Source organism: Cucurbita pepo, chromosome LG10 (genome assembly GCF_002806865.2).
Source record: "Cucurbita pepo subsp. pepo cultivar mu-cu-16 chromosome LG10, ASM280686v2, whole genome shotgun sequence".
Lineage (NCBI taxonomy): Eukaryota > Viridiplantae > Streptophyta > Magnoliopsida > Cucurbitales > Cucurbitaceae > Cucurbita > Cucurbita pepo.
Window position 1 is genome coordinate 8,343,173 of NC_036647.1, and position 63,280 is coordinate 8,406,452.

The 63,280-nt window shown below is 37.5% G+C and overlaps 5 protein-coding genes and 1 non-coding gene across 10 annotated transcripts in view; 2 read left to right on the forward strand and 4 right to left on the reverse strand.

Moving 5' to 3' along the window:
• LOC111803773 (serine/threonine-protein kinase RHS3-like) overlaps window positions 1–11,960 on the forward strand; it is a 14,519-nt gene extending 2,559 nt beyond the window's left edge. Inside the window, 3 exon segments of the mRNA XM_023688309.1 lie at window positions 8,584–8,697; window positions 8,754–9,341; window positions 11,063–11,960. Coding sequence (XP_023544077.1) covers window positions 8,584–8,697; window positions 8,754–9,341; window positions 11,063–11,960 — 1,600 coding nt within the window.
• Window positions 11,961–17,366: 5,406 nt separating this feature from the next.
• Window positions 17,367–20,262, reverse strand: LOC111803395 (gamma-tubulin complex component 3-like). The gene is made up of 2 exons (XM_023687770.1): window positions 18,017–20,262; window positions 17,367–17,925 (listed from the first exon to the last, which is right to left on the reverse strand). Exons 1-2 carry the CDS (start codon window positions 20,260–20,262, stop codon window positions 17,634–17,636), a joined length of 2,538 nt encoding a protein of 845 aa, XP_023543538.1. The 3' UTR covers window positions 17,367–17,633.
• A 773-nt stretch (window positions 20,263–21,035) lies between these two features.
• Window positions 21,036–25,176, reverse strand: LOC111803422 (E3 ubiquitin-protein ligase SINAT2-like). Of its 4 annotated transcripts, none has more exons than XM_023687817.1 (4): window positions 24,901–25,169; window positions 22,602–22,904; window positions 21,889–22,275; window positions 21,036–21,629 (listed from the first exon to the last, which is right to left on the reverse strand). In XM_023687817.1, exons 2-4 carry the CDS (start codon window positions 22,821–22,823, stop codon window positions 21,309–21,311), a joined length of 930 nt encoding a protein of 309 aa, XP_023543585.1. In that variant the 5' UTR covers window positions 22,824–22,904; window positions 24,901–25,169; the 3' UTR covers window positions 21,036–21,308. The 4 variants fall into 4 exon arrangements, with proteins under 4 accessions (XP_023543585.1, XP_023543586.1, XP_023543587.1 ...); XM_023687818.1 differs by lacking the exon at window positions 24,901–25,169 and adding an exon at window positions 24,721–24,864; XM_023687819.1 differs by lacking the exon at window positions 24,901–25,169 and adding an exon at window positions 24,023–24,712.
• Window positions 25,177–26,943: 1,767 nt separating this feature from the next.
• LOC111803428 (rhodanese-like domain-containing protein 9, chloroplastic) lies at window positions 26,944–31,851 on the reverse strand. Of its 2 annotated transcripts, none has more exons than XM_023687827.1 (6): window positions 30,092–30,220; window positions 29,754–30,007; window positions 29,520–29,670; window positions 28,149–28,234; window positions 27,803–27,907; window positions 26,944–27,190 (listed from the first exon to the last, which is right to left on the reverse strand). In XM_023687827.1, the coding sequence occupies exons 1-6, from the start codon at window positions 30,097–30,099 to the stop codon at window positions 27,120–27,122; spliced, it is 675 nt and encodes a 224-aa protein (XP_023543595.1). In that variant the 5' UTR covers window positions 30,100–30,220; the 3' UTR covers window positions 26,944–27,119. The 2 variants fall into 2 exon arrangements, with proteins under 2 accessions (XP_023543595.1, XP_023543594.1); XM_023687826.1 differs by lacking the exon at window positions 30,092–30,220 and adding an exon at window positions 31,703–31,851 and having other exon boundaries at window positions 26,951–27,190.
• A 1,697-nt stretch (window positions 31,852–33,548) lies between these two features.
• LOC111803390 lies at window positions 33,549–51,485 on the reverse strand. The gene is made up of 9 exons (XM_023687764.1): window positions 50,953–51,485; window positions 50,147–50,515; window positions 49,802–50,061; window positions 46,604–46,745; window positions 46,057–46,428; window positions 45,699–45,830; window positions 38,661–38,789; window positions 36,370–38,569; window positions 33,549–33,790 (listed from the first exon to the last, which is right to left on the reverse strand). The coding sequence occupies exons 1-9, from the start codon at window positions 51,073–51,075 to the stop codon at window positions 33,705–33,707; spliced, it is 3,813 nt and encodes a 1,270-aa protein (XP_023543532.1). The 5' UTR covers window positions 51,076–51,485; the 3' UTR covers window positions 33,549–33,704.
• Window positions 51,486–59,337: 7,852 nt separating this feature from the next.
• On the forward strand, window positions 59,338–59,409 carry TRNAE-UUC. The gene has a single exon. It is a non-coding gene; the product is annotated as a tRNA-Glu (tRNA).
• Window positions 59,410–63,280: the final 3,871 nt, after the last annotated feature.

Consider the following 63,280-nt stretch of genomic DNA (forward strand, 5'->3'; position numbering starts at 1 on the left):
TCCAACCGATGTGAGATCTCACAATCTACCCGTTGGGGACTAGGATCCTCGTTGGCACACTTCTTAGTGATTAGCTCTGATACCAATTGTAATAATCTAAACCCACCGCTAGGAGATACATTTCACTTTGCTCATTATGTATTGTCGTCAACTTCACAGTTTTAAAACGCGTCTACCAGAGTGAGGTTTCCACACCCTTATAAGGAATGTTTCGTTCCCCTCTCCAACCGATGTGAGAACTTATAATCCACCTCTCATGGGGATCCAACGTCCTCATTGACACACCACACCGCCCGATGTGTGGCTCTGGTACCATTTGTAACAGCCCAAGCCCACTGCTAGCATATATTTACTACTTTGGCTCGCTACTTATCGTCGTCAACCTCATAATTTTAAAACACGCCTAGTAGGGAGAGGTTTTACACCCTTATACAAAATACTTCGTTCTGCTCTTCAACCAACCTGAGATCTCACAATTTTAATCTTAATAAGTTGAAGTATAACAACTCGTCTTTTAAAAAGATAATGAAATAGTGGTCGTGATTGGGTAAAAAAACTTTACACGGAAGGCAAACCATTGTTTAAAAAAATATTACTATTTAGTTTTGATGATCAACTCAAAATATTGTCATAGTTAATGGCTTTAGATTCTATTCAAAAAATTAAAAACTATCCATGTAGTTTAGGAAAGATCAACCTTCAAAACATTCGTAAAACTATTCATATGAAAGACAAATGAAAAAGGTGGGAAGTAAGAAAATATGATCATACACTACTCGAACCTACTCAATTGTTGTAGCGGAATGCCACAACCAAAATGTTCTGATACCTAATTGTTTTAGCGAAAGTGGAAACAAAATCGATCGCGCACACACACACAAACATATATTAAACAAAGAGACACAAAATTTTATGTAGCTCAGATAGAAAAAAATTTCCTTACATCTACGGGTGGTAGCCAATCAGTATAACAAAAGTGTTTACAAATGTATCTCTCACACTCTCACACTATAAAGTCTCTCCATAAAAGTTCCTCCCAATTACCTGTTTAGGCAAATACAAAATAACAATGACTTCACTTGACTCCACACCTCAAAATAATGCTAGAGAAGTCTTTATTTAGTTAAAGAAATACTAATTCTCATAAATGATAATATTAATCAAAATGGTTATCAACTAAGGAGGACATAATAATCAAAGAAGGTTATCAAAATGGTTCTAACTAAATGAAATTTAATAACCAAAATAAATGAAATTATGATCATTCATCTTCATGACAATTTATAATATTCCGTTCACTTAACGTGTGCTAGAGTATAGTAAAAAAGAGTAAAAAAATCAGATTCAAGCAAGCGACCAACACATTCCAACAATTGCAACTAAGGTATTCAATTATGGAAGAGGCATTTCAAAGCCATTTACTAGGCTTTCACATTCTCGATCCTTTATATAACTTTTATGATTAAAAATTGATTTTTTTCCCACATTTTTTTCAATAGGATAGGGATACCATATGGTGGGTACATTTACTTTAGTCCCACAACCGTACCTGCAGGCTGCGTCGTTTTGCACATTTGATAATGTGGCTTATATCTACAACAACATGCCACAAAGATATGTACGGCCACCGCCCACCATGCCACTAAATCAAGGGCCAATATCGCCCCGCCGGCGCCGACCCACTATTTCTACCATCTTATCTCCTCTTTTTGCCTCCATTCCTTTTCTATATTAATAATGGGCTAAAATATGATAATGATATTCATTTGAATGGTATTCACTTACCCATCATGTAATTAAGTTTGAATTGGAATCATAAATCTATTGATCTACTACTAAATGTAGTAGTAAAATTATTGAAACATTCATAAACGTACATAATCAATGAAAAGTAATAATAGCGTAGTTGAAAACAGGGAAAATATCGCCTCCCATCAAAGTTTCGAAATAAAATAGTCTTGTTCTACTCAAACATTGAGTTTACAACTTAATCGTGGAATCAAATCTGGGTTCTCTAGCCTCCTGTGCTGACATCGTCATCCGTATATTGGACCCTTTTCTTTATTCGAAGTGACTCCACCGTTAGGGTTGAAAAATGCAATCGCATGCCATATGATTCATGATGAGATTTATTTTTTGTGACTAATCATTGGATTTTACTTTTTTTTTTTTTCTTTTTCTTTTTGTTAGTTAGGTTAGATTCATGGGGTTAATGCACCATGAACCCACTAGGGGGCTTGTATACGTGCCCCTAAGCCTGACTATGAGCTAGCGTCTACTCAAGCTACTGGAAACCAAAGGAAAGAAAAGTGTGTGTGTCATATCATGGTGTATCCATCCATATAAAAAAGTATTGGAGAAGTATCTCATGCTCGTGACAACCACTACATGCACGACATGACTATTATGAGCGGAAGAATTGTTAAAGCATTTCAAAAAGATGTCATGGACTTATACGTTCATTTAAACTAACATTACTAACAATATAGCAACAAATATTAACATGATTTCAAAAGCAAAGCATACAACCCTTAACTACCTGCAAGACTACTCAAGTAAAATAAGGAATGCTACTATCCAAACTTCGCTATCATAGTCGTCGCAACAATGTTATCATTCATGTGTAGGGGTCATGCTAATCTTCTAGGTATCTTTCATGTAATTTGTAATTGGACTGATATGGTTCACTTCGAATGAATGATTCAATATCTAGCACTTTTTAAATATGTTTTGCTTGATGTTTGATTTTAAGTATGATTTTAGGGCTTTGATTGTTGCTTTCATAAATTATAAAGGAAAGAAACATGATATTTCCACATTCTGAAGTTTCTTTTAAGGTAAGTAGTTAATTGAAGAAGTTTATAAGCCATAATCTATCAGATTATGAAAGAGAATGAAATGCTATACAATGACACATGAATTACTATGTATGGTATTAAATCCTAGTCTATATGTTGTTTATGCATGAACAAAAGCATGACACATGAAACTTAGTTGGCTTTACATTGTTCTAGCTTGTACATTGTTCTAGCTTGTACATCTAGACCAATTAAGTTTAAGAAATATGAATTTTATGTTTCATAAGTATGTAGTTCAGGGCTAGTAAGTGTTAAAAGTACAAAAGCCCATTGTAACACCTCTAAATTTTCTACTTAACCTAAGGTCGCTATTGTATACATATCATGAGCATTTAATTTGGAAATATTTAACCTAAGGTCACTGATGAAATCCACAAATTGTGAGATCCCACATTGATTGGAGAAGGGAACGAAGCATTCTTTATAAGGGCGTGGAAACCTCCCCTAGTTGACGTGTTTTAAAAACCTTGAGAAGAAGCTCGAAAGGGAAAGCCCAAAGAGGACAATATCTGCTGGCGTTGGGCTTGAGCTGTTACAAATGGTATCAAAGCCAGATACTGAGCGGTGTGCCAGCGAGGACACTGAGCCCCGGAGTGGGTGGACCGAGCGGTGTGCCAACGAGGGCGCTGAGCGCCAATGGGGGTGGATTGTGAGATCCCACATCGATTAGAGAGATGAACGAGTGCCAACAAGAACGCTGGCCCCGAAGATGGGTGAATTGTGAGATCTCACATCGATTGGAGAGAGGGGAAGCCCGAAAGTGAAAGCCTAAAATCGTATTCTTGGGGTTAAGAAATGCAAACACATGCAACATGAATGAGACCTATCATTTAAAACCGTATTCTCTTGAGGGGTCTTCCAATCTAGGCAAGTTCGATGTGCAATGTTTCTCTACACACGACCCACACGTACGAGCATGGGCCCACCTAGCGAGCTCGCATACCCCCTCTGCCTGCTGATTGAGCTAGCTTCTCTAGGTTGTTGTCAGACACCTGAACGAAATAACAACCGTTGTAGCATCATGATAAACATGATGAACATTTCAAGTCTCATAGTATACGCGTGCGTACTCATCATAAAGGGGAAGTATTCCAATGCACATGAACATGCAATTATGCATGAGGTCCCGATATTGTCTATGGTAATAAATCATGCAAGACAACCTCCATTATTTCCTTACAAATTACACTCGATAATATGCATTCATAAACTTTCAAAAATCATTTCATTTGTAGTATAACTTTTAAATCATAATTTAGGGGTTGTGCATCGTAAAAAATTCGTCATTTCAATACATATCGTAGCATGTCATAATGTGTCATGGCCAAGCATATTCATATCGTAGTACATCATGGCATCTCATAATATAACATAATTTCGCATTTCATTTATAACACAATGTTATTTGGCATATCTTGGCATATCGTAAAACAACACATATCACACATACGACATGTATAGGGGCACTGGACATGTGTCATCATACATAAAAAAATTCTTTTGTGACGACCCTAAATTTTCTACTTAACCTAATTTTGCTACTGTATACATATCATGCACATTTAATGCCGAAATACTTTATTGATAACTTTATAATAAAACCTAACCTTGTTCTTACGTGTTGTGGCTTTTAAAATAAAACAATGCATATTGAAATAACACTAGATAACCTAAAGCAAAAATGTGTTATACTAACTAATATGCTACTAAATGAAAATGCAACTAACCTATACTAACCTATAGTCTAATAATTAAAATTACAAAATTTTCATAAGCATGTGTCACGATTTCCTAGTTGCAATGTCACTGTTAGTCGAATAGGAGAGCCTTGCCTTTACTTGAAAAGCAAGAGTAGCACATAAGTATTTTAAGAAATATTCATTAAGAGACCCCCTATCGAGGTTAAATGACACATATACAATTTCATGAATGAGACCTATCATAACAGTCTATTTTTCTACCACTGCTATCCTAAATGCGCAATTAGATGTGTACTTAATTTCCCTACACACGGTTCACATGTGCGAGTATGGACCCATTAGTCAATTCACACACCTCCTCGATACCTTTCTGGTCAGGCGAGCATTCTCAGGTAGTTGTTGATGTTGGACAACCATTAGAAATAGCAACCGTCACAACAACGTTATGGTAAAAAAAAATGATCGTTTCTTTGCCTCGTAGCCAACACGTTTGTACTATCGTGAAGGATAAGGGGTATCACCCGATGCATGAGAACACAATAATGCATGAAGTCCTGACATTTTTCCATTTTCATTATCATATAATACAACCCGCTATCATGTTACTTCATATCATATCATTTTGTTATATCATTATCACATCATTGATCATATCATTTATCATACCTTCCATGTGTGTGTCGGGGTTGTATTTCATGCTAGTTCGTCGTTTTGCATGTCAATCATATCATATCATTCATGTCACACAATATCATATCATAACGTTTTTATGCTTTTAGACGTAATAATCCACATCATGCACATATCATATCATATCATAACAGTCATATAACATATCCCGAGCATGTCTTCAACTTATTATATCCTAACATATCATATCATAATCATATCAATTCATCAAATACAACATAACATGCACATAATATTTCAAAACAATTTGCATATACGGGCATATGGCACGTACGGAGCCACAAGCACGTGTCATCATACAATACACAATTATAATCAAATGATGGTAGGACCACTTACTTGGTTGGCCTTAGTCGACGTTTTTCTTAATTCGAGTACGTAGGCTCTCCTTCCTCGAAATTGCTCTAAATTATCGTTGGTTGTCATTTTCTATTAGAATATCCATCTCATTTCATTAGTAATCTAATAATTCTTAACTCAATTGGACTTAAATGGAGAAATTGAACCTCATATTAACCTTATTTGCCTTAAACGAGGTCAAATTCAGCTTCGAGGTGGTCAGAACAATTAAAATTGGTTATTTTCTCTTTATCGAGCCGAAGGAGTGAGTTTTGAGCTGCGGATCTGAGCTAAACATTTAAGCGAGATCCAGGTCCGTCAGATCTTAATGTCTAGTAATTTCTCTCTCTCTTCTGGAATGGCACTCTGATGACCATTTCTCATGGCCTTTCCTTCTATATGTCTCGGTTGACCCTTTTTCTTTTGGAGTCTTAGTCATTGTGGGACTTTCATTCAACACCTTCCCTCGAACAAAGTACGCTTCCCATTAATGAGGCTTACAATACTTTTGTTCAACATTTGAGGATTCTATTGACATGGCTAAGTTTAAGGTATGGGTTTGATATCATATTAGATGAACACGACTTGGTATGATATAGTCCACTTTGAGCATAAGCTCTCATGTCTTTGCTTTGGTTTCGCGAGGAGGCCTCACACTACTGCAGATAGTATTCTTTGATTATAAACATCTTTCCCTAAATTAGCCCAAACTTTCATCCAACAGTTACATCTTCCAACCAACTAATAGTAGAACCACTTACTTGTTGACCTAGGCCACAGTTACTAATTTATTCTTTGTACTCACCTAAATTTTCTCCTTAAGTTCTCATTCAACCTCTCATTCATCATCTCAAAATATCAATTAAAACAAAATGACAATAAAGATCATTCATTTTGTAGTCCAATTATTGAGCTTAAAGAAATATTTCGACATATATACTCTATCTTTCTTTCTTTCTTTTTTTTTTCTTTCCCAAATCAATTGTTTTGTATTTAAATTTTTTAAATTAAAAATAATGTAAAGTTGGTTTCGTATAATTATTGATTATTCTAGAAAACTAAGTTCATAATTCATTTAAGTATTTAATAATTTTTAATCTTTCAATTGATATGGTTGAAATATAAATATGTTTAATAAATATAATGTCTGCTGCTGATACTAAAATTTCATAATATATTTGAGAATTACTCGTCATGTATTGTTATAATCTTATGTAGACAATTTAATACCTACCGTATCTTCTTTTTTTTCATCGTGTTTATCCTTACACATCTTTCCTTTTCTTTTATCTCTATGTTTACTTCTTTTTTAACGAGGTTTCCAAATTATTTTTGGTCAATTTTAATCTATTCTTAACATTTTTGTTTTAAATGGATGTCTATGGTGACTTGATTCTTAAAACTCAGAATATTTTTGGCATTTAATTTCGAAATCAAAGCTAAATAATTGCAACAAAATTAATATCACGATAAAAGAAAAGAAAAATGAAGAAGTAAAAGATGACTTATTATGAGACCTCTTCTGATATGAACCAAAAGACATCAATCATACCATATACTTCAATGAAGATATGAAGAAAATATTGTTGAAAAATTATCAAAAGATATTTCATTCATGCCACATTGGAGAAGAATGAAGTTTCATGTTATAAATTTTGGGTGGATTACAATTTAGAGTAATTTAGAGTTAAGTATGAATGTTACAACTCTTCGAATGCCTTTAATAGTTTCATTTTGAGGCTAGCAGTACGTTGTATTTGTAAGTAGACTTGGAAAATGTAGTAAAAGAAGCATTTGTGCTTTTCTTTATCGAATTACTAAGTTTCTTTGCAATTCTATGTAGTTTAGGTTGCATGTAGAATCATTCAAGCTCGACATGATCGATCTTGCTTGTGGAGTGATTCGAATCTCAAACAATGTTCTTGCCTTGAGATATTCGGTCAACAAGGTAATCCAAATCTTACTCCCCTTGTAGTGATTTCCACATATCATCTTCGAATGACATTATTCCTTCGAGTAGAACTAGATTTGTGTAAAATTGAAGGGCTTTTTCTTTTTTACCTTTATTACAATGAGTGTGAGATCCCACATCGATTGGAGAGAAGAACGAAACATTATTTATAAGGGTGTGGAACCTCGATGTAGCATGCACAGTTTAAAAACCTGGAGGAGAATCGAAAAAGCTCAAATAGAACTAAATTTGCATTTTAAACCATATGTATCAATATTTTTATTGATATTTTTATACAATTGATACCTGGAGATTAACCATTTGATCCCAAATCAAGAGTACCCATCATAACCTAATGGCTATTTTTTGCGTAGTAATATTGTTAAATCAACTATTTAGACATTCTCTATTTTGATCGATATTTGGGTATAGCGTTTTTCTGGTCAAATCATTTCTTAAACTTTCTCGATCGAGACCTAATTTGAAAGCGAGCGGTGAGGCTCTTGTCAAAGTCTAAATTCCACAAACAAAAGAAAGGCTAAACCATTCACCAACATTTTTACTATTCTTTTAAACCACACAATTTCTCGTTAAACAAAGTTCTTCGTGTTTTCTCTTCTCTTCCCATTCTCATCAACATCAACATCAACATTTTCACCTCGTTCGTCCTCCCCCACCCGAAAAGCCATGAAGTTTACATAAAAAGACTCGATTGTCGTTCGTTCGTATTCCAATCAAGAAACCCTGGTTCGTTTCTATTTGCATTACAATTACGTTCAATGATTTAAATACACCCAACCCATTCAACTTAAACTTCTAGGACATCTCGAGGAACATTCGAGAATCAAACATTCAAACCCATTTCATGTTCGAGTTAGGTTAATAGAATCTTGGTTATATATATATATATATATATATCATGATTTTATTTGAATTTGAGTTTGGTTCAAACTTCCATTATATTAGGTAAAAAAGCTTGAAGATTATGATCTTCTTATATTTATATTTCAAATCAAAAACATGTTGCACATTAACAATCCCTTTTTATTCCTCGCCGGAATCTGATCGGAGATCGTGATTTCTTGCAGCCATTGTTTATCCGGTCAAATTCCGATCATAAATCCGACGGATCTGAGGTAATTGCATTGTAAATTCAATCAATATTCTGATTTTTTATTTTTTTTTATTTAATTTTATAGTTTTTTTTTTATTATNGGAAATCGATTCACACGGCGGAGGAATGAACGTAAACGCATCAAATTTCGTAAAACACCCACCGGATTACCTGAGAAGAATCGATCAAATAGCAAAAACCGCCGCGAATTCCGGCAACCAGACGGCGACAGCAAACTCCGAGGGTTATTCAAAAACCCACTTCCGGTGCGACAGTTTGGAGGCGCCGGGAATGGTGATTAAGCCGCACACCGGCGGTGATGTGCGGTGGGACGCCATTAATATGGTGTCGAAAGGGGCGGCGTTGAATTTGAGCCATTTTCAGCTGTTGAAGAGGCTTGGTTATGGGGATATTGGGAGTGTTTATTTGGTGGAATTGAGAGGAACTCATACGTTCTTTGCTATGAAAGTGATGGATAAGGTGTCTTTGGCTAGCCGGAATAAGGTGTTGAGGGCTCAAACGGAGAGGGAGATTTTGGGGCTTTTGGATCATCCTTTTTTGCCCACACTTTATTCTTATTTTGAAACTGATAAGTTTTATTGTTTGGTTATGGAGTTTTGTAGCGGTGGGAATCTTCATTCTCTTCGTCAAAAGCAACCTTACAAGTATTTTACTGAAGAAGCTGCCAGGTTATTCTTCTCTTTGCCTCTCTCGCTTTTCGTTTCCGTTTACTTCTCTCTACTTCTTCGTTCGCCTTTCGTTAAATCTAATTCTCTGTATGGGTTCGAACCCGTCTTTTTTATTAACCTCGTGTTTCGAGTTAGTTGGGTTCGTGATTTCAGTAACTCGAACAACCTTAATAGGGTTCACAACCTAACCTTTCCTAACCCTCTTCCTTTTTTTTTTTTTTTTTTTTTTTTTTTTTTTTTTNCATGACCTTGTTGTTTTTTGTGACCCGAGCAACATGAATAGAGTTCGCAACCTAATCTTACATAACCCTCTTGTTTTTTTCTTTGTGACCTGAGCAACTTGAATAGCATTTGCAATCTGACCTTACCTAACCTACTTGTTTTCTTTTGTAAATCGAATAGAGTTTGCAACCTAACCTTACTTAACCCTTTTATTTTTTGTGGCTCGAGCAATCCGAATAGAGTTTGCAACCTAACCTTACCTAACCCTTTTGTTTTTTGTGACCCAAGCAAACCGAATAGACTTCGCAATCTAACCTTACCTAACCCTCTTGTTTTTTGTGACGGGAGAAACCCGAATAGAGTTCGCAACCTAACATTATCTAACCCTTTTGTTTTATTGTGACTTGAGTAACCTGAATAGAGTTCACAACCTAACCTTACCTAACCATCTTATTTTTTTTGTGACTTGAGCAACCTGAATAGAGTTCACAACCTAACCTTATATAACCCTCTCATTTTTTTTGTGACAAGCAACCTGAATAGAGTTCACATCCTAACGTTCCCTAACCCTCTTATTTTTTGTGACTTGAGCAACCCGAATAGAGTTTAAAACCTAACCCTCTCGTTTTTTCTTACCTGAGCAACCCGAATAAAGTTCACAACCTAACCTTACTTAACCCTCTTATTATTCATGATGTTACATTAATAATTAAAATCTCATAAAATTCAAATATCAAATATTCACAAGTCATAACATATTAATAACACAAGTTACAAACTTCAAATGTTATTACATTTGGATAGTGTAGGGTTTAAAAATGTCAGCCCACAAACATATTTGAATTTTTGGATTTCTAAGATTTCAACCCAACCGAAAAAAAGAAAAAAAAAAAAAAAAAAAAAAAAAAAAAAAACGGCCATTTCCATGAAAAANAAACTAACGTTTATGGTTTGGAGTTAGATAGTCTGGATTAGTTGGATTCTCGAGTTATTTACCTTCACATGGAATAATAATAATAAATAATAAACTAAATATATATATAATAATACAACAAGACTAGGGTTTTGATTATTTTATTTATCATTTATTCTCCTCCCCACTCTTGAAAATTAAACGGTAATTTTTCAAAATATATATTGAAATTGAGTTGCAAATTTGAGAATAAGTAAATAAACGATCTGAACTAACCCAACCTAAAAAATTTATGACTGTGTTGAGTTGGATTCATTATTTAATAAGAATTGTTTGGGTTGAATGTCTTGACCTGATCCACGAATATCCTAGTGAACACTTAGCGTGATCCACGAACACCCTAATAAACACTTAACCTCACTAATGAACACTTAACCTGATCCTCGAACACCCTATAACGAATGCGATTTCAAGCTATATTAGAATATTAGTATTAAGATTGTTTTTCTATATTTCTTTGCATTAACATGTCCCATAATCAGTTGAATTTGCTGTGTGTATGTGTTTTTGAATATGATATCCACAGGTTCTATGCATCAGAGGTTCTATTAGCATTGGAATACCTTCACATGTTAGGCATAGTCTACAGAGATTTGAAACCCGAAAACCTATTAATCCGAGACGAAGGCCACATCATGCTCTCCGATTTCGACCTCTCCCTCCGCTGCTCCGTCAGCCCGACCCTCGTCAAATCCTCCTCCGTCAACGTCAACGGCAGCTCCAACACCGGCAGCAACGGCAGCAATGGCGGAGGCAGCGGTGGCATTCTCGACGACGAATCCGCTGTCCATGGCTGCATGCAACCTTCCAATTTCCTCCCACGCATTCTCCCTTCCAAGAAGAATCGAAAGTCGAAATCCGACATCGGCCTCTTCGTCGGTGGCTCCCTCCCCGAACTCATGGCCGAACCAACCAACGTTCGGTCCATGTCCTTCGTCGGTACACACGAGTATCTCGCACCGGAGATCATACAAGGGGAAGGTCACGGCAGCGCCGTCGACTGGTGGACCTTTGGGATCTTCCTCTACGAGCTTCTTCATGGGACCACACCCTTCAAAGGGTCTGGAAATAGGGCCACGCTTTTCAACGTGGTGGAGCAGCCGCTTAGGTTCCCGGAGGCGCCGCAGGCCAGCCTAGCCGCTAGGGATCTTATCAGAGGGCTTCTGGTCAAGGAGCCGCAAAAGAGGATCGCTTATAGAAGAGGCGCCACTGAGATCAAGCAGCATCCCTTCTTTGATGGAGTGAATTGGGCGTTGGTGAGAAGCGCAATGCCGCCGCACGTGCCGGAGCCGGTGGATTTCAGCCAGTTTGCCAGAAAGAAGGGCGGCGGAGGAGTGCAGGAAGAGAAGAAGCCGGTGGCTGCTGGGAATTCTTCGCCGTCTACTGGTGGCGATCCCAATTATGTGGATTTTGAGTACTTCTAATTAATTTTTCCCTATTTTTTTCAGAATTGAAGAGAGGTTTGGTTGTGTATGATTCCCTCTAATCCATTCTTTGTGTAATTATTTTCATCAATTATATATATTAAAACACACCCTTCGTCAAATTTCACGAGCGTTTAACGTTATGTCTTGATATGATCTCGTGGGGAAATATAGGTTAAAGTGAACGATAAGGAGCACCTCGAATCAGCTTTAGGATTATTGAGTGACTTCCGCTCATGCCAACCAAGTAAATGACTCTAGTTTGGTTGGAAGAATTGTCTTATGTATGATGACATGTGCCCCATGACCTCTGCATGTGTCATATGCTTGAATGTTATGTTATGTTACGCTATGTTATGTGATGTTATGTATGCTATGTTGTGTGATACTAGGCTACGATAAGTTATGCTCGATAATGATATGTTACGCTATGTACTGAGATGTTATGTTATGTCATGTTACACTACAACAGGCTATGTTATACTATGATAAGTTGCGTTATGATATGATCATGTTGTTATGTACAAAAGTGATATGATAATTGGACGCTATGATGCGTAAACTTCCATAGAAAATGTCATGGAAGCTAAGCTAGGTAATGCCATGACTATAAGATATGGGGATCTCATGCATTTTTGTGTGACACGTGCATTGGGATACTTCCCAACTATGTTGTGTACGGATGCGTACAATATGATAATAGGATTTATGACATATGTTTCCCATGATGTATTGACGGCTCTTTCCCTCTGTGGTGTTCGGTAAAGAGCCCATTAACGAGTGTTGGTCCGACAAGCCAGGCATAAGGGGTGTGCGAGCCTGCCTAGTGGACTCATACTCGCACACGTGGGTCATGTGTAAGAAGTACTACACGTCGGTTAGTATAGGACATTGCTTTATTTACTAGTTTTCATTCATTCCTCTAATTTTCGTTTTTTAAATATTGTCAGCTTGATTTAAGAATATTATTTTTAACTCATGGCATCGTTTATGAACTATTTAAAATGAATATTTTTGCATAAAAAGAGCACGTTAGTGCATATAGTAGCGGCTCTATTTCAATAAAAAGTAAGATCGGATCATCGTTACCTTGTGAAAAAACCAAAGGTGAGCTAGACCAACTAAGAAAGAGATGTCGTGATCGCAATTTCATGCCAATTGTACTAAAATAGAATATACGAAAGAGTTTTGGTGCTATGTGAACTTAAAGGTGACGTAAAGTACATGAAAACTCCTACGATCAGTTTTTTTTACATTTTTTTTTTATATAATTTACTTTTTTTTTTTTTTTAGTAGGGTGTCACAATCGTACTCTTTTGGTACTGGAATAATGATTATGCAACAATTGTTCTAACCGACATATGAAAATTGAATTATGTGAACAACCTTGCCCTAAGGTCAAGCATTGGGTCAAGTTTGGAAAAAATATTTTAGAAAACATGAGCGAGGAAATGCGTTAAAAAATATTTGAAAAAAAAAATCAATATTCCAAGCTACAAGTGAATAAGCAACCATCGTAGCTTTGATAGCATATAATTCAAATAGGAAGAATTGACAACTAGCCACATCCTCTATATCCTCTATAGTACATTTTGGGACATTTAGCCCTAATCGGTGTACTGTATTGACACGACAGGAATAATAAAGACCTAACTATACAAGAAAGCAAGTCAAAGGGGTTTGAAACGTGGATCCAGTTATAGACAACACATCCTGAACAAGCATGATCGAGTCATCTGTCACGCAGCCACAGACCATATGGCTTATACAAACATGACCATGACATAGGGCACTCGAGTCGAGCCCTTGCAACCAGGACCTCTCCTTGAGTGTATTTTTTTCTTACATTTATAAGGGTGTTCTCTAAGCTACCCCTAACCCACATTCCCAAAGATGGCAAGGATTGAAATCAACACCGAAGAAGAATAAAGTTTGAAGTTTAATATTATAAATTTTGGGTGGATTACAATTTAGAGTTACTGTATTTCATTAATGTATTTTAAGATTTTGTACGTTACAATTACATAATGGTTAATTATAGTCATTAAGTATGAATGTTACAACTATTAGAATGCCTTTAATAATTTCATTTTCAGGCTATATACAGCCATGTATGTTGTATTTGTAAGTAGACTTGGAAAATATAATAAAATAAGCTTTTGTGCTTTTCTTTCGCCAATGGCTAAGTTTCTTTGTAATTCTATGTAATTTAAGTTGCATGTAGAATCATTTAAGTTCGACATGATCAATTTTGCTTGTGGAGTGATTCGAATCTCAATCAAATGTTCTTGCATTGAGATATTTGATCAACAAGAATCATTCAAGCTAGACATGATCGATCTTGCTTGTAGAGTGATTCGAATCTCAAACAATGTTCTTGTCTTGAGATATTCGATCAACAAAGTAATCTGAATCTTACTCCCCTTGTAGTGATTCCTTATCATATCACAATCCCAAATCCCATGGAGAGAAAATACAAAAGAAAAGACCCAAAAAATAGTAATGTAGTAATAGTAATCCTAATACTTCCTCTTGTTTATCAACTACTTTACTACCAACAAAAGCATACCCTCCCATAGATCGTACGATCTAATATCCTCGGCCAGTCGCAGCATGTCGACTTCGCTACTTCCTCCATGGTTGCATCATGGCTACAAACAGCCCCTGGGTTAACTAACAATCCCGAGTTCATTCACTCGCTTATAAATATATAAAATCAAGCAGCATCTTCAATCAAAGACAAGCAAATGACATGTGCATATAGAAGCTTTGAACCGAAGAAAGCAGCCATAGAAAGAACTCTCATATATGAACTGCTGGTAAACAAAGCCAGTTCCAAATTTCAAGTCAACATCAGAGTCAATAACATCGATAAAATGAATACAAGAACCAAATTGTTTTGAATATATTACCTCTGTACAATCAACTCAGGTGCCAGTTAACAAAACTATAATTATAGAATGACAAAGTGTTAGTACCAATATAAAATAGCCAAAAAAAAACATCGAACTTATTCCATATATCAATTGGATATAATAAACCATCGTGAATATACGACCCTCCAATTTAATCCACATGGTAATGTCGGTCACTGCTACAGAAAAAAGCTGATTCTAGATCACCTACCCTTTTCAGCAATGTCAAATCCTATATGGGTTCACGTGAGATTCCACGTTGGTTGGAGAGGAGAACGAAACATTTCTTATAAGGGTGTTGAAACCTCTCCCTAGTATACGACACTAAGAGGAAGCCCAGAAGGGAAAGCCTAAAGAGGATAATATCTCGCAGTGGGTTTAGACTGTTACAAATGGTATCAGAGCCAGACACCAGGCGGTGTGCCAACGAGGACACTGGGCTCCCAAGGGGAGTGGATTGTGAGATCCCACATTGGTTGGGAGGGGAACAAAACATTCCTTATAAGGGTATAGAAATCTCTCCCCAGCAGACGTATTTTAAAATCTTGAGGGGAAGCTCAAAGAAGATAATATCTACTAGGGTGGACTTGAGCTGTTACAAGATCCGTACAAGATCCGTACAAAATTACAAAGTGGGTCAAAATAATTTCCTTACATATTTCACGAAAAAAGGCTCAAAGGTTCTAGAGGCGCATCTCCATAAATTTCTGCTGTTCCTTCATTCATAACTTCCAGCATCCAATCCACAACAGAGAAAAGCAGGCAGCTAGAAATACCAAATTCCCTCAGCAGAAAACCCAGCCCTAAGCAATGAAGAGGAAGAAGCCCAACTACCAAATTTCTTTGAAACTATATTTGTTATAAAAAAGTACAATCAAACTATGACATGGTAATGAACTTGTAGTGTCTCACACTTGTAGGGGAAGAGAACAAACTACCTATATAAGGGTGTGGAAACCTTCCCTTAGCAGATAGGTTTTAAAGGCTCGAGGGGAAGCCCGAAAGGAAAAGCCCAAAGAGGACAATATCTGCTAGCGGTGGATCTGGGCCGTTACAGAATTCATCACAAGTCAGTACATGAGATTCCTATGAGATTCCTATGAGATTCCTATGACATGGCAAGTGTTATTGATTTATCGCTACTCAGTAGGCCTTTGAATAGATTTCATTAAATATTCAATAAATGATTTTAAAATCATCCAGCAACAAACCCTTATAGAACTGCCTGCAAACAAGAACTTTTTCCTGTCTGCAGCCTAAATAAAACACATCCTAGAGTATGATATAAAAGGAACCTAGGCAATACATAAAGCCTGCATGAACCATAAACTATTTTTGACAACGAACTTCGACTTTCATAAGAGATAAGAGTGCACGCATAAATAAAAGCATGCCCTATGTCACGGTCATGCTCATCCAGGGCATGTTGTCTGTGGTTGCATGCCCATGCCATGCTGAACCCTTTATTTAATTTCATGTTGTATTATCTTCCTATTGTATTTTCCGTTTGTACGACTACTCGGCGAAATCATGTCTAGGCCTATCAAACCTAAATCGCACCAAAATGTACTATAGGAGGGTGTGACTAATTGTCAACTCCTCTCCATGATTTTGTATGACCATTCGGCAAAATCACGTCTAGGTCTGCCAGACATGAATTGCCTCAAACTGTACTATAGGGGATGCGACTAGTTGTCAAGTTCTCCCTACCCGAAAAGTTATATGCTATTTAAGTTGTTGTGTTGTCTTGTGTTTGTATGCCATATAACATTGCTTTCGATCTCTCTCAGTCTTGCTTTCAAACTCTCTCTCAAAATCTCTCTGTCCCCATTTTCTAAAACCTTCTTCTCAAATTGGGGCCAGAGGCTTAAGCATACGTTGCTCGGCCATAGGCGACACGAATACAAATTGGCTTGACTCACTTGGTGTTGGAAAGTGAGTGTTGCACAATCGCAAACACCGCTGTCAATAAAAAAGTGCAATTGTGACACCATGCTATAACCCTATCAACAAAAAAAAATCCACTACCCTTAAGCTCCCTATCATCTAAAAGTGCTAAAGTAAAAGAGCCTAGAGCATAGCATTAAACTGTATAAAAAAGTACATACCTCTGAACTTCCTAAGAACTTTTTTTCTTTCTCTATAACTAGGTATCGTAGGCTCTTTCGACGTTAGGCTCATGATCCACCTTTGGGAGCCTTGTCCAACTCAAGACCATCTCGAAAAGACAATACAATGATTATCATAGCTAAATTTTATTCTTAGTATTAGACTGATACTCATGTTCAGCCAAAATCTTCTCACGTTGGCTCCACCAAACCTCCATAGAGGTTCATATCATCTGTCAATATTAGAAACCGCATAAAAAAAATCCATGGCTATAGTACTAATGTGGACTTGTTAGCTCCTCAACCAATTTTTCACAAAAACACTAACATAATCCAAATCAAGACAGCAAAAACAACATTAAAGTGAACGGTAGACTCACGGCTAAACGTAACAAGCAAACAACATTTCTATTCATAAATGATAAAGATGGTCAAACCCTTGTAAAGTATTTTACACAAGCTTAGATCGGCACGTAAATGTAACAACAATCTCTGCAGAAAACTATAAACAAATGAACAACTGCATACCTAAAATTACATGCCAGACAGTTTCAATGGTTGATCCCTGTGGCTGCCATGAAAAAATTGTTAGGAGCTCCCCGAATTTTGACTAACCTGAAAGGCCATATGATATACATCTGACATCCACTCTACACACGAGGCTGTAACTGGCTGTAAAATTCAGTGAAGTCAAGGCGGAATAGGAGAAACTTCAAATCAACATGCTGTTGCAAAGGCAGCTGAGAAATGAATCCCTCAAGTAATGAAGAATACTCTTTAGCTAATGCAGCTAGATCTTGTTCAACATTCCGAAGAAATTCACGAGCACGTTGCGTTAGAGCCTTCTTGCCATCAGCTAACCATGATGCTGTTTCTAAAGATTTTTCTGTTGAACGGATATTTGTACTCTTGCCTCTGGAGGGTAAAGATGATTCTATTGTTCTACATAACAACAAGAGACATACTAAATCCAAGAAGAAAGGAATAGCACACAGAGAAGCATTAAGATAAATAAATCAAAATATAATATTACCTGCATTGTAATTCATGTATTCCCTCGTACAACCTGTCCGCATTACTTCGAAATCGCAATATTAGATCAAACAAAACAAAAAGTGACTTGCAAAGTGGCTGAGATTGTTCTCCAAGAAGAGATTTCTCAAATATGGAATGAAGATACTTTTCATGAGCCGCAAGTAAATCATCCAAATCCATTGCCGCTTCCATTTCGTTTGAGAAATCCGACCACGATACCTCCAAGACTTCAAACATTATGTAGTATTGCAAGTTCGAGACAAAATGATTCATCTCAACCCAAAGGACCTGACATCGCCTCAATGTTGAGAGTAATTGCAGCTTAACCCCATGGTGCAGCTTAGTCAATGAACAGGACGTGATGCAGTTTGGTTTCATCGTCTTCCAAGTACCTATAAGTGCATGCTCAACACGTCTAAGCTTCCAAAGGAAATTAAAGATCCTTAAATACTTCGACATGACAGACTCTGTAAATACAGTATCTAGTGGAACTCTTGCCTCATATTCCAAAGAGAAGACATCCCAACCCCTATCTCCAGTTCCATGAGGCATCATCTTAACCTTTAATCTATCCAAGATGTCGGGATCGTCATACTGAGCATTAGAGGAGCGAATTGCAGTTTCGAGGAGACCAGATAACTTAAACAAGCTAATAGAAGTAGCAGGTTCAGAAAGCTCAGGCCCAACAATATCCATCAAATATTGGACAAAATCTCCTTGTCCTAATAGTAAATAGCGCTTGATTGCTAGACAGTGGTCTTTGAACTTATACCGCTTGTGCATTACATCCAACAAGTGTTTGTCTATTCTTTTTGCTGCTCCATCAACCAAAGATTCAAGGGCGTCGGTTTCACCATATCCAAGACTTCCCCTTTTGGTTGTAGTCCCAGCCGCTACCGCTGCTTCTGTTGCAGCATCAGCCCATCCCATGTCCTCACAACAAACACGAAGGAAATTAATCGATTTCCCAGTCCTCAAAATACGTTGGGCTAGAGACTGTGAAATAAACGATGGAAGCATGCCAGAATGAAGCCTATAACCTTCCCTCCAGAGAGATTCAGCTTTCACTTGTTGACCAACAACAAAAAACTCAGAAAAAATGTCTTCCAGCTCCCCTTCTAATACCCAGCTCCTTACCATCTCAAAAAGTGGAGAGCATACACGGCGCAACAAACGCCTCATGAATTCGAGCACCAAGGGGTCACCATGCTGAGCATGTAAATGAATGGCCCCAGCCATTGCCCCACCCTTCAGGACCCGACACTTGTCCACCAATACAGCCATCAACCTCATTTTCACCATTGGCTCTGCGAACCAGACGGCCAATCTCCTTAGAGACAGATAGTTTCCTGAACTTGCTGCCTCCGAAACCAAAGGTATCGGATTCATCGACTGAGCTTCGACAACTGCCAACAGTTTATAGTATTCTGAAAGCTCATCCTGTAATGCAGCACAAAAAGCATGTCCAACAGTTCCAACATCTTCTGCTGGAAAACGTTCCATATTCTCTGAGATATAACCTTTAACCTTCCTAAACAGCCACCCAATTTCACAGAGCTTGCGAACCATTGTCCTAGTTGCCCTGGGAGCCTTAACGATATTGGATAAAACATACCCATCAGCATTGTTGTCAAATTTCACATACTTTCCATCAATTCCTTGACAAGCATACAACACATCCCTCACCAAAACCTCTTCAGACACTTCATTTTCCTCCTTTAACAAATTAGCAAACTCCTTAAAAGCAACATCGCGGAGATTCTCAGGGTCTTTCGCAACCAGCAAAACCCCCTTCTGCCACTCCTTCTCCGCCCCACTAGATTTCTTTCCCAACACAGGATCACTCGCCACTAAATTAGGCAAAAGCACTGAAGATTCAAACTGGGTCTGTCTACATTTCCGATCCTCCGCCACAATTTTGAGCAAATAAAGCACAGCCCACTTATTATTCACACTCCCAGGGCCAGTTTTAGACGCAAATTTAGTGTAAAGATCAGCAAAAGTGAGTGCCTGAGAAGACTTACCCTCAGTGGCGAGCCGACGCTTGATGGACTCAGCAATGGCGGCAGCATCAGGAGCAATGGAGGGAGTCATTCGGCTAGTAAGAATGCGAATCGCATAGCGAAGGGACTTTTGGAAATCGGAAGAGGTAGGGCTGGAATTGGAGGTGGGATTGTGGGAAAGAAGACGAAGAACAAGATCCTTGATGAGATCAAGAACCTTACTGGGGTCGTCTTCTTCCATTTTAGAGGGAGAAATGGAGAGGGTGTGGGAGAAAACGAGAGATTCAGAGAAGAAGAGAGGGGAAAGGCATGTGTAATAATCGAAGATCAAATCAAATGAGTGTATGTATGGGTCTTTTTGATTTTGTTCGTGGGCGCGGATTTCAGCTCTCCCGTTTTTCTTCACACGGAGATTATTTTAAATCTAAAATGCATTACTTTCACTTTTTTTCTTTTTTTTTAATTAATAAAAAGATTATTTCTAATTTTTTTAAAAAAATTAATAAATTATTAACAATTTATTTTTAAAATAAACTATAAGTCGTCCTCTCGAGCAAAGATAGTAAATTACTTGGCTCCTGGGCGCAACTGATACTAACTCAATAACGAACCCACTATGGGTGACTACTGAGACTTATGTACTAAATAGATCCTAACCTCTTTTTGTTAGTTCACGAATAAAGGTTGCACCCCGTAATCATTCCTACAAGGTACCTAGTCGATGATCCTGTACGATGTTCAAAATTACATACATAGAAATGGAACTTATTGGAAAAGAACCCAAGAAAGCAAATGGAACCTACAACTATGTTATGATATCATATTACGTAAAACAGTGGTTCATAAGATAAACCCACCATAACAGACACTCTAGAGTACATAGCCGGAACAAAATCAACCTAGTCATGTTATAAAACTCGTAAACATGTTAAGACTACAGAACTCTCAAACATGCAAGTGGAAGCTATCATGATAATTGGTCGATTAGGCTTTTAAATATGGCTTCGAATCATATGTCACACGTCTTAACTTAATTTAATCCTCATAATTTAAACACGGTTGATGGAATTGAAGCTAAGCTCAAACTACACGACACTAGATTGAAACGTATCTCGAACTATAAATACATAAAAGCTTTTTTGATTCATTTTGTAGGTTACATTTTTTATATTAGCTTGGAAGTTTCTCCTAAGAGCTTTTTCATCACTTGGAGAACTTGTTTTACCTGTACAATGATACATTCACCTGAACACCACAAGAGCTTAGCTTAGGCCCTTGCTCCTGCTCTCATTCTTCTTTCCATATTCGACCCGTGATTCTCAGTTTCAGCTCTCGTCTTTCTCCCCCCGAAAAATACAGTGCCAGGTTTCTTTGAATGATGAGACCATCTTGACTGTCACGAACTTTTCGGTGACTGTCACGGATGCCTCTCGGAATTCCTTGCCATATCAGTTTTCGCCCGTTGTGACCCACCTCCAAACTGTAGCTGAACTTCTTTGCTTCGTTATCTTCGCCCATGAATCGTAAGAACGCCATGTAAACAGGCGCTGTTCCTAGCTGGAACGCCTCGAAATGCAAGCAGAACTGTCTTCCAAAGCAGTTGAAAACCTGCCATTGCAAACTGCTATAAGATATTCCAATGCTCAAAGATGGAAGACAACCCGGTTTTTCAGACCTTTAGCTAGCAATTATCATCGTACAGATTACACGGTTTATCGAAATATATATTTATATATACTCACGGGACGAACTTTTAACTATACATTTGATTTTCAAGAAAACTTGTATATATGGCTTACATAGTTAAGTTATGTGAAGTGAAGCATGGTGAGAAAGTATACTAAAACTATATAGAGCAAGCACCTACCGTTAGCATCCATGTAGCGTTTTCAACTTCGTGTGGATTTGATTTCACATAGCGATGATTGAAGGTACACCCGTCGTGCATGTCAACCTTGTGATCATCTTTGAGATGTGCAACAAGAGACGGGATGTCGCCCGTGACCGAGCACTCGGATCCAGCATAAGGGCAGTTGTAAGGACGGAATCGACAGTGTTGCTCATGCTTAAGCTTACTGTAGTAAGGAAAAATATCTTGGCAACCCAAATTCTGGTATCTGCAGGGGATTTCCAGCGACTCAGCTACCTTCTCCAATGCCAAGCACCTTATGTTTCCGAGTTCATGACGACAGGTCGGGCAGCAGTTGCTAACTCTGATCTTGCAGTTTGAGCACAACGTGTGGCCATTCGGGCACTAAAGTTCAAAAGCCAGTCAAGAAAGTCCGAAACAAAGCAGAAGCGGAAAAATATATCACACCTCCACGACGTAAAGATTCAAGAATAAAGAGATGTTCTAAGTCTTCAATACAACCTTAATATTAAGAAAAGAACTAAAGAACCAGTAATATGGAGAATTCGCCACAGTACAGAGTCCAAATCAACCTTCGAATCAAGAATTAAGCAATTAAGCCATACAGAAAAAGTACTTTTTTCGACGCTGAAAGCACTCCGAACACTCCCGAGCATAGCTTAAATTATAATGAGAAGTACAAGAGAAAAAACAGGATATGAAGTACATACCTGGTAAATTGGAGGGTACATCAGATTTGTGCAGACAGGGCACTCGAGCAGTTCTTGCACGCCATTGGTTGAATAAACTCCAAGCTTCCCACTCGAACCAAGTAGGACTTTTGAAGATGTAGAATTATTCTCTGATTTAGACATTGCTATGTCATGCCCTGAAACTGAAGGATGAGAATCAACTACTTCTTTGCAGGTACTGCTTCCTGGAGCCATGGCCATTTAAACTTTAATGGAGTTCTTTAAGCTATTATTGGAAATGCTTCACCATATGGCAGCCATCACTCATCAATGAGTTCAATCCTATTAAACCAGACAAAAAAAAAAGAAAAGGGCATGTCAGTGAACATATTAGACGAAAGGTTTCATGTTGTTCGGAGATTTGTTGGTATAATTTGAACGAAAGTCGGGTGATAACGAAAACTAAACATGATCAACAATGCTTAATAACATACAGGACTTAGCAACACCCTCATTTTCTTATAATCTGAACTGGAACAACACATATATGCTTACTGGCCATTTGCTAGATTCTTTAGTAACCGATATTGGTCGCTAGCTCATGGTTAGATTTATATAACATTGAGTTAACAGAATTCGAGCGTATGTTTGGTACTTAGAGTTTCGTATTCCAAGCTATAAGTTCGCTAATCCTACAAACTACACAAACTCAAGGTTTAAAACCCACCTTTTCTACTACATGTGAAGTTTGTATATTATTAATCTTAAACAAACACATATTACACAAACCTCGAGATTTTACAAACCGTTCCATTGAATAGTCCAAGCATGTAAACTCGTACTACCGAACCTAAACCTAACAAGGCTAGCTTAAAGTTGGATTGTACCAAGGCACGTGCACATCCAGGCATTCATTGACAAAGAAGCTTCAAAATACTGAAAGATCAACTTCAAAATTTATTTAGTTTGATGAACTCTTTACTTGAAAAACCTTGATGAAATAAATATAAAGCAATCTAGATTCCTTCCAAACCCAAAGCAATAGTGAAATCCCAAATAACACGGTGCTCGCTCAATGCTACGGTTTGTCGAATATCAACTTGGAAATCATCTCTGGGGACCTAAGTTATTCTTTATGCTTTCTCCATACCCAAATAAATGTAAACAAGATTTTCCTCTTCTGTCCCTCTATCCCCAAACTGCCACCATCACCAGAATCATTAATTTTCTGAATAAGCCAAGACAAAGGAGGGGAAATCTTAAATTCAAAATTCTATTAAGAAAAGATTTCAACCTTTTCCACTCATTTTCCCCTCTTTAATTTTTAGAATTGAGAGAGTGTACATTAACAAAAGAGGAAATCGACTCTATCTAATAAGGGCGTATTAGAGCGGCGTTAGCGCTTTAGAAAGATTGCAGGGCGTTGAGGCTTGACTATAAGAATCTCGAAAGGTCTCAACCTAGGTTAGGGGCAGGAGTGCCAGCTTTTCCTTCTTTGAAGCCAGCTAAAAAACGGATGCGCGGTAGTAGCGCGGCTTGCTTCGCTTTTGTTAGGAGTAGGTGTTTCACCTTAGTTGGGTTGGGGGAAGGAAGAGGGCATTTGCATCGCGATGGATTCAATCCAGCTACAGGTCAGCTACAGGTTGCATACAGAGCCCATTATAGTGTCTAATCATGAACACAAAACGAAACATCCTACACTAACTTAACTCGATTATTTTGTTTTGGAAGAGAAATAGAAAAGGAAAAGTAACAAAGCATGAACGCTAACATCGTCTTACAAAAAAGTTTCAGTTCATATCAAATGCTTTAAAATTGTGGAGATAAATCACTTAATGAAATCATAGGCTCATTTGAATCCATCAGAACAACCCTATTTCAGTCAAATTTCAAAAACCATGTGATTAAATCAAACTTCATCCACCGAAAGCCCTAAAAAATGGACTGAAATCGCAGCACGAATCCAAAACCCTGTTCTTCCTCTTATACAAATTACAAATTGATAAACCATTTCTGATTAGAAAATCAATATTCAACAACGAAACAACATTTGCACGAAACCTAAGGAACGGAACAAAACAAGACCTCATTCACAAGTCTCCAGAAAGAAAAACAGAACCCCACAAAAACCAAGAACAATAACAGAAGAAAATCTTACAAAAAAAACAAAAAAAATCCATATCCCTAGTTGAGAATTCCGAGTCAAATTGCAGAAACAGACGATCAATTCAAATGATAAATTCCGGGGGTGACTCAAAAGTGGCAAAATCAATACGAACGTTAAAAACAAATCCAGAAATGGAATTGAAGAAAGGGATTAAAAGAAAAGAAAACTAACCTCAATCCAACGGGGACCAGAACTGGGATTAGCCCATACCTCATCGGCTTTGGAATTCGAACAAAAAGTTAAAACGATTAATGATTGATTATCGATGAATCGTTGGAATTGTGCAATTGCTTTCACCACCGCTGCGGGACCGCCATTATAATTTTCTTCTCTCTCTCTCGCTTTAATTTCTCTTTGGCTTTTTACTTATTTTTTCTTTTGTTTCTTTTGGAGATAAACTCTGTTGCTCAAAACGAGGGAGGGAAGCGACAGCTTTCGAACAGACAAGGAAAATATGAGAAAAGATGAACGGAAACCAACGAGTAAGGTTTTATAAATTGGGTTGAAATTAAGGGAGGGTCGACTTATAACACTTTTAGACCTAATTTAATTGTTCGGGTTCTAAATTTTTTAGATTAGTGATACTAATCATGCCTTTACGCGTGTTTGGAAACATAGGCCGACTGCTGAGCCACTCTGGCTCAGCCACACACTTTTAGACCTAATTTAATTGTTCGGGTCGTAAATTTTTTAGATCAGTGAAATTAATCATGCCTTTACGCGTGTTTGGAAACGTAGGCCGACTACTGAGCCACTCTGGCTCAGTCACACCACCCGAGGTGTGAGCCACACACTTTTAAACCTAATTTAATTGTTTGGGTTGTAAATTTTTTAGATTAGTGAAACTAATCATGTCTTTACGCGTATCTAAAAACATACGCCGACTATTGAGCCACTTTGGCTCAGCCGCACCATCTGAGGTGCAAGCCACACACTGTTAGACCTAATTTAATTGTTTGGATCATAAATTTTTTAGATTAGTGAAATTAATCATGCCTTTACGCATGTCTGGAAACATAGGTTGACTGCTGAACCACTCTAGCTTAGGCGCATCACTTGAGGTGCGAGCCACACACTTTTAGACCTAATTTAATTGTTTGGGTCGTGAATTTTTTAGATTAGTGAAACTAATCATGCCTTTACGCGTGTCTGGAAACATACGCCGACTGTTGAGCCACTCTGGCTCAGCCACACCACTTGAGGTGCGAGCCATACACTTTTAGACCTAATTTAATTGTTCGGGTCGTAAATCTTTTAGATTAGTGAAACTAATCATGCCTTTACGCGTGTCTAGAAACATACGCCGACTGCTGAGCCACTCTGGCTCAGCCACACCACCCGAGGTGCAAGGCACACACTTTTATACTTAATTTAATTGTTCGGGTTGTAAATTTTTTAAATTAGTGAAATTAATCATACCTTTACGCGTGTTTGGAAACATAGGCTGACTGCTAAGCCACTCTGGCTCAATCACACCACCCAAGGTGCGAGCCACACACTTTTAGACTTAATTTAATTGTTCGAGTCGTAAATTTTTTAGATAAGTGAAACTAAACTAATCATGTCCTTACGCGTGTCTAGAAACATGGGCAAACTGCTGAGTCCCTTTAGCTCAGCCGCACCACTCAAGGTGCGAGCCACTCGAGAAACAAGCTATTACAGCGAGTGGCTGGAGCTGTAGGAAGTCGAAGACCAAAATTGTATTAATCCAAACCAGTTTTATTTCATAACTAAATTCAACCTAACCCAATTATAAATTTATAAATTTTTTGGATTTGGTTGATTCGAGTCCTTTATTCAAATTCTTAATATTATAAAATATCTATTTATTTATTTTCGAACGGGGTAATATTCATTAAAAAATATATATATATATATATATATATATATATATATATATATATCAAGGGCACTTTTTTTTTCTATTTCAAAAAATACCAAATTTTAAAAGTAAGGGTATTTTTAAAATTTTTAAAAAATAATAAATATTAATTAAATTTAAAATTTTAAAGATATTTTTTAAATACTATTAAAATTTCAACGATAATTTTAAAACATAGTACTTAGAGGTATTTTTATTAATTTAGCCTTTAAATTCATAGATTTACGTTCTTCAAATCTCATTATTTTAATTTGGCAATTTAAAAAAAAAAATATTACGTAACAATTTGAGGTAATTTAAATCTATGATTTGTAGGCAGAGACATCGATATCTGACCAATAGAGCTAACCGACATTACGTTAATAAAATAGTCGAGACACGTTTATATAGTAGTCGAGATAGGGAAGAGAAGAGAGGACGGTATGGAAAAATATGGTGTTAAAAAGAGAAATTAATTATAATAAATAAACAAAAATTAAAATTAAAGGGTTTATGATTGGACAATGGTTTAACTTGATGGTACCATTTGAAGCAGCTTCTCAGCCTGATCTGGAAACAGGGTTATGAACAAATATGCACCTACCAAATTCATTCAAATAACTGTTAGTATGCATACCACATAACGGTTCCTAAGCTTTCAATTTTGTGTCTAATAAAAACGTGCTTAATCGATTATTAAAGTTTTAATTTTGTGTTGACTAAATCTAGAGGTGTACACGGGGTGCATTAGGGAATTTCTTTGGACTAGCTCGAAATTTAAAGTTTGTTAGCTTGGTGATTTGAGAAACCCGAATACCGCGCACAACTCAACCTGCCCATCTAGGTGGGTTGGATTGTCAGTTTTATAATACATCTTACATTAACAAGTCACGACGCATTACTAACATCAGTTACAAACGTCAAATATTCTTAATCTTCGTAATAATCTTAAAGGTAGGGTAGGGTTAGATTGGGTTGTAATCCTATTTTCGAGATCTGTCAACCTGCAAACTGATCCAAATTTTTTGTTTTTTTTTTTAAATTCAACCCAACCCAACCCAAATCGGAAGAAAATCTAACCCAACCTAACCTTTATGGTCTGGATTGAGTAATCTAGGTTAGTCGGTTCTCAGACCATATGAACACCTTAGCTAAATCGAAAAAACATAGAGACTTAAAAATAGAGGATGGTATAGAGTTGAGAAAGCTTACAGATAAGAACAGTTCCTAGCACAGCTGAAATCTTGCCTTGGATTTGCACCAAACCAGCTTTGCCAGCATCTTGTAACTCACCCGAACCAACCGACTCAAATGTGCCTATCGTAGCGTACAAAAGAACCAAAAACATGAATTCTATGAAAACTTGATGAGTTGATCTGCCTACACGTCTTATTGAGATTTACTCCACGTATTGTTTAACATAAAACAATTCTTTGTCGAGTCATTTTCATGACTCAATAGATCATTTAATAAGCCAACGGTTTTTTTCGGTGTTCTATAATACGACTAACGAACATGAAAACTAATCGATTACGATAAATTAGATGAAAAATTTAACCTGGTTTTACTGATTGGAGTCCTGATGTTATACAAGCTATGTTTTCAAAACCAGCTTTCTCTAACTTGTCAGCAGCAGCAGCGGACCTATTTACCAATCAAAACAAACACATTATAACTATTGTCATTCTCAAACACGTCACTATCTATTCACGACGTTTAAAAGTATAGAGATTAAAATGAAACGAGCCCGGTCAAAATAATACTTTAACCCTATTCTTTCTTTCCTTTCTTCTTGACAATTCAAACGCTTCTTCGGCCGCTCCAAAGCCACAAGAAAACTTTAATTTTATTATGTTTACAATAAAGAAATTTGAACTCATGACACCAGAAGATATGTAACGGCCCAAGCCCACCACTAGTAGATATTGTCCTCTTTGGACTTTTCCTTCCGGGCTTCCCCTCAAGGTTTTAAAACACATCTGCTAGGGAGAGGTTTCCACACCCTTAAAAAAAATGTTTCGTTCTCCTCCCTAACCGATGTGGGATCTTACAATCCACCCTCTTCAGGGCCCAGCGTCCTCGCTGGCACTCGTTCCCTTCTCCAATCGATGTGGTACCCCCCAATCCACTCCCTTTGGGGCCAGCGTCCTTGCTAGCACATCGCCTCGTGTCCATTCCCTTCTGAACTCAGTCTCCTCGCTGACCCATCGTCCGGTGTCTGGCTTTGATACCATTTATAATGGCCCAAGCCCACCGCTAGCAGATATTGTCCTCTTTAGGCTTTCCCTTACGAGGTTCCCCTCAAGGTTTTAAAACGCGTTTGCTAGGGAGAGGTTTCCACACCCTTATAAAATATGTTTAGTTCTCCTCCCTAACCGACGTAGGATCTTACAATCCACCCTCTTTAGGGCCCAGCGTCCTCGCTGGCACTCGTTCCCTTCTCCAATCGATGTGGTACCCCCCAATCCACCCCCTTTGGGGCCAGTGCCCTTGCTAGCACACCACCTTGTGTCCACCCCCTTCCGGGCTCAGCCTCCTCGCTGACACATCGTCCGGGGTCTGGCTCTGATACCATTTGTAATGGCCCAAGCCCATCGCTAGCAGATATTGTCCTCTTTCGGCTTTCCCTTCCGAGATTCCCCTCAAGGTTTTAAAACGCGTCTCCTAGCGAGAGGTTTCCATACTCTTATAAAGAATGTTTCATTCTCTTCCCCAACCTATGTGGGATCTCACAAGATATCTATAAATAACCCGGGTACTTATTATGCTAAACCATACCTTGATGTTCGAGAAATCTTTAATGGATCGATTGTTCTAAAAAGTAATTTAGTGTTGATTTGAACGATCTACATATGAATCTTAACAAAATCACTCTCATTCCACATTAACCATACCATAACTCAACATTATAGTAACAAAAAAAACTTACCTTAATCCTTCCTGACAAACTAGCAATAGCTTGGTTTGAGGTGAAAACTGGGCTTTAACAGACTGCACAAACTCAGGGTTGGGCTTTGTAAATGGCAATCCAAAGAAGAGACCAGAAAAATTGTTGTGCACTGTTCTTTTGATAATAGTTCCTGCACAGCACAGAATTCAAATCTCATACATTCAAAGTAAACACATCTAATAACAAAATATGTAGGGAAGCAGAAGGTTTTACCAAGATCATTGTCTTCATTTTGAATGAAAAGCGGGACATGGTAACACGATTTAATGTGAGCTCGATCGAACTGTGATTTGTCCCGAACATCAACGATTACATATCCATCATCTGCAGTTAGTTTTTTTGCTTCTTCAACATTGACAAAATTTATTTCAGCTCTAATTCCAAATTTTCTCTGAAGAACTTGTTTCCCTGGATAGGTTCTTCTATGAGGAACAGTCCTTATGGAAAGCCAGGACGTCCTTAGGTTGCTGGAGGAAACATAGACTTAATCCCTTTATTTCATATGAACAAAAAAGAGTGTAAATTGTTTTCATTTGACATAAAAGAATCACCTTAGCATTCAAAACAGCCGAGGGTTAGAATATATCATCACAATTGTATAACAGCACAAGTCCACCGCTAGTAGATATTGTCCGCTTTGGCCCGTTACGTATCGCCATCAGCCTCACGGTTTTAAAACGCGTCTACTAGGGAGAGGTTTTCACACTCTTATAAGGAATGTTTTATTTCCCTCTCCAACCGATGTGAGGTCTTACAATCCACTCCCCTTGGGGACCTAGTGTCCTCGTTGGCACGCCGCTTGGGATCTGGCTTTGATACCATTTGTAATAGACCAAGCCCACCGCTAGCAAATATTGTCCACTTTGGCCCGTTACGCATCGCCATCAACCTCATGATTTTAAAATGCGTCTACTAGGGAGAGGTTTCCACACTCTTATAAGGAATGTTCCATTTTCCTCTCCAATCGATGTGGGGTTTCATAATCCACCCCCCTTAGGTGGGGACCCAGCGTCCTCGCTGGCACACCGCCTAGTGTCTGGCTCCAATACCATTTGTAACAGCCCAAGCCCATCGGTAGCAGATATTGTTCGTTTTGGCCCGTTACATATCGTCGTCAGCCTCATGGTTTAAAAACGCGTCTACTAGGAAGAGGTTTCCACACCCTTATAAGGAATGTTTTGTTTCCTCTCCAACCGACTTGGGTCACAAGAATGTAGGGAGATTTCCTTAAATCCCAAATATCTGGAGAATTACAAGACAACAAAACACAAACACTTTTTAGGAACATAGAATGTTAGCAACCATCAAACTCAATTCTCAAGGCCGGTAAAATAAATCCAAACATTTGATAAAGAGAGATTAGGAATAAAAATAGTTGGAGTATCACTTCAATTGCTTTAGTATCTCATTATCCCATCCATCAACAGAGCCGTGGGTTCAATGAATCTGTATAAAATAAGAATTATGACATGGATCTCTTTCCCAGTCCTAAAGGTTACAAGCTTATCTCTGAAATTCCAAACTTGTATCTATCTGATCGTCATTAGTTAAATAAATCAAGATGGCTGGGACTTGATTTTGATAACATATGAAAGTTTTCGAGAATCTTTCGAGGTAGATAGGACAACTCCTACTTATTCTTATCGTTCAGCGGCCGACGACTAAAATTTCTCAATCTTGTCTCTTATTCAAACTAGGAAATAGTTTCGAGAATTCATCTATTTTACGACTCATGTCATCCTTTTTGGATCGACCTATCATAGATCATAAGGGATTCAATTTGGAACCAAGACACAAAGTTTGAAAGTTAGTAGTACTTCAACTCATCATTCAAAACTTTTTGATAGTCAAAGTGCTGACAAAAGCACTCAGACGAACTAGACATAGCCCTCATCCTAATCTTATTATGTAACTAAAACAGTAAATGCTTGAACAAATGGGCAGTGGACTTCCATTTTCTTCCAATAAAACAACCAAAGTCATACAAACAGAGAAACCCTGGAAATCAGAATGGTAAGAACAAATGAAAATGATGTCTCACAGACTGTCTCAAATCTGGTTTTCAAGAGGCCAAATCGAATGGAGATTATAACGAAGAAAAGGGCAAATCTAAGTTGGAACAATGTTGGATTAAAGGGTTCAGAAGAGGAAGAAAAGTTCACCTTCTTGCAGGAAGCGTTGAACAGCAAGTCCCAATGGCTGCCATTGTATGAGATAGCGACGATGAATTAATCACTTGCTTCAGCCTTCTCTGTCTCTCTCGATTCTCATTTAATCGCTTCTTTCTGCTTCTCATAATTTTGGATCAATAGCTTAGATTCCGGTTGCTTGCGATTTTCTCCGCTGCAATGGGTTTTTGACACGTGTCAATGAGCTAGACGGATAGTATCCGAATCTCCAGGGATTGATGCCATGTGGGATTCTTGGACACGTCGGATTATTATTTCAAATTATTAAAATAATTTTAATTTCATGAGTTTATTTAACGATGATAATAATAAATTTATGTGAACTTTTAATTATAAATAATTAAACTAAATATTTAACTATACATATTATAATTCAAAAATCAAATATTATGTATGGTAAAATAATTTTTTTTAAATGAGATAATATTATAAATCTTATGTAATTATAATAAATTATTAATAAATAAAAAAACAACTTATAAGTTAACTTATATAACAATAGAATATTTTATTGTTTTTAATTAATTACACTTTTAGCTGACTTAATTAGTAATTTTAGTAAATAAGTAACTTTATTAATTTAATAAACCTTTTAGAATCACCATAAGATTGCTATTACATGTATGTCATAATTACTGTATGCGAAACTTCGTAAAAACAATTCATTTTAAATCATATCATATAATACAAGAAATAACATGTAGATACGCTACATAGCACGTATTAGTCATCATATAATTCGTTTAACTTGGAACCCCTTCTTCTCTTTTCTTTATTTCTTTGTTCTTCGTATTCTCCAAATTAGTGCGGGCTAGGCAAAGTATGTATTGAGATAGAGAAATAAGATGTATGAGTTGGAATGATGAAAATTGTGGGTTCGAAAGATTATTTACAGGAAAAATGAGAACAAAAACGAGAGAAAATGGATTTTTTTTATTTTTTATTTTACAACATATACATCTAAAGGAAACTCATAGTACTTCCCCATCGTCTAACCGATCATTACATCATATTTTTGTCTAACATCATTTTGATTAAAGGTTAACGGATACTTTTGACCGTAACTACACAAGTAAAACCTACTCTAAAATTTAGAGGCATACTTGCAATCTACTCCTACACATTAATTTTACTAATCACTATCACATAAGTGATTAGTCAGGATATTCACTTTGTTCCCAATTAAATTAAATGAGACAAATTACGAACCCTAAAGTAAATTTGTTCCAATGAAATTAAATGGGACAAATTACCAACCTATCATTTATGCATGAAACATGAATCAGCTCTTTGAATTCTAAGATACATCAAATGCGGTCTATTTCTTAGAGGTCTAAAGAGCAAACCCGAATGGCACGGATAGAAAAAATAGGCTAAGAAAATCTCCACAAAACAATTGGTATAGATTGAACACTTACCATATTCGTCTTTCTCTTTCTGCTATATCTTCTTCCAGCTCATGCCAAAACATCTAAACAAACCACATATGAAGAACACAAGCTTTTTCAGAAACCCTTTCCTATGAATATGAATGTCTCCCCAAAATAAGGGTCAAAATAGTTGAAGGGTCACAACCCAAAGATTTGTATGCACCCCAAGTTCAAGTCAAAAGTACAAAAACGAACGACAGATTCAAGCAAATGATAGGCAGCAAAACTTTCATATCAACAAATTTTGTGTCGATAGAAAAACTCGACTCGTTTCGGGAACCTGCAAACACGATACCACGCACTCTTTCATCCTTCTTTTGTTTTTTGTTTTTCTTTTGTTTTTGTGTTCACTTCTACAGCAGGAGAAATAATGAGTAGACTAAATTTGAGAGCAATCATCAACTACTGAAAAACTTATAAGTAAAATTGAGATTTCAAGAAAACTTATTATGTAGCAAGTACTGTAAAATTCCATTAAAAAGAATTAATATGAAGATAGGGACGAGTAAATCGAAAACAGCCACCTCGTATCTTCTTGTTCCGATTCAGAAGAATGAGAACCTCATGCCATTGCTTGCTGCAAACAAGTTGTATTCTTCAATGGCAGTTTCCTTCTTATTGAAACCATGACCATTTCCAACAACTTCCACCTCATTATTGTCTTCCTTAGAGGGCATGAGATTTAATTTACCTCCCGTTGAAAGTGCAACAGGCCCTCCAAAATGAAATAATGAAAAGCTTGAGCTATCCTTTTGCAGTTTGGAAGAAGTATCGTTTTGCTTACAATCTCCGCTTGGTGGTGAACTGAGTGCGTACGGGAGTCCACTGGTAACGACGACGTCTGGATTAGCTACAGAACTTTCTGTTATTGCACCTGATTTAGAGACCTGAGTTCTGTCTTCAACAAAGATACCATTGCTAGCTTTGGTAGCTGGCTGATAAATAGGAACGGGACTCGGGTTGAAGACGGGATTACCAAGATGATGCAAATGGCCATATCGCATGCAGAAGCGCGGGTTACCATTTAAACCATACCCAAGAGGATTGGCATATAGACAGTGATTTGAATAGGAGAAAGGCATTATTCCATTGGCATGGACAGCTGCTGGCCATGAAACTGAGTTTTGGTTGTAATAGCCCATTGATGGAGGAACCTGAAACACTGGAAAGTGAACATTTTGGTTTTGAACCGAAGGAAGTGTCACATGACATGGGGAATCCAGATTAACAGCAGAGAATCCCGCTTCGAAGTTTTGAGGAATATTTTTCGGTGCATTTCCTTGAACTTTACATCCCTCGTTATCTTGCGAAAGACCGGAACAGTTCGTGCTCCCCATGGCATCACCTCCAATTGCTTTATCCATCCTTATCTCATGATGCTCAGAAAAGCCATACTGAATGGATGCTGAAGATTCCTTTCCTTCTGATTGATGGCTAGCATATTCTGAGTCTGATGTGGACGATGATTCTAAATTTCCATGGTTCGAGCAGATAGTATTACTGTCTCCTTCGCTCGGGCATGATGAGCAGTTATCAGAATTTAGAGAGCTAGTTCCTGCTTGGTTACTGGTCCCACTGGATGTCATTTTCATGTCTACTGTTGAATTTACAGAACACGGTGTTACCTCCTCACATGCGTCTTCTTCAACGTTTTTATGATCCTTCAATTCAATAGGAAGTCCATTTTGGAAGACTTCATCTGATTCGATAACAGAAGTAGATTCAGTTGAATTACTTTCCTCTTGATCAACGGTGCCAGAAGCTACGCTAACTTCACCACTGCAGCATTCATGCCTGGACTTCACAAGGTCATAATCAGGTTCCACACCAAACTTGAAAGTTGAAGACTTCAATGCAACATTTGAGTCAGAGTTACTTCTAGGATATTTCTTCTGTGATTCCATGGGCTCCCAAACTTTCTTTGAATAAACAAAATCTTTACCAGGAGAATTATTTAACAAAGCAGCTTTGTTTTTCAGTCTTCCGCTATCACGAGAATAATCTCCATAGCTGAACTTGTTAGAACGATAACTTTGCTTGGACATATCAAATAAAGATTCTGACTTGCTCGCAGATTTGACATCTCGGTTAACTCTAACTGAAGAAACAAATGGCTCTGCCTTTTTGTTAAATTCATTATTTTGGTTACAGACACAGGAACGGTAATCGTACGATACCCAGTTGTTGGAAGAGTGCATCTTTTCATTAAACTTAGAGACATGTCGACCATAGGCCTTTAATGAATTTGCTCTTAATTTCCTGTTTGATGCATTCATACTCCTGGAAGGATTTTCCAAACTATCGGCATAATATCTTTGCTCAGATCTGTTAACCAGCGCCCCATTTTCTGAAACCATAGATCGGCGCCTCTCAGACCACTTGAAAGAATGATCTTGAACTTCCTTTGGAAATTTTAATCTCCAGCGAGAAACTTTAGATTGATCACCTATGAAAGACTCATTTCCATCATTTCCATCATTTCCATCGCCAAGTTTCCCATCAAAGCTATCATCATATGAATTTTGCCCTTCTGAAATGATGGATTCATTTAAAAACAGCTCATTGAAAGTATCGGAAGACTCGGGCACGCTGGCATCACATACTTCACCGACTGCATCGGAATTTGGCTCCAAATCACAGGACAAGTCCTCCAAGACATCAGAATGAACACATGCTTCAGCTGATTCAGAACTTATCTTATCTTTATCCTTTTCCTTTCCTTTTAATCTTTCTTTTCTCCGGAGTTTCTTCTCTCTTTCTTTTGTCCTTTTCCGCTCTTTGCGTTCTTTTTCTTCACGCTTTTCCTTCTCTTCTTCTTCAAGAAGTTTCATCTGCAGAAAAATTCACAAAGGTTAGCAGTCAAGAGAGATCTTAAACTAGGTAAATAAACTTCTATGAGTAATGATATAGCTCGCAATGAACCTGCTTTTCCAGAGTAATGATTTCTTTGCATGCTATGTGAACTCGTTCTTCCAGTAATTTTAGTGCAAGACACACAAAGATGCTATGTGCATTTTGGCGTGCTGTTCCTTCTCTGAAGGCTTTTTCAACCTGGAAAAGACAACAAGTTATAAGAATATAAACAATCTATAATACCTACGAAAAACTTAGATCGGTTCCAGTATCGAATTTCCAGTCAAAGAAGCAAGAAGAAGAGATATCAATAAAAAATTCAATGGATTAACTGGAAAGTGGGAATAANACCATGACCATTTCCAACAACTTCCACCTCATTATTGTCTTCCTTAGAGGGCATGAGATTTAATTTACCTCCCGTTGAAAGTGCAACAGGCCCTCCAAAATGAAATAATGAAAAGCTTGAGCTATCCTTTTGCAGTTTGGAAGAAGTATCGTTTTGCTTACAATCTCCGCTTGGTGGTGAACTGAGTGCGTACGGGAGTCCACTGGTAACGACGACGTCTGGATTAGCTACAGAACTTTCTGTTATTGCACCTGATTTAGAGACCTGAGTTCTGTCTTCAACAAAGATACCATTGCTAGCTTTGGTAGCTGGCTGATAAATAGGAACGGGACTCGGGTTGAAGACGGGATTACCAAGATGATGCAAATGGCCATATCGCATGCAGAAGCGCGGGTTACCATTTAAACCATACCCAAGAGGATTGGCATATAGACAGTGATTTGAATAGGAGAAAGGCATTATTCCATTGGCATGGACAGCTGCTGGCCATGAAACTGAGTTTTGGTTGTAATAGCCCATTGATGGAGGAACCTGAAACACTGGAAAGTGAACATTTTGGTTTTGAACCGAAGGAAGTGTCACATGACATGGGGAATCCAGATTAACAGCAGAGAATCCCGCTTCGAAGTTTTGAGGAATATTTTTCGGTGCATTTCCTTGAACTTTACATCCCTCGTTATCTTGCGAAAGACCGGAACAGTTCGTGCTCCCCATGGCATCACCTCCAATTGCTTTATCCATCCTTATCTCATGATGCTCAGAAAAGCCATACTGAATGGATGCTGAAGATTCCTTTCCTTCTGATTGATGGCTAGCATATTCTGAGTCTGATGTGGACGATGATTCTAAATTTCCATGGTTCGAGCAGATAGTATTACTGTCTCCTTCGCTCGGGCATGATGAGCAGTTATCAGAATTTAGAGAGCTAGTTCCTGCTTGGTTACTGGTCCCACTGGATGTCATTTTCATGTCTACTGTTGAATTTACAGAACACGGTGTTACCTCCTCACATGCGTCTTCTTCAACGTTTTTATGATCCTTCAATTCAATAGGAAGTCCATTTTGGAAGACTTCATCTGATTCGATAACAGAAGTAGATTCAGTTGAATTACTTTCCTCTTGATCAACGGTGCCAGAAGCTACGCTAACTTCACCACTGCAGCATTCATGCCTGGACTTCACAAGGTCATAATCAGGTTCCACACCAAACTTGAAAGTTGAAGACTTCAATGCAACATTTGAGTCAGAGTTACTTCTAGGATATTTCTTCTGTGATTCCATGGGCTCCCAAACTTTCTTTGAATAAACAAAATCTTTACCAGGAGAATTATTTAACAAAGCAGCTTTGTTTTTCAGTCTTCCGCTATCACGAGAATAATCTCCATAGCTGAACTTGTTAGAACGATAACTTTGCTTGGACATATCAAATAAAGATTCTGACTTGCTCGCAGATTTGACATCTCGGTTAACTCTAACTGAAGAAACAAATGGCTCTGCCTTTTTGTTAAATTCATTATTTTGGTTACAGACACAGGAACGGTAATCGTACGATACCCAGTTGTTGGAAGAGTGCATCTTTTCATTAAACTTAGAGACATGTCGACCATAGGCCTTTAATGAATTTGCTCTTAATTTCCTGTTTGATGCATTCATACTCCTGGAAGGATTTTCCAAACTATCGGCATAATATCTTTGCTCAGATCTGTTAACCAGCGCCCCATTTTCTGAAACCATAGATCGGCGCCTCTCAGACCACTTGAAAGAATGATCTTGAACTTCCTTTGGAAATTTTAATCTCCAGCGAGAAACTTTAGATTGATCACCTATGAAAGACTCATTTCCATCATTTCCATCATTTCCATCGCCAAGTTTCCCATCAAAGCTATCATCATATGAATTTTGCCCTTCTGAAATGATGGATTCATTTAAAAACAGCTCATTGAAAGTATCGGAAGACTCGGGCACGCTGGCATCACATACTTCACCGACTGCATCGGAATTTGGCTCCAAATCACAGGACAAGTCCTCCAAGACATCAGAATGAACACATGCTTCAGCTGATTCAGAACTTATCTTATCTTTATCCTTTTCCTTTCCTTTTAATCTTTCTTTTCTCCGGAGTTTCTTCTCTCTTTCTTTTGTCCTTTTCCGCTCTTTGCGTTCTTTTTCTTCACGCTTTTCCTTCTCTTCTTCTTCAAGAAGTTTCATCTGCAGAAAAATTCACAAAGGTTAGCAGTCAAGAGAGATCTTAAACTAGGTAAATAAACTTCTATGAGTAATGATATAGCTCGCAATGAACCTGCTTTTCCAGAGTAATGATTTCTTTGCATGCTATGTGAACTCGTTCTTCCAGTAATTTTAGTGCAAGACACACAAAGATGCTATGTGCATTTTGGCGTGCTGTTCCTTCTCTGAAGGCTTTTTCAACCTGGAAAAGACAACAAGTTATAAGAATATAAACAATCTATAATACCTACGAAAAACTTAGATCGGTTCCAGTATCGAATTTCCAGTCAAAGAAGCAAGAAGAAGAGATATCAATAAAAAATTCAATGGATTAACTGGAAAGTGGGAATAAAAGAAAGACACTACGACTTTGAACTTTCAATCCAACGAGCAAAACGTTCAAGAGAAATTTCTTTGAAATAAGAGAAGTATCAATCCTTAAGGAAAAGATAGGATAATATTGACTTGTTTTATGCCAAGCAACAATTGGATATAATTTTTCTACTCAAAACAAAGAAATTGTAATCTGATATAAACAAATTTAAGTTGAACATCACTCAAACTTTCATCAAGAGTCGAGGATATACAGAAAAAGGAAGATGAGACATCCCACAAGCGAAGGTGATCAGTAGATTTAGATGAATGACGTCAACGGTCATTATCAACCCAGCATCCATCTTGAACAAAAGAAAATTCTTTCCACTTTTTTTTTCTGTCAAGAAACAACTTCTCATTGATATAATAAAAAGGAAAATGTTCGAAGGATACAAACTCCCAAAGGGAGTGAAAAAGAAAAGAAAATAGAACTAGAAAACAGACAAGATCTTAAAACAATTTCAAACAAAAGAGAACGACCAAGAAATAAAAACGACCCATCAAACAAAAGCTCAGCTCCAAAGCAAATTCAAACAGCAACCACAACAGCTAAAGATAAGAATCAATAAGATCCAAAAACATGAAAATACTGACTAAAAATCCTCCTCCAGAAAGATCTAACACACCAACTAAGAAACTCCAGAACATAATCTCCAAAACTTCGAACTTCCAAAAGAGAATGTAAAGATGAAAAAAAAAAAAAACATTCCCCGGAAGCTTGATACAAAAACTAGTCCTTATGAAGTTGAAGAAGGAAGTTCCTGTAATTCAAGACCACAAACTTCAATAAGACATGCAAATTTTCTAGGCACCGAAGAAGGGCAAGGGAGAATCTCCATATCATTTCCAAAATATAGAAACTCAAAAGCATTGAAAAGGGAGTCTTCAATCTCCATATCATCAAAGTGATTAACCATTGGCTGCCCAAGAGATTTCACACTGCTTAGGTAACTTTAGATTCAACATCGAATTCACCACACCGAGAGGGAGAAAGATGAACTATAAGGACTTTTTCAAGTGAATCATCTCATGAATAAAAAATATACCCATTAAGAGGAGAAAACTTTAAGGCTACTTGAAGGGATTAAAGGGTTTGATGTAGATAATATTGATAAGTTCCAACTATCCCTAGTTTTACGAAGGAGACCAAGAGACGTGAACAATTTTTTTCAATTAAATCAAGATCCACAGTATATCTCAATGGGTGATTGAGAATAAATGATAGGTTCACTTCACCGAGTATAGTACAAGGGGTATGCAATAATATAACAATTTTTAACCTCTTTCACAATCAAGGGCATTGAGGACTCGAGAACTTTAATGGAGGTCTCCAAAAGGGATACATGAATCTCAGAAGGCAATGCAAAGGGATAAAGGTCGTTAAAATAGTAGGGAGCTCACAAAAATCCCCAAGAACTTGTTGAATTAAAACAAATGGTTGATGCTCATTCAGAGTAGACCCATTAAAAACACTCATCCCTGTTTCAGTGACTATAATCTCTCTATTCTCTGGAACTAAAGTTGGTGGATGATTAATTACATCATCATTCACGTTAAAAGTTCCTTCACCTTCCATGACTTGATGTAAAAGATGTAAGTCCAGAGAATTGGAGAGGTCTTTCAAGGAGAGAACTCTCTATTAACGATATTTGGATGATTAATTACAACATCACTAAATCTAATAAAAATATTCCCTCCTTTCTTATCCTATGATTTCTATCATGGCGGGAAGAAAACCACACAAATGCCTCTTAACTTCTATAAGAGCCCCATGCAATCTAACATATTAAGATTGGGGGAAGAAATACTCTCAAGGCCACCAAAGTAATGGCCGCTAGTTCAAATGTGCTTATGACCCCATTAGGTTAGAGGTAAGTTCTTGATGGAGATCCATCCAGCATAACGTTCAATAAAATTAAGATGACTGCTTTTCACGATACCATTTTTTCAATAAACAAATGCAAATCAACGTAGAATCTCCATATACCTTCATAATCAAAAGCCTAGAACAAGACATCAAAATTAAAATATAGTTATGTCAGGTCTATCAGGAACGAATTAATTGAAACAATGCCCTTATAATGCTAGTCCTAAGGCATATTTAATCTCCTTCCTATTGTTGTGAGAAAACAACCTAGAAACAACTATTAGCTCGCTAAAATTCAATTTCATCACTTTTTGGTCCTTTTTAACCAATTGAGAATAAGAAAAGGCAACTCTTCAACAATACTTAAAATAATCTTTTGAGATCTCATTCACTTGAAATCCAATCCCCTGCTTTCCATTCAAGTTATTTGCCTCTTCCCACACATTACAACTGAAAGAAGAATTTTTCTCCAAAGAAATTTTAGCTAAATCCTTTAAAACATGAAAGTTGCCATCATAATTCTTGAGTAAGTCTTTTAGCATTCCTAAACAAAATACCAAGCATTTATTAAGAAACCCATAGATACTTGAATCAGCTTTCTTCCTCCAAAAGGTAGCCAAACAATGCAATGGATGAACCAAAAAATATTCATTTTGATAAATGAATTTGTAATATTCCAAGAAGAATATATATTAAAATAATAGAAAATTGTGCTCGGTTGTATGATGACCATATGGTGAAGCCAATGGATGGATAATCGGTAATACAAGCATATTTTCTTCAATTTCCTCTCATTTTTAGCTTATGGTAAGGTTCTAGGCAGGACTCTCAATCACAAAATAAAATCTTACAATAGAAATCATTTGGAATTTTCATCGATACAAACAAAAGTTCCTCAATGACATTGAGGATCTAGATTCCCTCGAGGAAGCCATAAATCCTATCCAGGATGGTTTTGAGATTAAAGATTCTTTAAAAATTTATCTACATGACCTTACTTTAAAATAGAGAGCAACTGAATTGTCCCCATGGCAATTACTCATTTCCTAATTCTTGTAGACGAATAAAGGGATAATTTGTAATGATGCAATTGCTCTCTGTTTTGCTTGTGGACTAACCTAATAACACTCTGCTCAATCGTTAAAAGCTAGTTTATATATTTTCAGAAGATAGGCATTGCTAATTGTAGTATCAATATCAATTGATGCAGGATTTTTTTATTGTTTCTTGATGAGATGCCAAACAGAGATATGAACAAACGAACAAATGTACCTAGCATAAAAATAAAAATAAAACCAACAAGAGGAACCCAAAGAACTATAATAAAGGGCCCCAATCCTAGGGAATAAAACCTTTTTCCTAATCAATAGTTACAAAAGATCTTGCCACCAAGGCCCAAACAAGGTATTAAACCCAATGACCTCCCACACCTCCTATACAAAACTCTGATTCCCTCTAAAGCTTTTATTATTTCTCTCGAGCCAAATCCCATAAGACAACTGCAAAGAAGCAAGCCTGCCATAGAAAATTACTCACTCTCTAAAAGGATGAAAAGGCAAAACCTCCTCCATCATAGCCCTACAATCCTTGCTCCATGCCAAACAAACTCCAAAACCCCACAAAGAAGGGTCTAAATTGAAAGGACAAACAGGATCTCCAAATAATATGGTTAGATTTTCCACTGGAGCAGCATCCAAGGAATTTTTATTCACTTCAGTTTCTAAGACTCTCTTGAAAGGAATCTTGTTATGACAATGATGTTCCTAATTTTTTTTTCTTATTCACTATTCACTCCAATTATCTTTCTTTCACGTTTTTAAATGTTATATAAAGAAAAATGTTAAAGTAAAAGTAAGTCCAACTTTGATGGTTGTCTATTTAGTTCCTAAATTTCAAAAAGTTCCACTGGTCTCTCTCTCTCTCTCTCTCTCTCTCTCTATATATATATATATATATATATATATTTTNAGTGTTCCAAATATTTTTACCTAATTGTTGATGTCCCATGTTTTTTGAAGTAACAAGTGATGGTTTAACTGTTAAAATATGTCGAAGAATCAAAAGCATGTTTTAACTAGGATATCTCCTTTAATGTACAATTTGGGACAAGGTTTTTGGAGTTTAATTGGCTTGTAATAGGATGTGTTGGTCGCAAGAGGGGGATTTTAATGATATGGTGAGGTCTTGGACAAAGAGGAACATGTTCATGTGAAGAGACATCAAACTTCTTCGGTAAGTTCAAGAGAAAACATATTGCAAACAAATTCTAACCAAAGTAACTTTTAAATCAAGCTTCACTACCTTACTTGACTTGTTTTATTCTAACATCGTTATTTTTCTTATATTACAATGTATTTTATTTATTATACTAAACGACCATTTGACACATGCCTAACAAGTGTCAGACTCCTTTGGGGCATGATCCTAGGAGCTTTACACTCTAGACCTAGGCATTGGTAAGGTTTGAATAGGCTTTCATCCTAGAGAAAGAGCTTTTTTACGAAGGGTGGAGGCCGTACCCTTATACAATTGGTCCTGAGTGACATTCCTATTCATCTATTGCCCCTGGTTAAAATCCCTAGTGTGATTAGTAGGACCATTGGAAATTGATGAGGGATTTCCTCTAAGAGAATGTTGAGGAGGGAAAATGATCTCATCTTGTGAGGTGGAAAGACGCCACTGGACCTAGGTGGCTTGGGCTTGAGAAATCTAAGGGCAAGGAATAAAGTCCTTTGGGCTAAATGGTTTCGACGATTCCATCATGATTCTGTCATCTTATGGCACATGGTTATTGTTAGCAAGCACAGTCCTCGTCCTTTTGAATAGACAGTTAGTGGGGCTAAAGCATACCAGAAACCCGTGGAAAGATTTTTCAGCTAAACTTAATTTCTTTTCCGATTTTGTTCATAATGTGGTGAATGATGGGAAAGATACATTTGATTGGTTGGTTGTTGGACCCATCTGCATCTTACATCACTGGTTATATAAGCTGTAAGTATCATTTGGTTCGTTCGATTATTTCTCATTCTAAGAACCTGCCTTCTCCTTCTCTAGGTTTTTGTAGGGAAATGTCGAACATTATTTTTGTTGGGGGACTTCTAATCCTGATAAGAGGGATGTTCGCTTTTGAAGTCTCAAACTGTCCAAAGGCTTTCTTCTGTAATTCTCTCTTTTTGTGTGGTCCGTCCCCCTTTCTTGTCAAGCATTTTCATTTTTTTCTAGGTGGAAGGTCAATTATTTCAAGAAAGTCAAGTTCTTTGTTTGGTACGTTTTACATGGAAGAGTTCACACCTTGGGTCGGATATTGGCTAGAGGGTCCATGGTGGTTAGCCCATTCAGTTGTATTATGTGCAAGATATTTCAGTAACTACAGCACATATCCATGTATAAATCTTACAAATCAAATAAAACAAACCAAATATTTAAAGACATTCAAATGCGTAAAAGGAGTGGTGGATTCCTAACTCTCGAAGTCTCATCCTCATCAGAAATCTGAAAGATGAAGAGATTGATGGCCTTTCATCCTCAAAACAGAAAAGATAGATGGAATGGGCTTTGGACAATAGCTTCACAGTGCATTCCTTATATGCTTCTTTGCTAGATAAAGGTTCATCTCCCCTCTAATTGACAATCTGGGAAAGCTTCTGTCAAAAAAAGGTCAAATTCTTCCAATGCTAGCTAACTAACGGGGAGATAACACTCGTAATTTGATTGAAAGGAAGGCTCCTTACTATTCTCTCTCTCTCTCTCTCTCTCTCTCCCCAGCTAGTACCATATTTGCCAGATTATCAGTCTCAAGCCCACGTATTCATCCACTATTCCACTGTCCATAGCTTCTGGACCTTTATGCACATCAATTTCAAATGGGCCACGGCCTTGCCTACATCCATCTATAACCTCTTATCAGGTGTCCTACTATGGCACCCCTGCCAGAACGAGCAATAAACCCTTTGGCTGTGCCAGGTGAAAGACTTCTTTTCAAACCTGAGGCTAGAAAGAAATAGTAAACTTCTTGAAGGGACTGAAGCTTCTTTTTATTCCTTAATGGATGATCTCCTAAGGGCTATATCTTGGTGTGAACGTTCTCTCTTCTTTTTCTTATTATAGTGATACTACGCTTCTGGCCAAGTGGAACTCCTTTTTGTCATTCAGTTTTGGGATCTTGAATATTTCTTCTCAAAAAAAAAAAAAAAAAAAAAAAAAAAAAAAAAAAAAAAAAAAAAAAAAAAANACCTAACAACACTGAAAGTATGGATTCTCAAGCATCTGGATTCAGATTCCCAACAAACAGACTGACCTATTAGTAAACTGCAGTAATTAGACCAACATTGAAATTAGTTTAATATTTTGAGAATTTCTCCTCCTATTTTTCTTCTCCCTAATTCTTCCCAATTTTCCCTCATCTTATATTATCTCATTTCTAGCATCCACTCCTAGCCTAAATGGGTAAAACCGGAACTATTTGGACTGACATAGTCATCACTAATTTCTTGAAGTCTTGGGAGAAATTACAGGAGGAAGTTGTAGCCACCTTGGTTAGATATTAGACCTCTTTTCTACATCTTATTAAATAATAACTAAAAAATTGGAAGAAAAAAACAAAAGAAAGAAAAATATAGACATATAGAACCAAGAATCGCATTTGAAAATAAAGCCCAACACTTTCACTAGATTCCATAGATATAGTAATTTTAACTTTTAATTGGTTTTTCCTTGTCCCAATGAGCCTAACTGGTAATTATATCCCTGGTGCTTAATAAAATTTCTTAAAACAAGAGATTTTAACATGTGTTTGTCTTCAAGAAAGAATAGTATCACACAGGCCAACTAGCAAGAAAGCACAAGCCAAAAAGGTTGCAGATAACATGCCTGTTCTTTAAAAATGACAGTTGCAGCATCCAAAAGAAACTCCCGAGCAAGTTCGGGACTCTTTGCATGCTTTTGAGGACGAGAACAATCTCCATCCAAACCATTTGCATCTTTATCCATAGAATCATCCTCCTAAAAGCACATAATTCAGAGAAGCAATTAGAGTTATCAAGATTTAGAAGATGAAAACATTTGTCACCCACAAGAATTTCAAGTTCTAGTCATATAATGCTGCAGATATTTTTTTTCATGGCAGAAACAAAAAGAAAAACCCATTCATTATTGAAATATGACTCACGTACAAAAGTTTATGATAGGAAAAAACCTAGAGAGACAAAATTACAAAAAAGAGAACAACCTCCTCCTCCTCGGCCTCTTCAGCATGCTCAAAAAACCTCCTAATACTTTCCCCTCTTGTGATTGTAACAAATCCATCACCAACTGTAAGCCTGCGATGAACACATTGTTGACCTTTCAACGCATGAGCTTTCACTGAGAGCTCAGTGCAGCGTCCATCCAATTTCCAAGCTCTGAGGGTAATAAAGCATGAATTCAAACCACCAAGATCAAGGCCATTCATTTTGACACTTCCATTCATGCCAACATTTTCAAACTCCAGAATATCAGATTTTCCTTCTCCTGTTCCAACAGCCCATTCAAAATAATGATATGTCTCCACAGAGTCAGCAAAAGTTTGATGCCAATCGGCCTGGATTGTGTCATCTGATACCTGAGACAACAGCATTATAAATTCTTTCATGCTGATTGCAAAAAGCTCACAATCTAGAGAAATCTTAAGAATCTACATAGTCGTTATAATTATTAATCATATTAATTGTGAAATTTACATTATAACCATGATCGTAGAAGAGCACTTAAAGTTGAAGAGAAGTGCAAGGATGCACCTCGTAATTAAATGCCATATCTGCAACACAAAACCAAGTAGTGCAGCAAGGCTCTCTTCTTATGCGCTTCAGCTCCTTTAGTTCCTTGAACTCACGGATCACATTTCTTCTGCAATCTCTACAAAACCTCTTGCTGTCAAACCTGTGAGACAATCAACATACTGTAAGAAGAAATTAATAATAATAATAATAATTACAAGGCAAGAAAATGCAGGAGAGAAAACTGATTAATCATTTATTAGGCCTTTGCACGAAGAGTTGCTGGTGGTTTAAAGCATTGGTCAGCTTGGTTTGTTTAGCCTCATTTGAGGGTCTCTTCTTGGTGTGCACTCACCAACCTCTTTTCTGGACACTCTATCCAAGATTCATGTCTCATTTGGCATGACTGTATTTTTCCATTGTAATCTTTTTATCTTTTTATTATTCACTCCCTTGTGGAGTTTGTAACTTTTGAGCATTATTCTCTTTTCATTTCATCAATGAAAAGTTCCATTTCTTTGTCATAAAAAAGGATAAATACACCAATGATTGCTCGCCATATTAAAATAAACAAGGCTAGTTTCCTATATTCCTCATTAACTATAAGAATCTTAAATACTATTGGAATTTGTGCAAATAAGTGTCAGCAGAATATGCAAAAACCTAACAAGTAGAACCAATTTTTCAAAACACTTCTGAGGCTTACACCTTGAGGCACACTTCAAGATCAGGCTCAAATTTTTAGGCTAAAGTCTCAGGCCTCTTTGGATCAAAAGAGGCTTACATCTCTTAAAGAAAATATTTATGGCCCCATGTGATGCACCGAACAGGTGTAAAGGCTAAAATGACTAGAAAAATAATATTAGTCTGTTACATTCTTCAAAAATATTAAAGTACAGTTACGTGTTTGTTTTATGCAAACAACTTCCATCGAGAATAAATGGAAGAATACATAGGTATACAAAAAATCAAGCCCTCAAAAGGACACTCTATCAGAGAAAATGGCTAGTTCCTATCAAATAGTTACAAAAGATCTTCGAAATTGAAATCCAAAGAAAAGCATGAAATCTAACAAGGAACCAAATATCACTTACGTATTCCATATCAATAGAATACAAGACGATAACTCAGCCAATTACTACCTCTACCAAGGCTTTTAAAAAACATTAATGACAAAAAAAGTGTAGAATAAGTTTCGTTCTTTATAGAATTGATCTTTCATTGAGAATAAATGAAAGGCTACAAAAAGGGCATACAAAAACAACACCCAAAAAATGTAGCCAAGACAGCACCTAAAACACCTAAAAACATAACAATATTAAAAAATAATAATAATAACCACAATAATAATAATAATATAAAAATAAATAACTCGAGTCCAAAGTAACTAGACTGAGATGGAAGTAACAAAAGTCTCTCGAGCAGACACCCGACGAGAGGTATTAAACTTGGAAATAATCCACACCTCTTTTCATGATATCTCAGACCCTCTAAACACTCTATCATCCCTCTCTAACTGAATGGTCCATAAATTAAATTTTAAAAAAAAAAAAAAAGGGTTGCCACAATGTTAAGCCCTTATCTTGAGATGGGGATGGAATAAAACCTCTTCCATCATGAAACGATAACAATAGATACACGACACACTCACACCAAACATCTCCAAAAACGCATCCAAATGAGCAAACTTGCGTCACCAAAGGATACGATTAGATCTTCAACCGCTTCCCTACAAGAAGTACCCCACTACGCTTAAGTAAAAAAGAAAAGTGTCTTTGAATGCGATCTAGGTGTGGATTTTCCCAAATAAAACTTGTCATGCAAGGAACTTAACCTTCTTGGAAATATTTTATCTTCCACGAGGAAAACAAAGAGTTTGTAAGAAAACTTTCTGCACCCAAAAGGAGAAAAGAATGACAAGAAAACCCTTTAGAGGGATTAGACGAAGATGGACCTCTCCTAATAGAGTAAGGAGAGAGGCACATCCAAGGTTTCCCTGTCCAACAAGGGATGTTAGACGCCAAAGTTAAGCAAATGCCAATTACTTGAATAAGAAATGACCAGAGCCATAGGACTAAACCTCAAAGAGGAAAGCTAGTACAAATGAGAAAACAAGTTATGAATAGAAGTATCACGCTACCATCAATCTTCCTAGAAATAAGAGTTTGAATCATCTCGAATAGAGCCATGAATGAAATTAGAGAATAAGGAACAACTAAAAGCAATGTACTTCCAAGAGTTTCTAAATGCGCCTTTCAAGACCATAGCCACAATGCATTTGAAAAGGTGAGGGGCATACTTGCTCACTATGACCTTGTGCCATAGAGTATTCAGCTCATCTAGAAACAAACCACCAAAACCCTTTCCAAACACATCATGTCTGCCAACAAAAACCAGAAACTCCTGCAATTTCATCCCTAAAATCTCTTTAATTTTAGGTCAAAAGTATGAGCTCCACATTAATACTTCATAATAGTTCTCAAAAGTCAATGCCACAATAATTCAAAGAGCCTCCAATGCCTCCAAAACATTTATTATCTACTCATCTCAGTTTAGGCCAAATAGTATGAGATCTCCATAAATATTTCATAATACTTCCCACAAGTCGACTCTACAATAATTGAAAGAGAAAAGGCACCTCCAATGCTTCCAATACATTTATTATCTACTCATCCCAAGGATTAGAAGCTGCCCCCATTTGTACATTGTCATTTCAATATGTTTGTAAGTCGCCCAAATTTTTACACTTAAAAGGAGCATACCATCTTACGTATATACAATCATCGGAAGACTAATTATACAAGAATTTTCTTGGCTTGTAAACTAGAATCTACTTAAGTTATAGGTTTCATAACTAAAATTATATATATACAATAAATCAAGACAGCAGTAATTCTACACTTTCTTTTTTATAGAAATCACGCTTTCAGGGAGAAAAATGAAAATATATACATACAAGGGAAGTATTCTAGACTAGCTTAAATCTTCAAGATGCATTAAAAAAATGAATTAAAAATAAATAAATAAACAGGTTTATTTCTTATTAAGAAGTCAAGCTTCTATTTATTCATGTTAGTTTTACTCTAAATGTGTCTGTGATACTTCGTATCCCTAAAGATTATATTATATACTAAAGTCCCCATTGAGCATCGAGTATCACATTTTCCATCATTAATTTAAATAAATGCATGAAACAAAGGATGAGCATTAGCTAGACACCTGTACATTAGCCTCTCAATAAAATCTTCTTCTTTCATCCTTAGAAGAGATAGTCGAGTCTCTTCTCCTAATGCTGACCAAAAATCAACCAATGTATCACAAGAAAGCCGAGCAGTGTGCAAGGCACATGTTTCCCTTGTTCCATGTCCCCTGCCATAACTTGCTGTTCCTTGACTAATCCAACCACGACCTCCCCCACCACAGGCATCTGGATAAAGCAATTCTCGTTCTCGCTCCCTAGCACGTGCACTATCAAAGACCTGCTTCAAGGAAAACCTTAGTGATTACAAGGATGCGCTGATTTGGAGTGCTTAGTAGCAAAGAAAACTAAAAATAAGCACTTACATTTTGGAGATCCAGGAAAGACTTTGAACACAAATAGCAATCCAAAAGTGTCAGCAACCCATCACGTGTTGTAGTCAAACCACCCCAAGGATGGACGGATGGATCTTGAATTTCATCTTCAAACCCATTACCCGTCAACGCTCCATCACCTGCTTGATTTTTTGAAACCCCTAATCTGTTGCATGCATGATTCACACGTGTTTTTCCTTGTTGTAAAGACTTCCCATATAAGACAATCTGCAAAAATCCTTCAAGCAGCAAACCATTACATCTAGAGCAATACATATTCTTACGAGCTTGCTCAAAGAGGGTTTGCTTGTCAATTCTCAGGAGTTTTTGCCTGGCTTGGGGCAGCAGCTCAATCCAAAACTACATTGAGAGTAAACACAACTTATTAGTTGATGGTGAGTTCACCACATCAGTTCCAATTAACGATTTAAGGCATAATTAAACAATGTGATACTTTAGTTGCGTACAAAGAATATTTTCTGTTCATAAAGAGATGCATGCAGAGGAAACATGAAGTTTCAGTAACTCAATTTCGAGTAAAGAAATGAAACGCCTACAGTGTCGAACACCCACATCTAAAATGCTAGACACTCCTCCGGTAGATGACATCGGCGGCACTAATGAATCCAGGCTTTTATGAAGTACTAATTCAGGGAAAAAATATAGAGCAGGAATGTGACAAGAATCCAGCGCAGGAAAGTGATCTAATCTAGTAGCAATTATTCGGAAAAAAAAAAGGAACAAATGAAGCAATAAAAACTCCAATTAAATCGTCTGGCAACGAGAGAAATGAATACCTTCTGGAGCTGATTGTAGCTAACATCGTCGCGATGCTGGGACCAAAATCCATTGGCCGAGAGCGAGTATATAGCCGATGACCCACAATTTAAATGGTAATTCTTTTGTGTTAACCCAGGCATCTTTCAAGCCCTTATAGTTACATTTCTCAATTCTTCCATTGCCTCACAACCTGAAATGAACCCAATCTGATCGAGAGCCAAAAAGCGAGCCAAAACGAATAGTAGCTAAGAATTACAATCGCAATAGGTAATTAGAACAATATAACAGATCGTGGGCGGATTGAAATAACTCCGTCCCGAAGCAAATCTGATCAAGACTACGAAAAGATGGATTATATCGAATTGGATTCGATTGGACTAGATTTGAATAGCATAACATAAACGGAATCGATGGGGCATGAAAAAGAAGATTGAAAAAGAGAGAAAACCGATGTAGGGGTTTCTGGTTGATGACAATGAGATTGGCTGCTGCTACGTTTACATTGCCCGCTAGAGAGATAAAGAGAGAGAGCAGACGAAGAGAGGAGAAATGAAATTACAATTACAATTACAATTAACCGAAAAGAAATGAGGCTGTTATATCTCTAATCAACCAATCATCTATTTTTTCTTTTTCTCACCTTATATTTTTGTTAAATTACCAATTTTTTCTCTCAAAACTTATATATTTTAAATTGTGACACATTCATACTTATTAACCAATTTTATATTAATTAAACGTGAAGAGGACTGTCCAGACCAACACGACTCTCCACAATAGTATGATATTATCCCGGACTTTCATCATCCAACACCTCCCCTCGAACAAAGTATGCCTCCCCTTAATCGAGACTCGACTCCTTTTTCTTTTGGAGTCTTAGTCATTTTTTACTATGCCTTCAAGGAGGCTCGACTTCTTTTCTTTTGGAGTCCTTTGTTCGACATTTGAGGATTTACCAATCTATTGGCACGACTAAGTTTTAGGGCATGGCTCTGATATCATGTTAGATGAACACGACTCTCCACAATAGTATGATATTGTCCCAGATCTTCATCATTCAACACCTCCCCTCGAACAAAGTACGCATCCCCTTAATCGAGGCTCAATTTCCTTTTGAGTCTTAGTCATTTTTTACTATGTCTTCGAGGAGGCTCGACTCCTTTTCTTTTGGAGTCATTTGTTCGACATTTGAGAATTTACCAATCTATTGGCATGACTAAGTTTTAGGGCATGACTCTGATACCATGTTAAATGAACCCGACTCTCCACAATGGTATGATATTGTCCACTTTGAGCATAAGCTCTCATGGCTTTGTTTTGGGCTTCCCCAAAATGCCTCGTACGAATGGAGAGAGTATTCTTTGATTATAAACCCATGAGCATTCCCTAAATTAGTCGATGTAGGACTTTCATCATCCAACACCTCCCCTCGAACAAAGTACGCCTCTCCTTAATCTAAGCTCGACTCCTTTGGAGTCCTAGTCATTTTTTACTGTGCCTTCGAGGAGGCTCGACTCCTTTTCTTTTGGAGTCCTTTGTTCGACATTTGAGGATTTACCAATCTATTGGCACGACTAAGTTTTAGGGCATGGCTCTGATATCATGTTAGATGAACACGACTCTCCACAATAGTATGATATTGTCCCAGATCTTCATCATTCAACACCTCCCCTCGAACAAAGTACGCATCCCCTTAATCGAGGCTCAATTTCCTTTTGAGTCTTAGTCATTTTTTACTATGTCTTCGAGGAGGCTCGACTCCTTTTCTTTTGGAGTCATTTGTTCGACATTTGAGAATTTACCAATCTATTGGCATGACTAAGTTTTAGGGCATGACTCTGATACCATGTTAAATGAACCCGACTCTCCACAATGGTATGATATTGTCCACTTTGAGCATAAGCTCTCATGGCTTTGTTTTGGGCTTCCCCAAAATGCCTCGTACGAATGGAGAGAGTATTCTTTGATTATAAACCCATGAGCATTCCCTAAATTAGTCGATGTAGGACTTTCATCATCCAACACCTCCCCTCGAACAAAGTACGCCTCTCCTTAATCTAAGCTCGACTCCTTTGGAGTCCTAGTCATTTTTTACTGTGCCTTCGAGGAGGCTCGACTCCTTTTCTTTTGGAGTCCTTTGTTCGACATTTGAGGATTTACCAATCTATTGGCACGACTAAGTTTTAGGGCATGGCTCTGATATCATGTTAGATGAACACGACTCTCCACAATAGTATGATATTGTCCCAGATCTTCATCATTCAACACCTCCCCTCGAACAAAGTACGCATCCCCTTAATCGAGGCTCAATTTCCTTTTGAGTCTTAGTCATTTTTTACTATGTCTTCGAGGAGGCTCGACTCCTTTTCTTTTGGAGTCATTTGTTCGACATTTGAGAATTTACCAATCTATTGGCATGACTAAGTTTTAGGGCATGACTCTGATACCATGTTAAATGAACCCGACTCTCCACAATGGTATGATATTGTCCACTTTGAGCATAAGCTCTCATGGCTTTGTTTTGGGCTTCCCCAAAATGCCTCGTACGAATGGAGAGAGTATTCTTTGATTATAAACCCATGAGCATTCCCTAAATTAGTCGATGTAGGACTTTCATCATCCAACACCTCCCCTCGAACAAAGTACGCCTCTCCTTAATCTAAGCTCGACTCCTTTGGAGTCCTAGTCATTTTTTACTGTGCCTTCGAGGAGGCTCGACTCCTTTTCTTTTGGAGTCCTTTGTTCGACATTTGAGGATTTACCAATCTATTGGCACGACTAAGTTTTAGGGCATGGCTCTGATACCATGTTAGATGAACACGACTCTTCACAATGGTATAATATTGTCTACTTTGAGCATAAGCTCTCGTGGCTTTGCTTTGGGCTTCCCCAAAATGTCTCGTACGAATGGAGAGAGTATTCTTTGATTATAAACCCATGAACATTCCCTAAATTAGTCGATATGCGACTTTCATCATCCAACACCTCCCTCGAACAAAGTACGCATCCCCTTAATTGAGGCTCGACTTTTTCTTCTTTTGGAGTCTTAGTCATTCTTTTGGAGTCCTTTGTTCGACATTTGAGAATTTACTAATCTATTGGCACGACTAAGTTTTAGGGCATGACTTTGATACCATGTTAGATGAACACGACTCTCCACAAATGGTATGATATTATCCACTTTGAGCATAAGCTCTCATGGTTTTGTTTTGCGCTTCCCCAAAATGCCTCGTACCAGTGGAGAGAGTATTCTTTAATTATAAACCCATGAACATCCCTAAATTAGCCGACGTGGGACTTTCATCATCCAACACAAATTACTACTCGATAAACTAAGTTACCATTCATGCCACATTATAGAACAATCAAGCTTAATTTATTCTTGAATGGTTACAAATTTTTTGTGGATAATAATCTAGAGTTATGATGTGAGATCCCACATCAGTTGGAGAGAGGAACGAAGGATTGCTTACAAGGGTGTGGAAATCTCTCCCTAATAGACGCGTTTTAAGAACTGTGAGGTTGATGGCGATACGTAACAGGCTAAAGTGGACAATGTCTGCTAACGATGGGCTTGGGCTGTTATAAATGATATCAAAATCAGTCATCGGACGGTTTGCCAACAAGGAAGCTGGCCCCTAAAGGGGGTGGATTCGGTTGGAGAGGTGAACACCAAACATTCCTTATAAGGGTGTGGAATCATCTCCCTAACAGACGCGTTTTAAAAACCGTGAGGTTGACGGCGATATGTAACAGGCTAAAGTGGATAATGTCTGCTAACGATGGGCTTGGGCTGTTATAAATGATATCAAAATCAGTCACCGGACGGTTTGCCAACAAGGAAGCTGGCCCCTAAAAGGGGTGGATTCGATTGGAGAGGTGAACACGAAACATTCCTTATAAGGGTGTGGAAACATCTCCCTAACATACGCATTTTGAAAATCGTGAGGCTGACGAGGTTGTTACATACGATGTTTCATTAATGTATTTTAAGTGTTTTTGTTTACTTTATGGTTACATTCACGTGGTGACTAATTATGGTCATAAAGTATGAATGTTACGACTCTTAAAATACTTCATACTCGAGAGTTTCATTTTGAGTTTAGGTTGCACGGTTAGAATCATTCGAGCTTAACACGATCAATCTTGGTTGTGGAATGATTCGAATCTCAAACAAGTGTTCTTAACTGAGATACTCGATCAACAAGATAATTCTAATCTTTCTTTTCCTGGAGTAATCCTTCCCATTTTGAGGTTCTCAGATGTATTTATATCTAAACCGCTTATTCTTCAATAATATTGTTAGATCAAATTTCCAAGAGTTTAAATCATTAGGAATGAAATTAATTAAATTGATTCGGGGTCAGGTTTCCATATCCAAAGCATTTACGGGGTTCTTGAATTCAAATGGCTAGGGTTACATGTCATATTATATGGGTGGCCTAGCTTCATAGGACTCGAGGGCAGGTCATATTATTGGGTTAGCCAATTCTCTCTCTTTTTGTCGACTCTTTTTCTACTTCCCTAAGTCTTTTTGTTCTCGATTTTGCACGTCTCTCTCTTTGTTGCATGAAGCACCAAACCATCGTTTCGTTGAATGTGCATCTCTACCTTAGATCCTTGATCGATGATCTCCCATGCATGGTTGTTGACATGGTAGCTAGATCCATCGTAACACCGCCAAACACGAACACCACAATAAGGAAGCTAAGTTTTCACCAAATCTCACACGTGAAGAATGAGAGAATGCTCGAGGAATTGAGCCGGTTCAACACATTTCCAACTACTTCAATATATTTAGACCTCGGCTCAATTGGTTCAATCTGGTTTAATATGATTTATTCTAATTTAGGTTACATGCATACGAAAGTGGGGCATATATACACCCCGAACATATGAGTGATTTCAAAAGTGGTGCGTGTATCCTACAACTGCAAACCTAATTCATTACTACCTAACTCAATCCAAGTAATTCGACTCGATTAATGCTCTCCAACTCGGTTTGTTGTCCTTTGACCAGTTTTGCTCTCCTTTGGCCGATTCAACCCTTTTTACCTCAATTCCGACCCAATCAACCTCGATTTAGGTCATTATTCTCTCCAAGTTAAGCAGGTACATAATAGATTTCAATTATTTTCGTCGACGGCCCATAGGCATGCTTAAATAGGAAACTAATCGTAATAGGATGGTCTTGTGTATTTCTATGACAATTGTGATATTTTAGAACACCATTGAAGTACACGAGAAACCCAGATAGCTTCAAATCAAGGTTTAAACCGAAATACACGGTATATTTCTAACATGAATTGTAATGTGCATGATATGTGTTATGACCCTAAGATCTCCAGTAGAATTGTGACGTTAATGATGTACGTAAATCATGTCATGATATGGTAATCTGAAGTCAACTATAACGTTAGATATGCTAGCTATAGATGAAATTATAGTATTAAATGAATAGTCATAATGATTATGTCATGAGTTGTATTATACATTCTTATTTAATGGGACCTCGTGCATATGTACGTTCTCGAGAAATGAAATTTAGAAAACTTTGCAATGTGGCCATGAGGGAGAGTGGCGATATGACTTTCCGTCGTTTTAATGACGATATGATTACAGTTATGATTTGTAAACTTGCCAATCTTGCTACAAGGAAGAGTGATAATATGATCCGGTGTTAAGCGATGATATGGTCACATTATGGCAATACGACCAATAAAGGAAGGTTATGATGTCCACGAATGTTTATATTCAAGTAAGGACAAGGGAAAATAGCGGATGACGACGTCTTTCGTGGAGCCATGGTGGTTTGATTATGTTTAGTTTTCGTCGGTCTTCTTTCATTTTCTATGTTTTTTTTACTAAGGTTTATATTTGTAACTACCCAGATCTACCGCTAGCAGATATTATTCTCTTTGGGCTTTCCCTTTCGGCTTCCCCTCAAGGCTTTAAAACGCGTATGCTAGAGGAAGGTTTCCACACCCGGTGGTTTGTTCTCCTCCCCAACCAATGTGGGACATCACAATCCACCCCCCCTTCAGGGCCCAGCGTCCTCGCTGGCACTCTTTCCTTCCTCCAATCGATGTGGGATCACCCCCCAAATCCACCCCCCTTTGGAGCCCGCGTCCTTACTGGCACACCCTCGTGTCTACCCCCCTTCGGGGAACAGCGAGAAGGCTGGCACATCATCTGATGTCTGGCTCTGATACCATTTGTAATGACCGAGGCCTGCCGCTAGCAAATATTGGCCTCTTTGGGCTTGCTTCCCCTCAAGGCTTTAAAACGTGTCTGCTAGGAGAAGGTTTCCACACCCGGTTTGTTCTCCTCCCCAACCAATGTGGGACATCACAATATTTTTCTTTTGAAGAGCTTATCGAGTTTTGTAAAACATTGAATAAAATGAAATTTTTATCTTTATACAGAAACATTGTGAACCGATTTAATTTTCTTAAAAATAAAAATAAAACATTTAATATTGTAGCAAGAACTCTACCTTTGTAAAAACCATAGTTTACATGCGTCTTTGGTGTATTCCAAAACGTAACACCACTATTTGGTCAAATCCCGAAAATAGTAGATATATTGAATTGGCTACAAGTGTCATTCTCACATCTGGAGAAATTCATAACTCACTCAAGATTAAGATCAAGTCGTATATATCATCTTATGAAATATTAATTTTCTCAATTAAGAGATTTTGAATGAGAGATTTAAATATTTAGTGGTTCAATCTTATACAAATTCATAATATAGGATATCCATACTCACATATAAGGCATTCAAGAAATTACACTAATAACTTTATATTTTTATACAATAAATAATATTAAATTACAAATAAAATAATCAAAACTATTATTAAAAATTAAATAATTAATTACGACACCTTAGGGCATAAAACATAACAGATATTATGTTATGTTCTCTTTTAAATGTGTTGTTTTCCTCTAGATCTCGAACAAAATACTTAAATAAATTCTTTCCTTGCACGTAATAGATGGTTTAGCATGTGTAGCATGGTACTGCAATAAATAAAATTTTCAAAAAGTTAAGTTTACCTTCGATCAGAAATGATGTTTGATAACTCTCGAAAAGTAGAGTTATATCAAGTTTTTTTTTTTTTTTTTTCAGTTAATTTTGCATTTTTACTCACCATTTTTTCATTAATTGCGCTATTTATTCTAATTAGTATAAATGAAATAGTCAATTGTGGTTTAATATGTAAAGAAGATCAATTTGTATAAATCGAGCTTAATTGTACATTTAATTGAGTTATTTGGTAAAATTTCGGAACATGTATGTTGAACTATGATGCTGTAGCAAATCTGGAAACAACACTACTTGCAATCTGGAAATAAATTACTGACCCTAATGCTAGAGCAATTCGGAAAGCAAACTTTTCGGGGATGACATGGAAATTTTAATCCACATCATCAATCCACGTGGGTCATTGACTACCAAATTAGACACATCCTAGGTGGACGATTTTATACTTTCTCTGTCATAAACGAAGAAACAAACATTATAAAAGAAAAGGGATACCTAAAAAAGAGGAAGAGCCACACTTTAGAAAGCATATTTTCGAATTAGACAGCAGTAGCCTCTGCTGCAGTGATGTGAAATCAGAGAAAAAGAAGAAAACTCTAATCCAAAAGTTGTTGACAGCAAAAGGAAAAGAAGACCAAGAAAGATTGATTAGAGCAAAGAGGTGAGTGTGAGAGCTCAAGGGAAAGGAACTTGCTTATAATACATCTTAGAGGGCCTGAGAATTACGTTGGCCATAATACATCTCATGGACGATGCAAAACTATGGTGGCGCTAGAAGGTGAATGATATCCAAAATGGATCATGCACCATAAACTCATGAGAAGATCGATGATGGAATCGATGCAATTGACCCTCCCCGGGATGGGTTGCCAATCAAAGAACTGATGTTTGGGGTTGAAGACATTTCTTCATCAATTCCTCCACCCCCTATCACAACAAGGCACAGTTAACCCAACATTCTACTACAAAAGGCCAGCCCATTCGATGAAGCAATCTTGGACCCTCTTGGCTGCGCTGTGCTTGGATGTACTTGTATTCCACACGCCAGCGACGAGATTCAAACCGCCCCCATTCAGTGGTTCCCGTGCCAATGCATGACATCAAAAGAGTGACCGGAACCTGTCCCTGACCAGCTCGTGAGTAGCATCCCAGGTCGGCACAACGTAGCGTCAAAGCAGGTATTTCCTTAGAAGAAAGAGTCACACGATCGAACAGCTCGAAACGTCGAGGTAGCTCTGAGAGCTCTATCACACACATGGAAGGACGTGTCGAAGAGTTAGACATCACACAAAAGACCATGCTGGAACTCTTTAGCGATCTGACTAAAGACTCCAAGACAACTACACCAAAAATCCATTGTCGTCCAGCGGTTAGGATATCTGGCTTTCACCCAGGAGACCCGGGTTCAATTCCCGGCAATGGAATTTTATTCTCTTATTTCTAAGTGTTTTATAGTTCCAAAGGCACTATAATGGACTAGTTCAATAGTATCTTAGATTGAAAAGACTTTTATGAACTTTGTACTTTTGTTCATGTTATGTTATAGATATTTGGTTCAAACTCAACAACTGGGGTTGAGGTGATTCAAATGGTTAATGTGATAATCCTGTCGAATAGTTACCGGTCGTTTCCAAGGTCTCTCTTATTGAACGCCATCATGGCTGAGATGAGCACCCGAGTGAGTTTGACAATGAGGGTCATAGAGAACCACACCCCAAGTCAAGCTCATGTCGGACTTAACAAACTGAAAAATCCAAGAACCCAAAGCCTTCAATGGGAACCGGGATACTAAAGAATAGAAAACTTTGTTTTTGACGTAGAACAATAGTTCAATGCTACAGTGTTAGGTTATGGAGTATGAGCACCCGAGTGAGTTTGACAATGAGGGTCATAGAGAACCACATCCCAAGTCAAGCTCATGTCAGACTTAACAAACTGAAAAATCTAAGAACCCAAAGCCTTCAATGGGAACCGGGATGCCAAAGAATTAGAAAACTTTGTTTTTGACGTAGAACAATAGTTCAATGCTATAGTGTTAGGTTAGGGAGTTTGCTACTTATTTATAGCTTGGTCAAAGGTTATACATAGTAAAGCTATATCCGGTAAAGCTATAATATATATATATATATAGTAGACGGTTAAATCTGGTAAAGTTATATATAGTAAACGGAACCATATATATATCCCCTCAAGTAGAACCAATGCTCCAGTGTTAGGTTATGGAGCTTTCTTGTTCTCTGTATTCTCTCTTACATATACTCATCAATACAAATCCTTTAGCCAGAGTTCTCCTTGTATTCTCTCTCTCCTATTTCTTTGTGTTCATCTAGATCGAGTGTGTGTTGTTGTGCGATCCTAACAACTGGTATCAGAGCTAGGCGAAATTCACCAGGATCTGTGAAGATGGAAAGTTCAAAGATTGGAATTGAGAAGTTCGATGGATCCAATTTTGGTTTCTGGAAGATGCAAATTGAAGATTATTTGTACCAGAAAGTTCTTCATGAACCCCTGTTGGGGTGAAGTCGGATACCATGACCACGGAACAGTGGAAGCTCAAGAACCGACAAGCCTTAGGGCTGATCCGGTTGACGCTATCCAGAAACGTGGCTTTCAACATCATCAAGAAGAAGACAACGTCAGGTCTGTTGAAGACGCTGTCGAATATGTACGAAAAACCATCGGCTATGAACAAGGTGTATCTGTTGTTGATCATATTAATGAATTCAATATGTTTGTAAGTCAACTGAGTTTTGTGGAAATTAATTTCGAGGATAAAATTAAAGCATTGATTTTGATGTCATCTTTACTCGAGTCGTGGGATACTGTTGTTGCCGCAATCAGTACTTCTCGAGGATCTGATAAATTGAAGTTTGATGAAATTCGAGATGTAGTTCTCAGCGAAAGTATTCGCAAACGAGAAATTGAAAGTTCATCTGGCAGTGCTCTGAGTGTTGACCAACGGAGAAGAAGTAAACCAAAGGGCCCAAACAAATGACGATCAAAATCTCCAAATAGACCAAAAGTAACGTGTTGGAATTGTGGAAAAAACGGTCACTAACGGATAGATTGTATAAGACCAAACAGGAAGCAGAATCACACATCTAAAGATGATGATTCTATAAATTCAGCAGAAGATATTGGGGATGTCTAATCCTCAGCGTGGACAGTTCGATTGAATTTTGGATTTTGGATTCAGATGCATCTTTTCATTCGTCTCCAAATAAACAGTTGTTCCGGAATTTCAAGTCTAGAAATTTCGAGAAGGTGTATCTTGCCGACAACAAAGATTTGGAGATTAAAGAAAAAGGAGATGTCTGCATAAAAACTCCGGCAGGAAATCAGTGGACATTACAAGATGTCAGATACATTCCTGGTCTCAAGAAGAACCTGATGTCTATTGGTCAGTTGGATAGCATAGGCTATGCAGCAGAGTTTGGAAAGAGTTCGTGGAAGATTGTGAAGGATGTCATGGTTGTTGCACGTGACACAAAATTCGGAACCTTATACACTACTGCAGAGTGTATAAAGATTGTTGCTGCTGCTGAGAGTGCTTCCAATTCAAGTCTATGGCACAATAAACTGGGACACATGAGCGTTAAAGTAATGAAGATGCTGACTGCGAAAGGAGCTTTAGAAGGCTTAAAATCTGTTGATATGGGTCTTTGTGAGAGCTGTGTTATAAGCAAACAGAACGCCTTAGTTTCACAAAGGCTGCCAAAGAACCGAAGAAAGTGCGGTTGGAAATGGTCTATACAGACGTTTAGGGACCATCTCCAGTTTCATCACTTGGTGGATCAAGGTTCTATGTCACCTTCATCGATGACTTCAACAGGAAGGTATGGGTTTACTTTTTGAAATACAAGTCAAATGTGTTTGCCACCTTTAAGAAGTGAAAAGCTTAAGTTGAAAATCAGACCAGCTTGAAGATCAAATGCCTGAGGTCTGACAATGGAGGAGAGTACAACAAATTAGAGTTTAAAATATTTTGTGCAGCTGATGGAATTAGATTAATAAGAACAATTCCCGATAAGGCAAGACAAAATGGTATTGCAGAAAGAATGAACAAAACATTGAATGAGCGAGTAAGAAGCATGAGGATTCATTCTGGACTACCAAAGACATTCTAGGATAATGCTGTGAACACAACAACATATTTGATTAATAGAGGGTCGTCAGTACCCTTAAAGTTCAAATTGCCCGAAGAAGTATGGGCAAGAAAAGAACTCAAGTACTTTCACTTGAGAACTTTTGGTTGTACTGCGTATGTTCATGGTGATCCAGAGAAGAGAGATAAGCTTGATGCTAAGGCTGTGAAATGCTACTTTGTAGGCTATGACTCTTACATGTTCGGGTACAGTTTTTGGGATGTTAAGAATAGAAAAATCCTAAGACACTGCGATGTGACCTTTGATGAAAATGTCCTGTACAAGGACAAAAAGAAGATAAACTCTGAGACTACGAAGCAAGTGAGAGATGAGCTTGAGTGGCAGAAAAATTCACCCAGTGATGTAGAAGAAGCTCAAGAAACTCATGATCCTATTACTGAAGAACTAGACGTGGAACAAGTTACACCTGAGCAGGTGTTGAGGAGATCATCTAGAACTATCAAAGCACTAGATAGATATTCACCCTCATAACATTACTTGTTGCTGACTGACGAAGGAGAACCAGAGTTCTTTGATGAGGCCGTACAAGTGGAAGATTCAACTAAGTGGGAGCAAACCATGGATGATGAGATGAGCTCACTTAAAATGAATAATACATGAGTGCTGACTGAGTTACCTACAGGAAAGAGAACTCTGTTGAACAAATAGGTGTTCAAAATCAAGACTGAACCAGATGGCAGAAGGAGGTTTAAGGCTCGGTTAGTTGTTAAAGGATATTCACAAAGAAAAGACATTGATTATGCTGAGATCTTTTCTCCTATTGTGAAATTAACTACTATCTGAATTCTGCTGAGGATTGTTGCATCGAAGAATTTGCACCTTGAGCAAATGGATGTAAAAATGACGTTTTTACATGGAGATTTAGATAAGGAGATCTATATGCAACAACCAGAATGGTTTGCAGCTCCAGGCAAGGAGCACATGGTGTGTAAGCTCAATAAGAGCTTGTATGGACTGAAACAAGCACCGAGACAATGGTACAAGAAGTTTGACTCCTTCATGTGCAAGAGTGGTTTCCACAGGAGTGAAAAGGATCAGTGTTGTTACCTCAAGAAATACATTGATTCTTATGTGTTTCTACTCTTGTATGTGGATGATATACTGATGGTTGGATCAAGTATGAGGGAGA

Bases quoted from the DNA above. Each gene is read 5' to 3' on its own strand.
- LOC111803395 (XM_023687770.1), bottom strand. From the start codon at position 20,262: ATGGAAGAAGACGACCCCAGTAAGGTTCTTGATCTCATCAAGGATCTT. The intron at 17,926-18,016 runs GTAATATTATAT...GTTGTTATGTAG, and splicing joins ATACATGAATTACAATGCAG to AACAATAGAATCATCTTTAC.
- LOC111803422 (XM_023687817.1), bottom strand. From the start codon at position 22,823: ATGGCCATGGCTCCAGGAAGCAGTACCTGCAAAGAAGTAGTTGATTCT. The intron at 22,276-22,601 runs GTATGTACTTCA...TTTGAACTTTAG, and splicing joins TGTACCCTCCAATTTACCAG to TGCCCGAATGGCCACACGTT. The intron at 21,630-21,888 runs GTAGGTGCTTGC...TTGCAATGGCAG, and splicing joins ACGCTACATGGATGCTAACG to GTTTTCAACTGCTTTGGAAG.
- LOC111803428 (XM_023687826.1), bottom strand. From the start codon at position 31,836: ATGAGAAGCAGAAAGAAGCGATTAAATGAGAATCGAGAGAGACAGAGA. The intron at 28,235-29,519 runs GTAAGTTTTTTT...ATTGGTAAATAG, and splicing joins GTTTGTCAGGAAGGATTAAG to GTCCGCTGCTGCTGCTGACA. The intron at 27,191-27,802 runs GTAAGCTTTCTC...TGAATTTGGTAG, and splicing joins GCTAGGAACTGTTCTTATCT to GTGCATATTTGTTCATAACC.
- LOC111803390 (XM_023687764.1), bottom strand. From the start codon at position 51,075: ATGCCTGGGTTAACACAAAAGAATTACCATTTAAATTGTGGGTCATCG. The intron at 46,429-46,603 runs GTGCATCCTTGC...CTGTTGTCTCAG, and splicing joins ATATGGCATTTAATTACGAG to GTATCAGATGACACAATCCA. The intron at 45,831-46,056 runs GTTGTTCTCTTT...ATGTGCTTTTAG, and splicing joins AAGAGGCCGAGGAGGAGGAG to GAGGATGATTCTATGGATAA.